A 52,249-nucleotide genomic window follows, 5' to 3' on the forward strand; every position below is an offset into this window, starting at 1 on the left:
GAGTATTATCATAGGCCCTTACGTCTTGTGTGGATGGAGACAAGTCTTCATCCTTTATTCCCAATATTCTTGCATTACAAAGTGGGCATACATTAATTGTCGAACCATTATCTACAAGGGTCATTGGCACATTCATTCTTTTACACACCACCATAAATTTTAAAGCTTTATTGTGTTTATCACCTTCCGGGGGTAGGTCCTTGTCAGAAAAGGTGATCAAGTTGATAGGACTAGGGAGGTCACTTGTAAGGAAATTGGCTAATCCCTCTGGAGTAGTCACGGAGTCTATTCCTACTTTTGCCAAAGCATCCATCACTATGATCCTATGTTCATGAGATGAAGCTAGGAGTTTCCAAACATTCATCTCAACTTAAGTCTTTTTGAGCTGTTTGACAATATCTTTGTCTTCTATAATGGGTGTTGGAACTTTTAGAGCCGTAGGTATAGGTACAGTTGTGATCGGTAAATGTAATCTCCCGAACCTCGTAAGTACAGTGATTGGAGAATCTTCATCCTCATCTCAAATGTCACTATTGTCTTCCACAGGGTATAGTACAGTGCGGCGAGTGGTGGCTCTTCCATATCTTTGAGGTATACGTCCTCGTCATCACTGTCCCATAATCCATTGATGTTGGCATCTTTATTCAAGATGGCATCTATTGTTGGGGTGTTAATTTAATCTTCCCTCTATCTATGAATCCTTGAACAAGATCCTTGAACTTGAAGCAATTTTCTGTTGTGTGCCCCCTAGATTGATGATATTTGCAGTAAAATATGTCCATCCTTTTGAGGGACTCAAATGGTTTTGGCTCAAGAGGTTTGATTTTTCCCATTTCGAGGAGCACGTCAAACATTCTCTCATGGGAGATGCCTATGGGTGTATAAGCCTTGTTACCCTTTTTCATTGGTGGCTTAACAATGTCGAAAGCAAATGGTTTTCTTCAAACGGTGTTTGAAGGAGAAAGATTACTCTCCTTTTCGAGAATAGGCTTATTTTCCATTTTTTCTACTCTCCTATAAAGAACTTAAAGTTAAAGACTTATTTCTTGCAGAGTATTGATAAGGACATAAAATTCCGCCCTAGTAGGACCTTGACTAGCAATGTTCTTATTAGTAGCTTCTTCTTGGAAATCATCCATGGCATCGAAGAAAGTCTCCTCTTTATCTTCGATGGCATTATCTTCTTCCATAGGAGGATCTTTAACTGGTTTGATAAGGAGTGATGGATCCACCGGGTCTTGTTCATCTGAAATTGCCAAGGAATCAAAAAGTGGAGAATTATTGATACTTGGTTTCTTACTAGCATGAGGCACTGGAAGTTTGTTGTTATCAATCAAGTGTTGGATAGCTTCTTTCAATTTCCAACAACTTTCGGTAGAGTGGCCCCTGCCTTGATGATACTTGCAGTGTGCATTCGGGTTCTAGTTAGATGCTCTCCTTTCAGGTGGAGGATGATCATGCATAGGTCCAATAGGAGTGATAAGTCCCTTGGCATGAAGACGATCAAAGGCAGTGTCGTAGCTCATCCCAATAGGAGTGAACTCTCTTTTAAATTGCTTCTTTTGTCCTTGATTATTCATAGCTAGGAAATCATTTTGATTAAAGGTCCTAACATTGTTACTAAAGTGGGTGTTTTGGAAAGAAGAAGGATTGTCGTTCTTCTTTCCTTTCCAGCCACTGTTGTTACTATTGTTAGCAGCTTTCTGTTTTGCAAGATCATCTTCAATTTCAATGCCTATGTTATAGACAGCTTTGAAAGTATTTAAATTGCATTGATATTTTAAATTCTTTTGATATTTTTCTTGGAGGTTCTTGATGAACATCCTTACAGACTCTTTCTCACTAGGAACTTCAATCATTCTAGCAGAAGATTCTTTCCACTTATTGTAAAAGGCCGTTCAACCTTCATTCTCTTTTTGCTTAAGCATTTCAAGTTCCTTATGATCAGTTTCTACTTGAATATTACATTTGTATCTATCAATGAAAGCATGTGTAATGGATTCCCAAGTAGCGGTTTTCTCGGTGTCCATGGAGAAGAACCATTGTTGGCACACTGGTTCAAGAGAAAGTGAGAAGAGTGAAGGGAAGACCTTCTTGTCAATTTCTTTGATCTCCATGATTGTTTCAAAGGCTCTCAAATGGAAGTAAGGATTATCGATGGCTTTGAACTTAGGGATGTCATTGGCAGAGAACTTCTGCGGAAGAAGATCCTTGTCCACTGAGACCCCTTTGGAGCTAACTCCAAGGCACTTGTAGTCATTAGAGATTTGACTCAAGTTATCTTCTATGTGCTTGATGGTTTCGACTGCACTTGCTTGTTAGGGTCGTTGACTTGAGTGGTAAGCCCTTTAAGCATCTCGGCAAGTCCATTGACAATTTGTTAAAGCTTCTCGAATTCATCTTGACTGGCCATTATTACGAACTTCTTTCTATGTCGAATCGGTTTATCAAAGAGTAGTACTTGAACGAAAGTGTTGTCCTTGATTAAATGCCCTTCTCTCCTTGACCAAGCGCTGTAAATTAAAACCATTGACTCTTTTAATGACTTAACTCAAATTGACTTTTATTTTTTATTAGGTTAAAAAAGAAAAAAGTGGGTGCATATTTTGGGAATCAAGTATGGGGACTAAAAAAAATTAAGCAACAGGGTTTATGTTGGGAGGATAATATCCAACTTACCCCCCTAAAAAAATGACGGAAAAGCACATACAAGACTCTAGACATGGTCATGGTGAAAGAAATATACAAAGGGTGTGCATTAACTCATGAGTGAAAGTGCCATGCTCAAGACTCGTGTAATGACCATGGGACTACATGATTAGACTCAAACAAGGACTAAGTTAAGACCTCGGTTTTTAATTAATCAATTAATCAAAATAGTTTAGACTCAACGCGAAGACTCGGGAAGAAAAACCGAACCATCGCGAAACGATGGGAATATCGCGTCGCATTGGCTCTATCGCGTCGCGATAAAGCTAACGTTCTGCGGCACAAACCAAACTTTCGTGTTAGAACTGGGACGTTAGTTTAATTTGTTTTCGGTAATTCTTTCGAAAGGGTAAGCCTATAGTCTTACTAAGTCAAGTATGTTTAGACTTTATTAATCCAAATTAATTAATCAATTAATAAGCAAAGTCCTTTTTAGTCATTGATTAGTTAATTAAGACTTTATTTACAAAAACAAACAAGTCAACACAAGAGGTTAGCATAATCACAAGTAGAGTATGCACAAGTAGTCAAATAGTCACAACATGATGCAATGAGTTTGCAACCTAACCATGGCTCTAGTTCTCTAAAGTTCAGAGATTATGGTAGTCAAAGAGGGTCCATGTTATGAGTCCGGATGCATCGCGCAGAAGCCTTACCTTTGGAAGGGTTGGCGCGTGTGGATGGGGCCCCGCAAGATAGACTTGCTTCCATGGTATGGTGAATTTACAAACTCGGATGTACCTGTCGTTGCACGGAGCGTTCAATTGGGTAGATGGGGCCTAAATTCCCAACGGCTAAGACCATATGTAAAACACATATGGGATCAGAAAAGAAGGAAAAACTCAATCAAGAAGTAGAATCGGCGAGATAGTACTAGAATCGGTCAAAACAAGAAGTCAGATTCCTGGCTCGATATCGAAAGAACTCGGCGCGAGAAAACAGGGTCTATCGCGTAGCGATAGCAATATCGCATCGCGACAGACACTGTCGTTTCGCGGCAGTTTTCTGTTTTCTTCGGATTTTCTGATTTCATAGTATCTTTTCAATTCTAGTTGTGAAAGATATTTCCAACTTTTCCTACGTGTAAAAATCCTATGTTTTTTACGCATTTCAGATGGTCTTTCCAATGCAGACCTTTTTATGCTTGTGCCACAATGTTAATCAAAATTATGCACATGAATATTTAGAATCTTTCAATTCTCATCCACTCATTCTAAAGTCAATTGGCAAAATTAATTTTAGGAATCAAAATTAGAAATCCTCCCTAGTGGAGTCGCCAAAAAACTGTAGGGAATATTTCAAACATCAACTTTGAGCCCCACTGTGATCATGCATTAAAGCATGGTGGTATCCAAAGGGAAGGAAGCCAGAGATAAAAGAGTCGCCAACAAGTTTTAGGAACTTGTAAACCGTTCACGGATGTGAAGGTTACACCCCATTCACAATCACGGAGATCGCTAAATCCATAGTGGTCCGGAACCATGACTGGATATTTGGGGATGATGGTACGAATCCAACCTAAAAGAGATTGAACCCGCCCTAAATCGGCCTCTACTTAATTCTTATGATATTCATGTGCGCTTTCCGATTAACATACACACAATAAATTAATCCTAAGCATATTTAATATACGTAGGTTGATTATTAATGCACAAATAAATCTATTATTGGCAATCACTTGAATTAAAATCATATCAAGCCAAAAATCCAATTATTAATTATCTTATTAGGCATGATGCAAGTACAAATTCTCTTTAAACCTGCAGAATGAGGGCGTGATCAAGCAATAACAATAAATTAATAAGCAACATATAATTATTGACACAACAATCATCATCATAATCAAACCATGATTAGCAAGATCCTAGGCACGATACTAAACGGATTAATAACAAACCCTAGCATGTCACTAGTAATAAAGATCAAAGCTTTAGCCTAAACATGATACTAGGAATCAACATGATATTAGAAATATTAGTTAACACCGTAAACATGATATTCGGAATCAAAATCAACATCCTAACATGATTTCTATATCAAAAGAATAATTAAGTAATCGAATTACTTAATTTGATGCCTCGTACCTCTTTCTATCAAAACAATACACACGTTAGTAACTTCAAGAAAGATTAAATCAAACAAACAAATTAATCAAATATGAATTGAAATAGATTTGGGACCACACCCTCAGAACTATTAACCTTTCACGTCAAGGTCGAAGGCAACTTTGAGAAGGGCTTGGAGTATCAAGGCTCGTGAAGGAAGTATAATGTGTGATTGAAGAGAATATCAAGAAGGTGTTGGGATGTGTTTAGGCTAGGCTAAGAAAGAGAGAGAGAGAGAGAGAGAAAAGCTTTTAGCTTAGAGAGAGGAATTAGATGATGATTGTTGGTGAATCAAAACGAGGTAAAACGACCTCTATTTATAAGGAAAAAAAAAAGAGAGTCAAAGGGTCAGAAAAAAGCCAGAATTTGACTCGGAGTAAAACGAATTCCATCGCTACGCGATAGGAATATCGCGCAAATATCGCTGCACGATATTCTTATCGCGATGCGATATGTCTATCGTTGCGTGATATTTCTATCGCTCAGCGATACTTTTGGAAGATAAGATTCATACGGAATCCGACTCCCAATCGACTTGGGTTAGTCGAATATCCGTACGTATCCTAATTTTATCATAATTAAAATCGTTGAAAAACAAGTGTTTTATCTGAAGTAAAATTCTTAAACCTTTATCTTTGTAAAAACAAGATAAATTAGAACCTTTTAGAGGATTCTAGAAGCTAATAATAAATCCTAAGGGATTTAGGAATGGTGTTTAAGGTGAATGGACCCTCCGCATGGTCATTGGGCCGTAGGTAAGACTCGGTTTAAGCTTGGTTTAGTATTTTGGCCATAACTCTTTCGTTATAACTCGGATTTGGGCTTATAATATATCGTTGCAAAGCTATTTTCAATCTCCATCCAACTATACAATTCTTGGACCTAGATTGTGAACCAAAATAATCAGGTTTGGACGATTTTATAAAGAGGACACGAAATAAATGATTTTTAAAGACACGAAATGAATGATTTTGGGTTTAAAGGCACGAATTAAATGATTTTGGCTTAAAAAATTTAATTAAAGGTTATAAATGGCCAAGGCTAAAGGAATTCACGAGACTCTTCAACTCTTCACCTAACTCGATAATCAAAGACGTGAAAGGTACTCATCACTGGGTTTGGTTTTTGGGGAGACATAATCAGGTGTCTACAAGATGCGATCACTAAAATTATTATATTGGTAAGACATGAGAAATGATATTATTATTTTCAATGATCTTGTAAGATGCACAATTAGCTTGATCATGCATGTATAAGGAATGGTAAGAATATAATTGATCTTTAGCCTCACTCACCTTATGCTTTGCATAATACTCAAGGATCTAACTAACTAACAACAATAATGTCACTATTATCTCTATAATCTTTATCACCCCACCTATGGCCTACTCTTTTGGGTAATTACATTCTTCTTTATCCTTTTTTCTTGAACGATTTAGCATTAGGATGGTTCTCTGCTCATAAATATTAATCTCTTATTTGCTCTGAAGTGAGTCTTCTATAAACTAAAATGGATATCATTGTTTCTATTTCTTTGGGTTTATTAAAAGTAGTCTTATCACTCTTTGAAAAATAAGCAAACACTTATTATTAAGTGCATCATTTTACTTAGTACCGTTCAGTCCATTATAGTACTATAAAATGGAGTATCACTGGTTTAATGCAGGAAATTTCTTCTTCTTATTGGTCATATAAACTATACTATCTTTTAATTGCTTTTGTATATAGGCTATAAATTTTTAGTTTGCTTCCTAGCTCCTAAGTGTTTAATTTATTTTCATTGTTTGGACTATTAATGTACATGGAGTTTTTCTTCTCCGAGGAAGCAATGAAACTGTATTTCCTTGTTGTATATTTGTTGTTGCCCCTGCTAGTTGTTTCATTAAAGACAATGTTTTCTCTCTCCGACTTCAAATTCATCCATAGTTGGTTTACTCTCCACTGCACATGCTAATGCTCTTACTTCGCTAGTTTTCATAGTGTTCCATTATTTCGGTGCCAATTTTAGCTTCAGCTAACTCAACTTCACAGTTTGCGTTTGGTCAATTATGAATTCATATTGACCTGTAAAATAATGTTGGTAATATGCAGGCTTAAATCAATCTTCTCGCTCCATGTATGCTTCTTTTTCTTGGTGAGAAAGTGCTGCCTTTACATTTTTTATTACAATTTTTTATTTACAGGTTTTGGGTTCCTTGGAAGTATGTTTTTGTATTCTTTTGATTCTTTGTTTATTTTTAATTTTCCTTGGAGGATCCTATCCGCTCGTATTGGACAATCGTACAACTATTGAACACTCTCTTTTTTAGGATTTTTAATAATATTTGAATTTGATTATTACATGTGTGATAGATGTAACTTTTTGCAAATGACAATGATTTACAAAGAATGGAGGTTTGTGGGATGTTTGTCATGTTTCTAAGCTTTTCCAGTTTGCTTGGCTGTCACGGTGATGGGAAAGTGGAAAGGAAGTTACATGACATGGTTTATGATTAAGTTCCATATAATGATTTGGGTAATCCTGATAAAGATGATGATCTCTTTAGGCCAATTCTTGCTGCCCTTGAATGTTGTCTTACTGGATGGCCTCCTATGGAATTCGGTTTTGCTGCTACCTCTATCCTTGTAAATTCCCAAGGAATGTATTTGTATTATTAACTTCATAGTAAATTAAAGGTTTTCTTTATAATAACACCACTAAAAAGACGATTTTGATGATAACACCAAAAAAAAAAAAAAAAAAAAAAAAAAAAAAAAAAATTTAAAACACCACCAAAAATCCCAAAAAGTTTTCACCACCCACTAACGAATTTTTGGATGGAAACCGTTAGTGGGGCCCGCCATGTACATGTGTCAGTTGTTTATTGGTTTAAAAAAAAGAAAATTTTAAAAAAAAAACAAAAATTAAAATGAAAAAAATCCCAAACCCTAACCTAACCACCAACACCACCGCCGGCTTCCCTACACACCACCGCCGGCCAGCCCCACTGCCGCAAGCCCAACCAAGCCATCGGTATACTCCATCGCCCCACCAGCCCTATCCCTCGATAACTCCATTGCCCTTACCACCACCATCACAGAACCACAGCAACATCATGCCACCACCACCTACCACAACAACATCACCACCACCGTTGCCGAACTCAGTCAAAACCGTCACCCTACCCCAACCTGAGACACCGCAACCCTGAAATACCCTAGCTAGTATCGAAAAACCGGCAACCCCGATAACGACCCTCCCTTACTTTTCACCCTCAAAACGGTCAAAATCGACCATGACGACCCTCGATTGGTCGATTTTGGCCGCCGATTTCAATGGTCATTTCAAGGGTTGGGGAAAGGGGTGGATATCGCGGCGGTTTGTGCGGCGGGCTGAAAAGTTTGAAAGGCAGGGTGGTTTTTGCGATGGTTTGAAGGGCTTGGGGTGGTTTTTGGGGAGGGGGGAGGGGGGAAGAGGTGGAGTTCATCCTTGTTTCACCGGATTAAGTGAGGGCAGGGGATGCCGGTGGCAGCGGTGGCTGGGGCAGGTGGTGCGGTGGTGGGGCTGGCTGGGTTAGTGGTTAAGTTTTTTTTTTTCTTTTTTTTATTAATTTATTTATTTTAACCAATAGACACTTGACATGTGTCTTTTGAGGCCTCACTAACAGTTTCCATCCAAAAATCCGTTAATGGGTGGTGAAACCAAATTTTTGGGAGTTTTTGTGGTGTAATTATCAAATTCGTGTCTAATTATTGGTGTTATTATCAAATTAAACCTAAATTAAATGACAAACAATACCTCTGGTAGCATTTTTTTACTTGCTTTTGATTGTTCTTTATTGTGAATTAGTGCAGTTTTTTATATGTGAGAGTATAATTGGGAAACCTAATCCTCTATATGTTCATCATGATAAAGCTTTCGTGTTGATGCTCGAATGCTCAACAATGGAGGAGTCATTGAGGGAGATAGTCTCTAAACTAATGTTAAAGTTATGTTTAGACGTAAATATGTAGTCATAAGTGATATTTGAACTTGTAATATATAATTTATTTTTTCTAATAAGTGTGACATTGTATACATGTACTCTTAATTTTAAAATTTCATGAATTATTTTTTTTTCATATTTATTTAAATTCATTAATATAATTAGTTTTATGCATAATAATAATAATAATAATAATAATAATAATAATAATAATAATTAGATATTGTACATCGCATTAGCTCTCCAAACCGCTGCAAAAGGCATATAATACCATTGTATTAGACCACTTCACTATCGCATTAGGCTAAATGGTATCGTTGCATTAGACCACTTAACTGTTGTATTAGCTAAGTAGCTAATGCGACGAGTGTACATAAGCGTTGCATTAGACCAGCTAAACGTCGCATTAGACCTGATGCAACGCGACAGGATGCGATGACCCTATGTCGTCGCATTAGAGCTAATGCAACGCCTTAAGGTTCCTATGGCAACAACTTTGTGCATCGCATTAGCTTTAAAATGTAGTACAGATACTCCTTGTATCTAGGGTTTATTCTTGTCCAAGAAAACCCGTATAATATTGCATGTATATATATATACCCCTATCATATATGGAATAAAGATACACAGATTAATTCTCTTTCAATCTTTGACATTTTCCCTTATTTTACAACATTTTTTATATGTTTTATTCACATAAAAATTATTACACTTTACATCCAAGGAAACAAATTTGAAAAAAAAAAAAAAAAAAAAAAAAAAAAAACAACTATGAAAATGAGTCAAAAAATATGGAGGAAGTATATCTTATCATACAACATATATATCAAATAAACCTAATTGTTTTTCTATATGTTCCATATTCCATACTATCCATTGAATAAATGAGATGATAATCTAAATATACATGATTCATTGATATTTGAGTATGTATATATACATACCACCGACCAAAAATGAAATTTAATAGACGGTTGGTTCTATATACTAGAGTTTTTTTACTAAATTATTATTTTGATTCAATTTCTTATACTAAAAGATATTTTTAAAAAATATTGGAACTTAATTACTTAAAGTTGTCAATAAACTATGTAAGTGTTTGGTTTGTAAATTGTGAATTATTTGTGATGTCTTCAATCTTTACAAATAGTGGAGGGTGAAAATAAATTTAGAATGATTCTGGTTTAAAAGATATGCTAAGTTTAACATCAATTACAATTTTAACTCCAAATAAAAAAAATTATCCTGAAAATTGTTCAATGATTCGTTAAACTTCGTTGTTTTTCATATATACTCCGCAATTAATAAGCAATGAACTATATAAGATCTATAGAATAAATACCCAAAGTTCATAACAATTATCCATCTAATATATAAAAATACCCAAAAATCATAAAATCTAATAAAATTAAGATGGGAATTATAAAGGATGATATAAATTTCTTGCTGATGACATTTTCAAAATTACTAATGAGAGGGTGAGAATTACAATTGTTTAAGTTGGAATCATCTTCAATATTCAAAAACGAAAATTATAAACAATAAAGGAGAACAACAATGGTGGCCAAGTTGTTAGATCACATAATAAAACAAATTAATTTGTTAAGAATAGATTGAAGGATATAAAGAGATTTGGGGTAAAATAACTAATGGTGGAAAGGAAGATAAGTTTCTCTCTCCTAATTACAAGTCCCAAAGCTATGTTGGCGCTGTTTCAGGGTTCTTTATGTGTCCTACGGGAGAGTTACAACACCAACATCGGCCTCTAGACACTTGTACCTGCAAAACAACGGAGACTCTTGTGGGTGGGAGTTCCGCCTCTAACGACCAAGTTAGAACGTGTTCATATGTAAAAAGAGCGGAAAGTAAAGGGGATCAAACTCCTCTTGGGAGAGAAGTGATCATCCGGCTATCTCAGAAAACCTCGAAATCCGAGCCTTAGCTCTCAGGAAGGCAATTAAAGCTGGAGTTAATGCTCAGCAATTAATGTACACGTGTTTTTAATAATTTCTCAATCCTGTTCCTAAGGGGGAACATCGCCCTTTTATAGGGTCTCGTAATACGTGCCCAGTACTAGGTTTTAGAAACCTAGGACTGACTGGGCTTTGACTAGGAACTAGGGCCGTCAAAGGCCACTTTCCTAATTGGCAATCTGTCTGCAACGTGTCGTGGCCTGATTGGTCCACCTTGGACCTCTCACGAGGTGACACGTGGCGGACTCTAGTTGGTCCACGTGGATTGACACGTGGCAGAGTTCAATTAGTCCACGTGGCGGGAAAAATCCCCTAATCATTTGCCCCTCACAAGAGTGACATGGCTTGCCACGTGGCGCCTGTGACAGATGTCACACTTTGATTGGCTAACGGTTTCTACCGTTTTTCCCACCCATTTTTGAATTTTGAAATCCCTCCCATTTCGGAATGTTAGATTCTAAGGGTGACCTTTGAGATTCCATGCCCCCCTATATAAGGGGCATGTCTCAATCATTTTCCCTCACCCTTGCAAGAATTTTGGAGAGAACTTCTGAACTTTGAAACTTAAGATTTTCTGAGAAAACTTTGGATCACCTGCTCCCTGACCGCCTGTTAGTTACAGTCGACCAAGACTTTGCAAGCGCCTTCAACACCTTCAATTTAAAGGCAACCGTCTGTTTCTCTTTCGTGCTTTCTCTTTGTTTTTCTTTTTTGAAAATGATATCCCAAAAGCACATGGCATGGCATAGGTTAGTGATCAGCCGGTCACCGGGGACGGCTGAATCTAGAACTAGGAGTGTCGACTGCCCCTTGCTAGACCACCCTTTGCGAACTGCCCCAAGTTCGACTGTCTATGTGTCTGTGCACGACACCATGGCTAGAACTAAAAGAACTACAAGGGTGACAAACTTAGACGGCTCCTACTTCTATGCGCCTGTTAGTGAGGTATCTCACGTGCCGCCTGGCACCTCAAGCACCCCCAGTGATTCCATTTTAGAAGAATCAGGGGAGGAGGTTGAAAATGATATTCCGGGATTTGTTGATCTAGCCCATCAAGCGGACACTAGGTTCGAGAGCTTAGGCAGTGACTCTAAGCCAAGCACTTCAAGCAACTTCTCTGATGACTTTGAAGAGAGGCACTCTCGGCTGGAGACATCGAGAGAATCCCTTTTAGTAGAAATGGAGAATACTGGGCGGAGCCGTCTGCTACCCGCCGAGAGCAATATGTCTCCTACTATCATCATGTTCCCACAGGCAGGCAGAAAATGATGGCGGATAAAATTGGGAGCTTCAGAGCTAATCATGTCATGGGGCATGGTTACATCTTATGCACGCCGGATGCTGAGGACACCGTAGTCTGGCCAGAGGGGTCCAGCTATGGGGACGAGTGTTTTGGCTGCTATGAGGCGGCTATTAAGGCTGGCCTAAGATTTCCTTTACATCCGGCTGTGGAGCGAATCCTGGACGGATACCACGTCTGGCAACTGGCCCCAAATTATTGGTTTAACATCTTAGGCTATGTTGTCGGCTGCGAAATGCACGAAGTAGACACCAGCTTTAAAGCATTTTCCCACATGCATTAACTCAGCCGGACCCCAAAAATAAGCGGGACCGGCTAGTTCCAGTTGTCTAGCCACAAGGGCTATATGATGACTATAGGGAAGGAGAACAAATGAAAAGATTGGAGGAACACTTTCTACATTGTCTCCATCCCTGACAAAGTCAGAAATAAGAAGTTTAACAGGTGGAACAGGAACCCACCTTTCCTAACAGGCGGACCTGAGCTGTCGCCTGTTCCTCTTAGTGTTAGAGAGGATATCCTTGACAAAGGCCACTTAAAGGTGGATATCCAAGCAAACCCCAAGACTGGGGTAAGGGAGTTCATTCCCCAAAATTATATTCCCAAGTATAACTGGCTATATGATGGGACATATCTGGCCGATGTGGCCTTAGTGGAAAGATGCTGAGAGGTAGTTGACCGCATGTTCAAGTGTTTTGTAAGACTTGGTTGATTTTGTGTCAAACTAACTCTTTGATTCTTCTTTTGCAGATAAAGCTATGGAGAAGCTCTCGGCATCGAAGAAAGCTGGTGCCCAGTACCGCTCGGCCCATCCTAGGCAAGCGGTCAGCGGAAGTGTCGCCTGCTTCGCAGGCGCCCAAGGTGAACTTCTCTCGACTTTGAACAAGTCTCATTTAGCTTTTCTGTCGCCTGCTTCTTACTTATTGTGTTATTATTGTAGGGAAACTTAGTAAAGCCTTCCTCCTCCTCACAGCCGGATCCAAAATTAGGAAATAGGCAGCTGGTGATGTGACGACTCTTGGGAGAGCTAGGAAGCACGTGGCCTCAAGGCTAGGAAAGAACCCACCTCCAAAATCTCCAGCCGTCCCTGAGGGCAGTCGGCTTGGGAAAGAAAAGGATAAGGAGACGGCTGCTAAAGGTATCAAAGACTTGTTTCCTTTCCCTTACCCTTTGAGGGTCAAATTCAATCAGCAATCGTCTAGCACCTCTGAAAGTAGTCGGGTCTATTGGTCGAATTTACACCAATTACTTACAGGGTATTGATTGTGCAGATGCCTCTCAAAGGCCTGATCTTGTACAGTTGGCCAAGTCCATGCTGAAAGTAGTCTCCCTTGAGGACAGGGAGGCGGTTAGAGGAGTCGGCACCCTCAACTTGGACGCCATCCTCACTCTTCTGGCTGAGGTATACTTGTAAAGATTTTTATTTCTTGTTTATATAACTTGTGAGCCGCCTGTAACTGACGTCTGTTTTTTGGCCGAGTGCAGTCTATGCTGCGAGTGCACGGTCTTCGCAAGCCCATCAACGAGAAGACCAAGGAGGTAAAAGCTGTGAATGCTCGCTCCACCTCTTCTCATGATAAGGCCATGTTTCAAATTGCTCAACATGAAATATTGACGACTGACATACTATATTCACAGGCGACCGCCAACCTGCAGGTCAAGGCTGACTTGGACGTTGCGATGAAACGAGTCTTTGAGCTGGAGCAGCGGGTCAAGGACCTCAAGGCCAAGCTCGAGCCTCTCAAAGAGGCGGAAAGGGAAGCAGACGACCTCCGAGCTCGGGTGGACAAATTGAAGCAGCAGCTGGCTAACCAGGAAACCCAGCTTGCTAAAAATACACTTCAAGGGCCGATGAGGAGAAGCAGGCCTTGGTCAAGGACATGATGGACGACTGTAATGTCATCATGGAAATGACCTAGGCGGCTCTTTTCCCGGATGCCATCTATGAAGGCTGGAAGAGTCAGTTTGTCCCCTGCACCTAGAAATATAATGACAAAATCATGAATGCTAGGTAAGAGGAGGAGGACGAGTCTGTTTCGGCGGATGGGTCTATCCAGGAGGAACAGGAGGAAGGGGAGGATAATTAAAAGAACAACGGCCGACTAGGGACCAAAAGGATGCGGCTGCTGATGCTGAACAACCCCCTCCTACTGCTTAAGCTTTCTATGTTTTTATATCAACTTTCTTCGGCCTGCGTGCTGCTTACTTTGTATCATTACCCGACCAAGGGGTCAGGGTTTTTTGACAATTTAAACACTTTTGTCGGTCTTCTGGCCGACTGTTAATATGAATCATCAAGTAGTTTTGTCGAATTTCCCAATTTGCACTCAGTGCTTTGAATTTTTGCATTTCATCAATTTTGCTAAGTATAGCTTGCCTTTTGTATGAATGCTTTGAATGCTCTTCAATATGCCGATTGTTTTGGTATACCAACTGTTTTTTCCCCTGGGCAACTATGTGCCTGGTTTTTAAAGGTTGATGGATTGACATGGAAATTTTTTGATACTTTAAAGAGTATGGTTGATTTCCAAGTCAATCAATCACTATGGTGATTGCCCCAAACCAGGCGGACAGTAGGCCATTGGACAAACGGACATGCAGCATTATCCGGCTCTCGGCCTCAATATAGTTCTTTTAGACGAACCACACTTAGCTAGTAAGTTTTGTACTTAGTTTATTTTATTAATTGTAAATTGTCCGTTTGTTTGGTACCTGTACAGAAACAGGCGTCGAACGGGATGTTTGACCAAAGTAGCAACCGCTTGTTGGGTTACAGGCGATAACTCTAATTGTTTTGCTAACCTAAATAGGAATAATGGCCGAATGTCGTCTGTTTATCAAAAGGACAGGCAACTTCGTTCGTACCGTTTAGGTTCCATTTTAGGTTATTCAGGTCGAGCGACTATGAGTTAACCTTTAGGATTAACCAATCTTTGTCACCTTGTTTTGAGTAATAAATAGAAGAATTAGATGGCCGTTAGCCGCATGTTATTTCCTCACATGTGCCAAGCTTTAGACTTAGCTTATTACTCAATTAGCTGCTAAGTGTGGAACTTAGCTTGTATCCTCAAAATTTCCGAATGTGTTGCCCCTGAGCAACTACAGTCGGCATCCGACTTAGACATTATTGATTACGGCATGTTTTTAGAGCAGTCAGTAGTCTTTGTTATAATTGTCTCATTTGATCAGTTCACAGAGCAATGTGCCACCCAAATGGGAGATGCTCTCTGCGACGAATTCACCCAAATGGATGTCGCCGGACGCCTGCTCATGTTGGGACAGACGTATTGTTTTAATTTATCAAGATCATCCGGCCATGGGCCTAAAGTTGATCATCCGGCCATTGGCCTCAATATGTTGTAAAAAAAGGAGCAACACACAGCTACTAAGTTGTTTAGACTTAGCTTATTTACTCATAGTGGAGTAAATGGTAATAAGAAATAAGGTCGTCTGCGCATTGCACAGGCGACCCTCCTAATTGGGAGGATGCGTACAAGTAATCAAAAAGTATTGAAAAAATAACTACAACTTTTATTGATATGCTTTCATGTACAAATATTTTACAAGTCTTAGAAGTAGTACTTTTTTAAGTTATCTACGTTCCAAAATCTGGCTAGCTGCCTGTCGTCTGGTATTTCTAGTCGGTAGGTGCCGCCTCTTACTTCTTCATAGATCCGGTAGGGGCCTTCCCAATTAGGAGTCAACTTTCCCCGCTCGTTGGCCCTACCGATTGCTTCCATTTTTCGTAACACAAAGTCCCCTACTTTCAGGGGCCGCTTGTGCACTTTTTTATTGTAAGCTCTCGTCATTCTCAGACGGTAGATCTAATGGCACAAGGCAGCATTGCCCCTACGTTCTGGAAGTGAGTCCAGTGCTAGCCGCATGGCCTTCAGTTAACCTTCTCATCATATAACATAAATCGAAGAGTCGGCTCATAGTGCTCAATAGGTAAAACAGCTTCTGCCCCATAAACCATGAGAAATGGAGTTTCACTAGTCACCCCTTTTTCTTTTTTTTTTTTTTTTGGTAAGTAAGTGATTTTATTACCAAGTGAAAAAAGTTACAATTACACACTATAGGAAAGTTCCAAACTACAACGCCTAAACAAAGGCAAACACCCTCCTAACATTCCCTCACCCTCAAGGAACCACCCTCTAGGAAGGGAGAACCAGGAAGGGAAGAGGGATCAGCTATGTCTCATGATGTGGCACCTTCTAGGAAGGGTACACACCACAAAACACAGCAAGCAAACCAGACATAACAAGCGTAGCTCATCAGCCTATAGCCAGCTCTTTCAATTTTCTTTTTAATGCCATCAGAGATTAACTTGTTGAAGGCTTCAACCTGGTCGTTTGCTTAGGGACGGCCGACTGATGCAAAACAGTGAGAGATCCCTTGGTCTCCCAACCAGTCCTTAAGAGCAGGCGTCTCAAATTGGGGACCATTATCAAAGACCATAGACATGGGTACCCCATACCGAGTGATGACATTTCTCCAGATGAAGGAGATAACATCTTTGGTCTTAATGTCTTTGACCGCCTCTACTTTGACCCATTTAGTGAAGTAGTCAACTGCAACCAGGATATACCTTCATCCGCCTGTAGCAAGCGTATAAGGTCCCATAATATCCATGCCCCACTTGGCGAATGGTATTGGGCTATGGATGGCCGTCAGATCAGTGGCCGGACGATGTATGAGCTTGCCAAACCTTTGACACTTGTCACATTTTTTCACCATTTCTATGGCATCTTCTTCCTAGGTAGGCCGGAAGTAACCTTGCTGCTTGGCTCTCTTTGCTAGGGTCCTGCCGCCTATGTGGGAGGCGTAGAAGCCCGAATGCAAGTCTTCTAAAACCTCTCGTCCCCTCTCTAGGGTAAAAAATTTCAAAAAAGGTTGGAGATAGCCTTTCTTAAAAAGCTCTCCATTGTGGATTTCAAAATTAGCCGCACGCTTTTTCATTGCGACCATCTCTAGGTAAGTATGCGGCAAGGTGCCATCTGTTAAGTAAGCCCGGGTGCCGTCCATCCAGGTTGAGCCTCGGTCAAGTATTCTAATGGGATCTTCTTCAATACTTCTCTTTTCCATAACTTCCCAAAAGACAGACCTAGGAGTATCACAAGAGGTGGATGATGCAAGTTTAGAGAGAGCATCCGCCTGATTGTTCTCGGACCTGGACACCTGTCTTAGATGAAATTCATCAAGTGTCCCAGCCTCTTCTTTGACCGCCTGTAAGTACTTGATCATAGCCGGATGTGTGGCTTCATAGTCACCATGGTATTGGCTAACAATCAATTGTGAATCAGAACAGGCATCCACTTTTCTTGCCCCAGCCGCCTTACACATGTGTATGCTGGCTAGTGGCTTCATACTCTACCTTATTGTTTGAGGCCTTTAACTTAAACCGCAGTGCATATTCGTACTTGTCCCCTTCAGGAGACTGACATATGACGCTTGCACCACAACCATTCATTGTGGAGTTCCCGTCCACATATACCTTCCAAACCTGTTCAAGGTTTTCAGGATCAACCGGCCATGTCATTTCGACAATGAAGTCGGCAAACGCCTAACCCTTCTCTGCCTCTCTTTGTTCAAAGGAGATTTCAAGGCTCAAATTTCCAATCGCCCAATTGATCATTCGGCCAGTTTATTCCATGGTTGTCATTGGCTGCTTGATTGGCTGGTCAGTGTAGACCACGACCGGATGTGCCAAGAAGTAAGGCTTTAATTTCTTTACTGCCATAAAGAGAGCAAGTCCAAAATTTTCAACCATGGGGTACCTCAACTCTACATTCCGTAGAACATGGATGATGAAGTAGACTGGGAGCTGGGTGCTGCCTCTTTCAGCAAGGAGAACAGCACTGAGCGCATGGTCAGAGACGGCTAGGTACATATACAACACTTCCTTTGGCAAAGGACTAACCAGCCTTGGCAAATAGTGCAAGTGTTGTTTCAACTTTTGAAAGGCCGCCTCTGCATCCGCCTCCCACTCAAACATTGTCTTCTTTTTAATAGCTTGGAAAAAATAGAGGCACTTGTTGCCTAACCGACTAAGGAACCTCCCCAATGCCGCCAGAAAACCTGTCAACTTCTGAACTTCTTTTACAGTGCGGGGCAACTGCATGTCTATGACTACCTGCATATTTTCTGGGTTGGTCTCTATCCCCCTTTGATCAATCAAAAATCCGAGGAACTTCCCAGGCTCAACACCAAAAACACACTTCTTTGGATTGAGCATGACCTGGTGCTGCCTGAGTGTGGCGAACGTTTCCCAGAGGTCTTTAAGATGGTCCATTTGTAGTTTAGATTTGACTATCATGTCATCAATATACACCTCTACGTTCCTTCCATTTTGATAGTTGAAGACTATATTAATCATTCGTTGGAAGGTAGCAGGCGCATTCTTCAAACCAAACGGCATCACAGTATAGCAGAATAACCCCTGATCAATGACGAATGTCATCTTCTCTTATCTTTCTTCCACAAGGGTATCTGATGAAAGCCTGAATAGGCGTCCATAAAGCTCATCAAGGCATGGCCAGCTATAGAGTCGACCAAACTGTCAATCTTTGGAAGGGGATAGCATCCTTCGAACATGCCTTGTTCAAGTTCGTGTAATCTACACACATGCGCCAGGTACCATTTGGCTTTTTCATGAGCATAATATTGGCAACCCAATCAGGGAAGTAACACTGCCGAATGAACCAAGCATCTAAAAGCTTTTTCACCTCGGCGGCTGCCGCCTGACTTCTTTGTTCACCATGGTTCCTCTTCTTTTGCCTTACCGGCTTCTTTTTAAGATCCACAGCCAGTTTGTGGATGGCCAGATCCGGGCTGATGCCTGACATTCGTCCACTTCAAAGGCAAAGATGTCTTTGAACTCTTTCAATAGGTTGTGCAGGTCTGCACCCAATTTAGCAAAAGAAGTCGTCCTCACCTTAACAGTACGTTCTGGACGAGTGTTATCCAGAACTATATCGACATGCTCACCAGCCGGCTGGGGACGGAGCTCATTCGGCCATTCTCCGGTCAGTGATTGCTATTGTTTTTCTTTTTTCGCGGCTACCAACTGGTCAGCCTTTCTCTTTTTGCCACCTGCTGTGGGAGCAGGCACATCTCCCTTGACTTTGTCAAGGTCTATAGTTTCTCCACTAGGGCCGGAAGCAACCATAGTGGATTTGATGTCAGAAAGGTAGCCGTCTTTTGGTCTCCTCGTAGGGAGCCGATTGTTCCATCATCCTTTTCAAACTTGAGAAGCATAAGGGAAGGAATGATAATAACTTTGGACTCATTTAAGGTGGGGCGACCCAAGATCATGTGATAGGCGGTAAGCTCTTCAACAACTAAGAGCCGGACCACCAAGTGGCGCCCCTCTCCCTTTTCTCCCAGCCGAGTGGTAAGTCTATTCGACCTACCGGATGCACAACTCCGCCCCCAAATCACACTAAGGGATGAGAGACCTTGTGCATGCTCTCAAGATTGTATTTGAGCTTGGTCAGGCACTTGTGACTGATGTGATCAGAGGAACTACCGGCGTCTATGAGGATTCGGCCCATCTTTTGGTTGGCCACTTTGCATTCGGTGACAATGGGGTCATCATGCGCCCTCCTGATATTGCCCTTGTCTCCCTCAGAGATGAAAACTTCAGGGAAAGTGTCCTCAGACGCCTGCCCCTCATAAACTAAGCTGATATCTAGCCGCCTGATATAATCTTTGGTTCCCCGAATGGTAGGGTCACCTCCATCATAGCCACCTGCTATTGTATAGATCTGCTTTCATCAGTGTCAGAACTATTAGCAGGTTGAGACTTTTTCTTGGACGGCTGCCCAGGGGTTAGTTTGCAGGGTAACCTTGGACCTCAGAATGTAGGACTTGACCACCCCTTTGTCAGCTAGGCGGTCCAGCAGCCGCTTGAGACTGTGGTATCATGGCCAACGTCCTCATGGAAATGACAGTAATTATATTTGTTCTGATTTTTGTGGAACCTTTCATAGCAGCCGGCTTTTCAATAGGCATCCGGTCTTTTATCTCCATGAGGATGGAGTAACAATCTTTATTGAACTTGTACTTTGGGGAGTATGTTTTAGTTTCTTTCTTTTTCTTCTGGGACGGCTGTTCAGAGGTATCAGCCACCCAGACTTCTTTTCTTTTCTTCTTTCTTAGCCGGCTGTGATGACCAACTCTCTCTTTTGTCAAACCTCTTGGAGTCCGACTGTTTACTGACGTTGCAAAGTTCGGTCCCCTGTATATAGGCGTCCGCCTTCATCAGTGTTTCTTGGAGGGTAGCGACCCTCTTTCGGACAAGCTCGAACTTAAAGGTCGACCCGTCCGTTAGACCTTTGAAAATCTGAAGCCTGTATAGGCCACTTCATCAAACAGTCCTTGAATCTGAATTCTCATCAGATTGAATCGCCTGATGTATGACCGTAGCCCTTCTTTCTCTTCCTGCTGTATAGCTCCCAAGTCAAGAATTGTTTTCTTCGCAGGGATGTTAATTGAGAAGTTGGACGCAAACAAGTATGCAAGCGTCTTAAAGTTATTTATGCATCCGGCAGGCAGGTTGCCGAACCATTGTTGAGCGACGCCCTTCAATGTGGCCGAGAAGCATCTACACCATGCGACATCATCCAGCCCTTGAAGATACATAAGGTTGGTGTATGCCATAAGGTGATCTTCTCTATTGGTGGTACCGTCATAGGAACCTACAAACACATTTTTCACCTTGGCCGGCTGTGCAGCCTTAGTTATTTCCTTGGAAAACGCAGAGGTTTGTTCTCCAAGTCTTAGCAGTTGAATTTGCCAGTTCAAGGGTTGGACATTGTGTGCCGCCTGCCCCCCGAAGAGGGTCCGCTGCATGTAAGGTTGTTCATACGGCATGTATGGCTGTTGAGGCGCATACGGGGCCGCATGGAGCATCTGAGGACTAGAGTGGGCGGACATGCCGCATGTCTGGTTCTCTTGGTTTGATTGTGAATACCTCATTGAGGTATTCTGAAAGCTGTCTTGCAAGTTCGATATTGAAGCCGACTCTAACAGTTGCATGTTCTTCTTCTGCTGGATTAACATCCGGGCATCAGAATAAGTTTTCTTTGAACCATCCGGCTGTACATGTCGGATGACCTTCCTCTTTCCTGGCTCAAGGAACCGGAATTTGGCTAGATTTATCAAGGGCCTCTGTTCTTCCCTAGGTTTAGGGTAAGGAGTAGACTCTCGGTATTTGACCGGCTCATTCCTCCCAGAATGGGAGGGCTTTTTGGCCGACTGTTCCCTGGTGGAAACAACTGTCCGTTTATCAATCAGGTCCTTAATCTCCCCTTTGAAACTTGTCATGAGAGTCATGAGCTCGTTTCTGGTGATAGGGACGGAGCCTTCAGCCGCCTGGAGCTGACCAACCAACTGGCCGACTAGTTCACTAGGGCCCGCCTGTTCGTCATCTCGTTCCCTCCTTTCGATGGGACAGATGCGTCTAATTCTTAGGGACCCACTAGGGGCCGTGTGTGTATCGACTTCATAGTCATCATCTATATCTTGGTCAGCATAGACCTAGACGTCAGCCACAGGCCGTTTCTCATTAAGAGGTGGTACAGGTTCTTGTGAAGCCATCTTAGAAGAACTCTCCCCACAGACGGCGCCATATGTTTCGAGGTTCTTTATGTGTCCTGCGGGAGAGTTACAACACCAAGACCGGTCTCTAGACGCCTGTACCTGCAAAACAACGGAGACTCCTGTGGGTGGGAGTTCCACCTCCGACGGCCAAGTTAGAACGTGTTTGGATGTAAAAAGAGCATAAAGTAAAGGGGATCAGGCTCCTCTTGGGAGATAAATGATCATCCGGCTATCTCAGATAACCTCAAAATCCGAGCCTTAGCTCTCAAGAAGTGCAATTAAAGCTGGAGTTAATGTTCAACAATTAATGTACAAGTGTGTTTAATAATTTCTCAATCCTGTTCTTAAGGGGGAACATCTCCCTTTTATAGGGTCTCGTAATGCGTACCCAATACTAAGTTCTAGAAACCTAGGATTGACTAGGCTTTAACTAGGAACTTGGGCCGTCACATGCCACTTTCCTAATTGGCAATATGTCTGCCACGTGTCGTGACCTGATTGGTACACCTTGGACCTCTCACGAGGTGACACGTGGCGAACTCTGGTTGGTCCACGTGGATTGACACATGGCAGAGTTCCACTGGTCCACGTGGCGGGAAAAAAAATCCCCTAATCAGGCGCCACATGAAAATATTGCCGCTAGGTTCATTTGGGCAGGAAGATCGATGGTGAAAATTTTCCTCCTAGTTCCCCCCCCCCCACCCCTAAAATTTCACTTTCCCTCTTTTATTTTATTTATGGGACTTGCTTAGTTGTCATAATATTATTAGTGGTGTATTGTTGGGTTTCGTAGTGACCCACACTACGCGGAAAGGAAACCCCCCAAGACCCGCCCCGATAACTAAAGCAATTAAAACAAGCATAAACATAATTAAGTAATAATTAAAAGAAGAGAGAAAGAAATTATACCGTCGATGCGTGCTTCGCTCGCAAATCGAGCTCTTACTTCGAAAGCTCTAGCCTCGCAAGTGCGTCGGCCTCCAACGGAGTCCACCCTCGAGACCCGACCCGAACGGCCCTTACCCCGAAGGTTAGTCGGGGCTAGACTAAGAAAGACTAGAGTATTAGGTACTTAAAGGTTTTCTCACCTTAAGGGAGATGCCTCATTGAGTTCAACTCAAGTGGTTTTTCCCAAAACCCAAACTTGGGTATTTATAGGGAAAGGAGACTTGAATCTCCCTTCTCCCATCCATGTGGGAGAATTGCATTTTTCCACCATTTTTTTTTAATCAAAACAAAATTAGAAATGCAAAGGAATCAATGAGTTACAAGTGGCACATGGAGAGGAGTGGGTAGGTGAGGACCATTCCAAGAGGAGGGGACCATGGCCTTGGTGCCCAAGGCAATTCCCACTCACCTTGGTCCCCACTTGCACAAACCGCCACTCCCTTGCACATGGCTGGCTGGCATCCTGCCTTGGCTGCCAAGGCTGCCAGCTAGAGCCTAGCACCAAGGCTGGGCAACCAGCCAGCACACACTCGCACACAGCGCTGCCAGCCAACAAGCACCTCACGCACAACTAGCATGCGTGCTGCTAGCGAGCCACGCATGCTGGGCGCTGCTGCTATGCAAGGCACACGCACCACACGCACAACCCAGCTAGCTGCTGGCTAATGCATGGTGCTTGCGATGTGCGAGGCATGGAGCTGCTGCCATGCGATGCCTAGCACGCATGCTGCACAACGATGCCTAGGGTTGCTGCGTGCCACTGCCCAGCATCATGCATAGCCCTCCACGCCTAGCATGTTGCTATGATGGTGCGTTGCTGCGATGGTGCGACAAGCATTGCTAGGCCTTGCCTAGCGCCAGCGCCTAGCATGCTAGCAAGGCCTAGCCTTGCGATGCTTGGGCGCATGGCCTGCTAGCACACACGCAAGGGCCCAGCACGCCTAGCATGCTTGGCTTGCGATGGGTCTTGCCTAGCCTAGCACTCGCATGGTTAGGCCAATGCGAGGCTACGGCTAGGCTTGTACTTGTAACTCGATTGATTTCGCTTCTCGTCGAATTCTAAATTCGACTCAACTTGTGACGCTCGGTTTCGACGCTCTAAGCTCGATATCCGACGTCTTTGTTCGTAATACTCTAACGACTCATCTAATCCTTCGGATTGATTCGTCACTTCGGATCGGTTACTCGATTGGGTGTGACCCGAAGGGTTCAGTCAAGATTAAGCTGTAATATTAATTGTACATTAATATTACTGATCGGAAGCGGCCTCCACCTAGACATTCCGATCACTTGACCTTACTAAAGAATTAGCTTTCCGATAATTCCGAACCCTCTATCGGAATAATACACTTGTTGGAAGGACACCATTCCTTTCATGTACAATATTCCACGCTGTCTGCTCCCGATAAGCAGATAAGGATGGTACGATGGGAACTACCTAGGCCGGTTCAAAGCCGATGTACACCAAGTGTACCCATACCCTTTCCCTTTGTATCGTAAGACGGAGTAATATTTTGCGATAATTAAAAGTCGTTTTAATTTTGAAAGATGGACCAATAATCGTATTCTTTATTTGGAAAATTTGTTAGAAAAAACCTTTTAAAAGCACCATTTTGCAAAAATAAACCTTTTAAAAGCTTTTTGGTTAATAAAAAACAGCATGTTCATTTTTTTGCGAGCGAAAACCTATTTTCTTAATTAACTTAATTACACTCTAATTTCCTCCTATTTCTTCTAATTAACCTCTAACCCACCAAATTAATAAATAATTAGATTTGATTTATATAAGAAAAAAAAACCACCACCCCCTCCCTTCCTCCTCCCTTTCCCCTTCCCCTGGCATCAACCCCTTCCTCCACATACCCACAGCCCAGATGCCCCACCTCTTGCGACTTACCTCCACCGCCGACCGACCCTCCCTTTCTCCCTTATCACCATTAGTGACAACCACCTCCTTGATTTTGAAAAATCCTAGAAAATCAATTTGGAGGTTTTTAATTTTGTGCATCTTGCTTGCAATTGATACTTGTTTTGGTTTTGATTATGTATGTATGTGATGCTAGGATGATTTAGAAGAAAATTGTAATTAATTTGGACTTGATTTGAGCATGTTTGAGTAAGTAAGAGCCAAAAATTCGAAGAGAGGTGGTGGTCACCAACGGGGATAAGGGAGAAAGGGAGGGTCAACCGGCGGTGGAGGTAGGTTGCCGGAGGTGGGAGGATCTGGATGGTAGGTCCGGTGGGGGATGGGGTTGCTGCCTCATGGGAGGGGAAAAGGGAGGAAGAAGGAGAAGTGGTGGTTGGTTGGTGGTGGTTTTTTTTATGTATATATATAAATTAAATCTAATTATTTAGTATTTTGGTAAGTTAGAGGTTAATTAGAATAAATGAGAGGAAATTAGAGTGTAATTAAGTTAATCAATGGGTAATTAAAGAAATAGGTTCCTCTCGCAAAAAAAAAATGAACGTGGTGATTTTTTTCAAACAAAAACGTTTTTAAAGGTTTTTTTCGCAAAATAATGCCTTTAATATTATGAAATTAAAGAAAGAGGAAAAGTAGGGGAGAGAATGGATCGATATTCTTATTACTCAATGATGTAGGAGTACATATATATATATATATATATATATATATATATATATACACACACACATGTAATACAATTAGGGTTTCCTTATAATATAATAAACATAGTATATCTAGAATATCCTAAAAATATCATAAGGGAATGGACATCCACTAAATACATATATTATATAACACTCCCCCTTGGATGACCATTATCGAATAGTGTGTCTCGTTAAAACCTTACTAGGGAAAACCCGAAGGGATAAAAACCTAGTGAAGGAAAAAGAGTACAACACTATCGTAATACGCCTTGACATGCTACCTCGTTAAAAACCTTACCAGGAAAACCCAATGTGGGACAAAACCATGGTTAAGGGAAAAAGAGTGCAGCGTGTATTTTCTCCCCCTGATAAATGCATAACTTGAGATCTTCCAATGTAATGAATCCAATGGCTTAGTAACTTCACACTTGTAGCTGAATAACATTCCTTGATAGTTGATCCTCCCCAATCAAACTTGAATCTTCACTGTAAAGCATCTTCATTTATCCATACTTGTGAGAACAATACCTATGTTGCGTTTACCACTATCTTATATGACATTTTTGGTTCAAGTTGCCTTACAATCAAAATTATGCCTACTTCTGGAGGTCGTAAAAGTAGCTATTGATATTCAAATATTGATAATAATTTATGGCAACCCGTGATATCTTGATATCATTATCTAAGCTTATATGAATTAGTATTAATATAACATAAGTATTATTATATACTTTGTTCATGGTTCTTCTGGACAATAAGAAGATTATCCTTACTGCAATACAGCTCATTACTATTATTCTTTAGACATTTTGCATTTTATACTGGAGTTTTCCAATGAATATAAAAATCGTTTAACTCTCACTTGGTTAAACTTCAGGTTGATATTTCAATAACATAGTCACCAATACTCTCCATGAGCTTGATAACAATATCAACATTGTCATTTTTCAGAATGTAGAATTTGAAGGGCTAGATATTTGAATACGTTGTATATAAGTTCTGCGGGAACTTTTCATGCATGATTCATAACATGCTATTGGATCGTCATCATATAAACTTTCATCACATTTATAAGCCCATCGAAGTATAAATTACTTCTTGTAAGCCTTCATCATAATTATAAACTTGTTATACCATAAACACTCACATATAACACAATTGTTGTATAGAACTAATGCATGCAATATGAGATGTAGAATTCATGATAAAACATTAAACAAAATATAATGAGTAATGCATCAAACTACATCCTATACATACAATGAGTAATTCATATAAAAGACTCAAAAATGCAAACACTTTACAGTGTGGGTTTCATAAATCCATTTTCTAACTAGTCCATGATAAAACTTTGATATATTATTTTAGTTTCATGTCGACATCAAAAATGGACATATATTTCATATCCCTTATTCACTAGTCCATTATATCATGCATATGCATTATTTATCAGTTCCATCATATACCGGTATCACATATAATTCCTCAAGGTACAATTTTAATTTGCATGCTACTTTGACAATGATATCTGAATACATTTTTCATTGGTACCATCATAACTTTTCTTGTCATAGGCCATCTATTGTAATAATTCAGATATCTATACCACTTTTGGGGTATTTCATACACTATGGTATTTATATACTATTACAATATTAAAAGTGTTAACTACACTATCTTGCCACATATCATATCTTTATTTTGGAACCGATCATACAACCCACACTTCAGGTGTAGTGATTCAAGTATAATTTGCAAGATTTTATCTCAATGTATACACATAATATGACCAAAATGTATCTTCAACGCTATGCAACATGAGTCATAACCGAATACAAATCAAATCATAAATGTGCAACATATCTTGATAATAGACAAAAGTTGGCATGTAACTTTTCAAACTACCATTATAGGGATCATCAATTTATTTATTTATTTTTATCTTTCCAACTTTTGTTAATTCATCTCTCCCTAAGCTGGTAAAATATCTCTTTTTTATAGGGGCGTCTAATTCTATACCAACTTAGTATATAAATTTTCATTAAAATTCATTTCATTTGGAGGATCACAATCAAAATTTATCTCTCCAAAAATTTGTATTAAACAAGATTTATCTCTTTTGGAGAACAATTTCAATGAAGAATCATTTATTCATTGACTTTACATATCATATGTATTTTTTATTACATTTTCCATAATATTTTCTCTTCTGGAGATCAATGTCAATGGGCAGACATGTGTTGTGCAGTTGTACGTTTTTCTTTCCTCTCCTATTTTTTATGTGCTGACATATAATAGCCCCAATCAAAAGAATTGGTATACAAGCGTAAATCACTTGCTTGTAATTCTACTAGGTGGTGATCTTTCGGATCTTTGAAGACTTAAATAGTGTATTTGGTGAGCTTCTGGTCACCTAATACTTGACAATAATATATAAGTTATTCTGGTGAACTTCTAATCACCTATTGCTCTTTCGTATATATGAAAATCAAAACCTATTAACTCTTGAAATTTTCATCAACAAATATTATTATAGCTCAATCTCAATGTTATATCTTGCCATTCAATTCATTTCATATATCTAACATTGAGAGAGTGTCAATACATTATCAAATGAAACTTCAGGTTTCCATAACGGGTATTTATTGAACCTGAATGGCCTAATTTAATTATCACATCCAATCACATCTCTGAAATTGAACTCTAGTCGGTTTTCCAACACTAGTGATCACTTTATTAAACTTACTTTATGCATGGCCATGAGTATGATGTGATATTAGAACATCAACATGTGTTTCTTTATACAATTGACAAGACAATCAACTAATATTTTATCCAATAATTACTCATACTCTACTAGAGTTTTGACTATAACTTGATACATGTTAATCTTGTTGGACATTTCATACTCTTCTGGAGTCTTTCATATAATCATGGAACATATGAATTTTACTAAAAGTGATTTCTTCAAGAAATGTAATGGAATTTATCACTTCCTAAAATTTTTCATTGTCAATAATGGCTCCTTTCCCTTTCAAAGATACTTAATTATCTTTGGAACATATTGATCTATCACGCTTTAGGTATGTTATAGGTTCATCAGCAATTGATGTTGTTCTTCTAGACATCAATTTTAATTGGAGCATTTACAATTAGTATATAATCAATGACATTTATTTATATCCATCTTCAGGATGGTATCATTTCAAAATAAATAATTAACATGTGGCCACTTCTATTAGATAAATCGTTGATATTTAAGTTAATGTATGTATCAAACTGACCATCAATATATTTAATTATTTATGTGCAAGGATTACTTACAATCTCCCCCTAATCCTTGCATATGGGGGTATGGAATCAATCCAACAACCTTTAAATCCCTACCCCTTTTAAGCCATAAATTCTATTGGCAATATCATGTATCAAGTAACGTGTTCCTTTTAGCAAAAACATGCTTAAATAAAATTATACTTATAGAACATTTAATCATGTTCCTCTTGCCCAATTACATTCATCTTAAAAAAAAACCGAAACCTCTTATATTTATGGGCATAATAAAACGTTGATCATGTAAAGTTTTTCTCAATGTTATGTTGCATTTTATAAACTCATAAACATTATTTCTTGGTCCAATAGTTGATATGTAATCATGTTTGCAATTCTAATTGAGCTTTTCAATGAATTGTAATCACGAAAACATCATGCAAACATGCTTTCCTTCAATCACATGAACTCTCATTCACTTATAGAGTGAGTAAATCTAGTAATTTATGTATCTTCAATACTCACTTAAAGTTATGACATCATGCAAATATTAGCAATCTCACTTATAAGGGTAATTAGAAACAATATAATGCTACATATCATCAAAAAAACCAAATCATACTCATAAATATTAGTTCTTGATTATGACGTAAATATTTTTAAACCTATTATTCATGAGGTCAATGAAATTATAGCGTCATTCAAGTGTAAGTAATATCACTCATAAAAGTACAAATAATATTACAATCATCGTTAAAGAGTTCAATGCATTACCATAAAAATATTCCACGATGTTTTCCATACTCATCATAATCACATAATTTGATCAAAACAAGACTTCTTGAGCAGTTAGCTTAGGCATATAATTAAATATGTATACTTGTTAAGAAATTTTCCTCAATTTTTTTTTCTGCCTTTTTATTCCACTTCTTTGTCTATATATTATCAAGTGATAACAAAATAAAGCGTAACCGTGTCCTTGATTCAAGCCAAGGATCACGTGTGCATAATCAATCTACTCCTAGTTTACATAAATTTCACCTAATTATCTCCCAGAATTGCGTAAACAAATTTTATCAACATCTCCTAAATGGTGAAGTATATCCTCTAATTTTGGGATATAATTTAGGAAATTATATCGTAACAATACTCCATAATAAATCAAAACTAAATTGACTTTCCTTAGCATTAAACCAATATAAAACACATGTTGTCTACAATACGTAGTATAAGATATAAACATACCATGAGAAAAATATTATAAACAAAGACTTAGGGTCTAGTTTAGATAAATATATTTATAATAAATTATCATGATGATGAGTAATAGATAATCTTAGATTATTAATAGTAAACATATCACATAAACATAACAAAATCATGTGATAAAGCTAATTAAGTTTGATAACCCCAAAATCAGCAAATAAAATCATAAATTAGAAAAATTATAATGGCAAAATTCATTTACTATACTTTACATAAAACCAAGAAGTAACCAAATTGATTTATCCAAGAAAACTAGGTTATTCTTAAAGTCCACCACAACCAAGGAGATGACTAATCCAACTAGATGCAGTTCTAGTACTTCGTAACGTACTTCTTTGTATGCATGACACACTAAAATCGTACAAAATTCAAGATACCTTAACTGATTAATTGGAATAGTGCCGACATGCCACAATATTTAACATAACAATTACAAATTGTTAAATAATTTACTGATACTCTATAGAATATAAATATCGGTACAATATTGAAAATAAAAAATAATGACAATCATTAGCCAATTAATTCTTACTGCTAACTATATTTAATTACCATAACAATCACAAATCAATAATACGAATATGATAGCAAATGCGTACCTTACTTTTGAAGTATACTTTAACAACACAAATAACAATTTCGAGTGGACTTTCTCTAATTTGGGGCCCGTAATTTCGATTAAGGTCATGGCAATTAGATGCGTTCATATTGCTGACTCCAATTTTCAAATACACGGGGCAAGCACTATAAGAAATGCTTTTTAGGATAATTGGCATCAATTGTAGCAAATTAGATAATCATCAGAATAGAAGATGTTTTCGTCAATGAGTTGAACAATCTACACGCATCGTCTCTTCTCTTATTGGACAAATTGTGGTTTTCACAATTCTTCCAAATTTAATCTATGGTACTAGAAGAAGTAAAGAAACTGTAAATTAACAAGTCAATTATATACTAGCCACACACATATAGGCTACATAAAAGTATTTTGCCGAACATACTCACCAAGGTGAGTTACACTAACTTTTAATTATAATTAACATTAATTCAACCCCAACATAACAAAACAGTACATCATAATAATATAACATGTATAAAAGAGGCACATAACAAATATAATTTGTAAAATCAAAGCTTAATAAATTAAAATAAATGAAATTGTGAGGAAACTTCCCTGATAATCGGCTCACGATGGCTTCATGGATCATCATCGCACGATGTCACCTATCAAATTCTAAATATCACGCTAGGAATATTGTGTTGTATTATACTCCCTCTGTCCCTTTATTTTTGCCCTATTTGACTTTTCATAGTTTCCAAGACACGTGTTAAATCGTTTATATCTCCATTTTTACACGCGAGAAAATTATAAAAAGTTAATATTAATTAAATATACAATGAGACGAACCAAACAAGATTCCACACGACTATATTACCTATTGTAGAATAACGAGAATTTATGGTCAAAGTTTTCAAAGTTTTACTCAAATTTTGGCAATGGAGCAAATAAATAGGGATAGAGGGAGTAGTTTTTAACTGCAAGGTTGATTCATAATCCATCAATTTGTAGGATGTTCCTTGCTAATAGTATACCAATATCTCAATAGCAACCGTTTTCGATTATGATATAATTTTAATCTTAATCGATTGCTTAGAGCTTTGGTGCTGATAACGTATTATGAAATTAAAGAGAAAGAGGAAAAGTAGGGGAGAGAATAGATCGATATTATTATTACTCAATGATGTAGGAGTACATATATATATATACATGTAATACAATTAAGGTTTCCTTATAAAATAATAAACATAATATATCTAGAATATCCTAGAATTATCATAAGGGAATGGGCATCCACTAAATACATATATTATATAACATTTAAATGTTTTTTTTTTTTTGACAAATTTTCCTATTTATTTTTGTTTAATGCAAGTAATTTTTTTCCAACATTGTTACGTTATTATTCTCCCCTCGGCGAAAAAGCCCTAGTGTAAAACCCCTCTGAAATTGACCCCAAAATTTCCCAAACTCCACTTACAATAATGTCGTTCTCTATACTTCGATCTCGACTCTCAAAATCATCCGCCATTAACACCAATACCAAAAACCTTAACACCATTATCTCCCAAAGATTCCTCTGCACAAATCTTCCCAAAGAACCGCCTTTATCGTCTGGTTCTTCTCAACCTAACGAAGTTCCTCCATCTTCTCCGCCGAAGAATTCCAACGTTTTTTTCACCGCCCTCAAATTCGGCCTTACTGCCGCCATTACTGGTGCTGCTGCTTCTGCTGGCTATGCCACTTACGGTTCGCTTTCGTCAATTTCTCTTTTCCGATTATACATTTGTTATTTTATACTTTCGCTTTTCAAATTAGTTGACGCTTATAGACTTTGACACTATTCACAAATTATACTTGTTAGATTCTTTAATGTGTTTTTGTATTTTTTACTTAGAGGTATATAAGATAAGTCAAATAATTTTAATTGCGAGTAATTATTGTATTATTTGATTTGATCTTTCGTTCACTTTTAGTTGATTTATGTTAATGTTGTGGTTTTGCAAATTGAATTGCTTGGTAAATGCACAGCTGCTACTTATTAAGGCTGCATTACCAGAAAAAAGTAAGGAAGTCCGGCGATTTTGGGTGGTTGGTCTGGTGCTGTATAGCCTGTATTCCTCACTTCCTCCCTCCCTCCCTCTCCCGGTTTTGCCGTGGAATAGGGGGTTTGCCCCATTGGATAAAATAGTTAGCTGTTTGGTTTAGTTTACGCATTGTTGGAGTAGTTTGAGGTCTTGTTTGTTTGTTGAATTGGCAGAGTTATGAATTTCGACAATGTATTTTTTTTTATTGAACGTCGATGTATAAACAACTTTTTGCTGCAAGGAAATGATAGTTCGATAGAGCTAGAATGCGGAATATGTTATTTTAAATTCTAGCTCTCATATGGCCGATGAATCAATGATACTTAGTTTGATTTCATCTATCTTCGTGACACTGCCAAATTCCACATAGATTGCAATATTGAGTAACGAGATTGTGAAAATCTAAGGTGTAAACAAGAAAATCAGTTAGAACACCTTTTTTATTTTTATTTTTATTTTTTAAAATATTGTTTATTTATTGTGTATTGTGATGGGCTAAATGCATTTAGCAAGCTCATATGGGATGTAAGTGCTATCAAACTTATACTGTTAAAAGTATGGATTTTATATCCATTAAATTTTCATAAAAAGTAAACTTTAGTGTGATAGATAAGTGTCCTGTAAAATATACAGAATTTATGGTAGTTTTGTTTGCAGCATACACATTTGAAGAAGTAGATGAGAAAACAAAAGCATTCCGAGCTTCTGCAAAACATCACATTGAAGATGATGACGCATCTTTTATCAACGTGAGTACTGGCTTACTGTTGCTTTCTAGATTCTTTATAGTTTCATGGTATTACTTCAGTTATGTCCAACATAGAACATGGTTGTTTGTGGGAAGATAATATATCTGGTTAACTGAGGCAATGATGCTGAGGTAGGAGAGTTGGGATACAGGATATTGGTCTTTGTTTTGTTACTTTTATCCTTATGGGGTTAAAAATTTAAGATCTTTTCTCTGTATCCTATCTTTTCTAGTCACTGTTAACAACACTTGTTACATGATCATTAATGATGTCAAACGCTGGTCTGATGAAACTTCAATATGTGTTCTTCTGTAGAAATTTCAAGCTTTGGGGCATTACACTGCTGTGGTTGGTATATTTCTTTCTCTCTTTTTTCCAATTTTTAATTGGATTATTCTTTTTTATAGGGAAAAAGTAATGATCTTTTTCTTTTTTTGATATAACATATTATCAAATGAGTGTGATAATTTATACTAGATTAAGGGCTTAAAGCAATGTCAAATAAATTATCCTCTAAAGCTATTGAAACCAATTTCTATGATACTGGGATCCTTTACCTACCTTGCCAATCCTCTGTTGTACCCATGTCTTACCCATGGGCTATGCCACACTTAGTGTTTGTTTTGTTGCAATGGGAATTAATTTCCCATGGTAATGTACAAGTCATGGGAATTAATTTCCCTTATCTATTTCCTAGGAATTAGCTGTAATGTGTTTGGTTTAGACTAGGGAAATTACATTTGCTAGGAATTTTGAATGACATAGGGAGGATTGTGTGAGTAAATTGCTACATTATGTGGGAATTCCAAACTCCTATTGAAATTCAAATTCCTCCACTATGTACTTTTTGGTCAATCAAACAACATTGCAAAGATGTATATCCTAGGTATTTTGAGTTCCCATGGAAATATGGTGCAACCAAACAAGCACTTAGTTGATGTAGGATAATAATAAAGTTGGAATAAGAAGCCTTGTTATGCATCATTACTATGCTAGCTAATATCAGTTTCATGTGGCCGATGTGAACCATAAATTATGCTATTTTGGTTCAATTGTGACTATTTTTATTGCTATTTCTTGTGAGTCAAGAGGTAAAATCAGTGATCATATCAATGGATCTGTTTTTTGAAAAGCTCTACTCTAATGCCACCAGATAATAGGGTGGAAGTCACAAATCTCATAATGTATGGAGCTTGACCTTTGAAAAAGTACCGGATAAAAGTTGTCTTTGGCAGACCCTAATTTTTTCATAGAAATGATCAAGTACACAAGAATGAGACAGGAATACTACATTGTAATTTAAAATAGAAATCATATAGTACTGGTAATATTATAGTGTTGTCATAATAAAAAAGTAATATACTTGAGATTCTTATTATCCCACAGGACCCACACTATAATCTTGCCCATACCCTCAAAAGTATTTTTATTTCCACAATTAACTTGTGTGTTTCATAACTTGAGGACAGGAGATGCCACATAATGGACTTTCTAGTGTACTGTAGATATGGTGACCAGTGATCTTTTGATTTTGAGGTAGTTGTGTGTGTATAAAAAAATAGTATACTTGAGATTCTTATATCCCACAGGACCCACACTATAATCTTGCCCATACCCTCAAAAGTATTTTTGTTTCCACAATTACCTTGTGTGTTTCATAAGTTGAGGACAGGAGATGCCACATATTGGACTTTCTAGCATATTATAGATATGGTGACCAGTGAGAGAGAGAGAATTTTCCTTTGAAATATATTAAAGGTAATGTGTGTCAATTTTGCAATTTTTCTGATCTGTATCAGACTTTTATTATTATTATAATAATTATAAGCTTCTATCTTGTTTGGTATTTTAGTGCCTGCCAAAGCAATTGAACTTTACTTAGATTGGAGGAGATCTATTGAGGATCAAGTTCGAGTAAGCTACTATGAAATCCAAATATAATTCCTATCATTCTTAATTTGAACTCTGTTTTGATCACACTTTTTGAATTTTTTTTATGTTACTCTATGACAGGGTTTCACTGAACCGTTGTCTGATAAGCTACTTCCTGATTTGCCACCTGGAATGCAACATGTATTTACACTTGTTGTGGATCTGAACGAGACTTTAGTTTATTCTGATTGGAAGGTAAGACCTAAAATTGATGCACACCTGAAATTGAGTTGAATTCTATTGGCTAGTGCAGGCAATCTATTCTGGCGACCCTAGTAAACTTCCTTTGTTTTTTATTAGTTGCAACATTTTTCATTTCAGATTTGCCACTACGTAATGTCAATCCCTTGTACTTCTTGTTATAAATATGGTCAAAAAAAAAAAAATTGATATTTTGTACTTGTAAATTGAGACAAATTTAACAAAATCCGACATAATTGTATTTTTTTTCTCAAGGATTAATCATTATAGAGAGTCAAAGCAGAGTGTGAATTAAGCTCTCTTTCTTGACCAACACTTAGAACCCATGGGGCTTTTTTCTAAACTACATAAAAGGATCATTCAACCATGATGATTGTCAATCCAGAGAGATGATCACCAAGGAGCTTAGCACGGCTTTGGGTTGCAACATGTGGTGCTTCTTCGACCTCCTCCACTAAGTTCCATGTACCCGCATCAAAGCGTGTGAATAGTGCAAAAGTCAAACTGGTGTAACTAAATGAAAACGGAGGAAGTACTTCCTTTGTTTTGTTTTAGTCACACTTCTTTTATCACTTTTTCCAATGCACAAATTCAACGATTAGTATCTCTAATTATCAATAATTATAAATTATAGAAAGTTGATAAAATAAAAGTATATATTGAGACGATTCCAACAAGATCCCACATAACTATTAATCACCGAAGGTAGTCAAAGTAGACTTTGTGAATAGTTTCACAAGTAAAAATTGTCAAATAAAAGGGGATAGAGGAAGTAATATTTTCTAACCTGCTTTTTCTCCATCCGTTGCTCCTCGGGGCTAATAAAGGAAACTATAAAGAAGAGTATGCTGTTGGTGCAATGTTTCAATTTACCTGTCTATGTAAGTAAGATTTATTCTTTAACTTTTGGCCACTTGAAATTTTATTCTCGGTAGTTGTATTCCAATTAAATTATATTATGTGTATAGATGTTATATATTAGTTGAGCTTATATATTCTATTGAAAAAAATTTATAAATGAGCGCTTTTTTGTAATTATAGATGGAAAAATCTCATTGCTCCATTCTTAGCTTTTGGTGGAACGAAATGAAAATTGCGTCTGAACTAAGCAACTTTTTCTCTTTTCTTTGTATTCTTTGCAGCGTGAAAGGGGCTGGAGAACTTTTAAGAGGCCAGGTGTTGATGCCTTTCTTGAGCACCTAGCGCAATATTTTGAAATTGTTGTGTATTCTGACAACTTGTCAATGGTGATTTTTTTTTTTTACTCTGTTGTTTCGCTGCTACTTCCCTGATTTTATTAGAGAATTGTTTTTGAGATTGGTTTGTATCTGGCATGTGCAGTATGTGGACCCCGTTCTTGACAGATTAGACGAGAAGCACTGCATAGCTCATCGGTTATCTAGGGCTGCGACAAGATATAAGGATGGGAAACATTATAGGGTAGGGTTCTATCTATTAGCACTTGTTCTTTAAATCATGCACTCTCATCCTTTGAATATATCAATTGCTGAAGGAAAAGTAAAATAAAATTCAATAGACCATCTTGTTTCTGCCTTTCTGGTTTACATCAAATTTAAAAGTTGATATCCATGTCATTTTCAAGAAGAGAAATCTACCTACTTTTGCTCCTTTCTATACAAGGTTGAACTTTTTGTCAATTTGAATCAACTAGGGCTATCTTTAAATTTAATTATTTTTTTATGTTTGAAAAGGGTTTGGTTGAACAAATTTCTATTCAACCATGAACAGTGTAACTTAGTAGTATTGTATTGTATACCTTGTGCTTGCATCACCTTGACGTCATCTTAATGTGAGGGTTTCTGGTTTCCTCTTTTTAACATAAAGTATAATTGGTATGCCTCATTTTGTTTTGGCTACCTACCTTGTCATCTATCTTTATTTGTTTATTCTCACATGTTTGTTGTTCTACAAGTATAATTCTGCTTTCATCACTTGCTTAATGTCAGTTGTCTTTTATACATTTCTATTTCCGAATTGAAAATAACACTTGTCTTCCTTCTCTACTCCTCCCTTCCCATCCCCCCTCTCTGTTATTGTTGACAGTGTTTTGTTCTGTGTTGGATTTTTTTGTTAGATGTTTGGCTTTCATTTTGTCTCCTTAATCATGAATCTAGGTATTGTAGCAATGGTCCTATGGGTTTGCTATCGTTCGCTTATTTTTGGAAGACATGGTTAGATCAGAATGATGCTGAACATGGAACCTATTGTTTTTGATATTAGGCTGAAGATGATATGGTTCTGGGGATGCTACTTTAGAACCCCGTCATGATATCTATACCTCAAATTGTGAAACGACTCTCATTTTACCTTAACCAAAATTTCTGAATAATATTTAACTACGACAAGTTTTCTAGGCATAAATGATGGGATTAGACTACCAGAGAAAAAGAACAGGAAATAAAAGTAAAAGGAAAATTTGATTTGAATAATCCGACCTTTGTGCGATCTTATTTTATTAATCCCACCTTCTGATTATTCCACAATAGTCCAAGTTTTGGGCGGTGTTCTATTTTATTAGGCCAAGTAGGTCACTTAACCTACAACATCAAGTCGTCTGCCACGTGTTGCGTTTTCATTTGGCCAAGAATTATTTTTCAATTTATTTTAAAAAAAAACTTTAATCTATTTTTTTTTTATTATTTAAAAAAAAAAAAAAACATTTTTCCCTTTTCTTCTTCTTCTTCCCTTTCCCCTCCATACTGGCGCACTATTCTTCTCCGACAACCGTCCCTTCCCGCCCCCACTTCCCTTTCCGGTCAACCTCCGCACCCCACCCCTTCCTCTTTCTCTCTCCGTCATCTTTCCACCGCCGCACCCCCTCTAAAGCTACCACGAATTGGGGAACGGGGTTGGGTTTGTCGGTTTCAGGTGGCTGGGATCGGGGTTGCAAAGGGGTTTTGGGGGTGGCTTGGTTCATGGGGGAAGGGGAGGGCTTGGGGTGGAGAGGACAGAGGCGGACCGGGGGTGGTCGGAAATTTGGGGAAAGGGAGGGGAAGGGGCGGCAGGAGGGTGGGGGTGGTCGGGAAAGTATAAGATGGGCCATGGAGGGGGGGTGGCTTGGTTAGTGGTTGGGTTTGATTTTTTTTTTTTTTTAAAAAAAATTCCTCATTTTTTGGTTAAAAAAATTAAAAATGAAAAGAAATTAAATTACGTAAGGAACAAGTAGTAGGTCACCTTAGCCTAATGAAATAGACATCCCCAAAAGGTTGGATTATTGTGGAATTATTAAAAGGTAGGATTAATAAAATAAGATCGCGCAAAGGTCGGATTATTTAAATCAAATTTTCCGAAGTAAAAGAAAAAGGTTTATGCTAGTAAGATTAGGGCTTAGAGCATCACATTTTTACATGGAATAATATCTGGAATGATCGTTAATAAAAATAAAAAATAAAAAAAACCTAAGATTTGACTCGCTGCCATGTTCAAGGGGAGTTTTTTAGTTTCGTATTTTATAAGTTGTATGTTGCCCTCCCCCTCTCTCTCTCTCACACACACACACTCACTCTCACACTCACTCTCACTCTGCGCCTCCCTGCTTGTAAGCAAGACCCGTAGTTATTAACATTTTGATTTAAATCTTAGAATCTTACGATTGCAAGATTCATGAATGTCCATGCGATTCGAGTTACGATTCTACTATGTATCTTAACTAGCGAAAACCTTACAAGTTTAAAACAACAAAGTTATTTATGAATGTAAATTGTTAATTATTGGTTGTTTAGTGGGTTAACCATTTTCTATTAATAATTAGGCTTTTAACCTATAATTTAAATATGTTACTACCTCCGTTACATATTAGTTGCAACTTTGGAATATTTATCTCTCACAAATAATACCCAAAGTTGCAACTAATATGTAACGGAGGTAGTAAATAAAATTTGAATATGACGTCTTGATAATGCATGTCCGTAGAATCTTACAATTCGATTATGAAAGCCCCTTTCGATTCAAAGTATAATTTCGATTTTGATAACTTTATCTAGACTTATTTAACTTTTTGTTTTGGTGAGGCCGTGAGAGGGGGGGGGGGGGAGGGGGTTATAGATCCGTAGATGAGTGGCAATTTGGTGTATCCAGGCCTCCATGTTCCACAATATTTTGGAAATCTTCTCCCTGTAAATGTTCGGCAAGTCCCATCAATGAAGTTGAAGTAGATTAAGTTGTGTCACTTAGTCCCCCCCCCGCCCCTTTTCTTTCTCCCTTTCTTTCTTTCTTTGCCTTTTTTTTCCCTTGCATTTTTCGTCTTGTCGAGTTTTGCTCCTCTACCTCTCCATCTTTCATTGACCTTTTCCAAACTTCTGCATCATAATTACCATCCGATTGATTCCTTGACTTGAATTATTGTAATATCTTTGAGCTAACTCAATTGATCAAATTTCAGATTTACAGTACATCATAGGTCATTCATTTTTATTTTATTTTTTTGACAAGAATCATAGGTCGTTCTTGTAATGTTTTTGTGTGCTTTAATTAAGTCAATATGGCTTTCCCATTTCCAAACTAATTTTAAAAATTTTCCAATCTGGTGAGTGGTTTATAGGAGAACATTGAAACACAGCATGTCCGTATTCTTTTAACCCCTTTTTTTAAATAAAAAATATAAAATGAACTAAAACATTCTCCTTCCTAATCTCTTATTCTAAACCATAAAATAAACCAGCTGCTTCGTTGTTTATTATTTTTTGTTAATCTGATTCTTTTAGGCTTCCTTAACTTTACTTTCTTAACCTAGTGCTTTGATGAGAAGTACATTTGTGGTGGAACTTTAAGAAGTGTAATTATGTGGTGAATATGTGAAATGCTTTTTGTTTAACATATGACTTTATAATCTCTTTGGAGTTTCCACCACAATTATCCTGCTACAATTATATAGTGGAGGAGGTAGGCCTTGTAATGTATTGTTGAATGTCATCTTAAAAAGGAATTCTTGGGGAAGTCCAGTTAGATAAATATATCTTCCCATTCACAAGGCCATATACATTTATCAGCTCTGAAATTTGTCTTGACTGACTTAACTGGCTATCATGATTTATTAATTTCATGGCCGTATCGTAAAAATTATTATAAAGGTTGTAGGAGGATTATAATTTTCTATTTATTGTGCAGGACCTTTCCAAACTGAACCGTGATCCTAAAAAGGTTATTTATATTAGTGGCCATGCCCTAGAGAACTGTCTTCAGCCAGATAATTGTGTCCAAATCAAGCCATGGAAAAGTGATGATGTGGATGATACTACTCTGTTGGATCTTCTTCCATTTCTTGAATGTGAGTATGCTTTATGTTATGTCAAACACCTTTCAAGTGTGCTTTGCTTACTAGTCAGTTTTTCAGCTTGTTAAATTGTTGGCTTTTTTGGTTGCAGTTGTAGCCCGGAGTGGACCATCAGATATCCGCCAGGTGTTAGCATCCTATAAAGGAAAAGATATTCCGAAGGAGTTTATTGAACGCTCTAAAGAGCACCAAAGGTTGGATATGAACCTTGTAAATGTGTTTGACTCTAGTTGCTGATATTTATTTTTTAATTTCACAATTAGGAACTGCATTTGCTTGGACTCAACTTTGACAACGTGATTTCATGACATGACCTGGGTTCGTATATTGGTATATTCCTGAGGCTTTCTTCAAAACCTGGGACATGACACAGTGATAAGAAAAGTTGGACTCCTCTTTCTAAGTACCCAAAATGATCTCATTGATCTGTCTCTTAGCCACATTACCCCAAGTTTTAAAATCTAGGCTTTACAGTTGAAACCCTTGAACTGAAAATTGAATCATCAGTTTACCAGAAGAAATGAAGAAGAATTGTTATTTTTTTCTTTCAAAGAACAAAATGAAGATGAGGAAAAATTCTATTACTTAGAGAGAAATATGATGACAGTTATAGTCTTGTCGCCAAATGTTAAGAATTGATGGGGGAAAGTGAAGTGAGGTTGAGGGGACCAATCAAATTAAAAGAGTCATATGGCCATATGGGATACTCATCTTGTGTTAGTCTTTCTCGTCTGTTATTTATTAGATCCATGTCTCATTTGAGATTGTTATTTCTTTTCTTATTCCTTAAAAAACCGAAACGGAGTCAATCAAATACTATCTATGTTAAGAATTGCGGACTGATACAGAAGTCTGACATTCACACCCTAGTTAAGCCATGATTGAAAATTATAGAGAAAAGATATTACAGACTGATCCTTTTACCCCTTCCGTAATTAAATAACTATTTCTTGTGAATACTTTGTGAACCTACAACATGAATAAACTATCGATAGATCCTCTTTTTGTGTTGTATTTGTTCTTTATTTTACACTAGTCATGCAAAAAACCCTACAATAGCCAATTTATTACTGGTTAATTGGTTAATTGCCTACTTGACATTGCCTCTGTAGCTCTGCTCCGTTACAGAGAACTAGTTTTTTTGCCTGTGCCGCACAGGCTACTGATAGTAAAACCTCTGAAATATAATAATGTGTGTTAGTGCATTACTTATGAGGTATGAATACTTAAGGGAGGGGGGGGGGGGGGGGGGGGGGGGGAGGGGGGGAGCATTTATGTATTAAGGGGGAAATATAAAAGAAAAGACATTAGCTACCTACAATGAATTTGGGACAGATCTATGTTTAAGGCTTAAGAGGGTAACGAAGTGATAAATCAGTTTGGATTTTTAGAAATATGAAGGTTAAGTTCTTAAACAGAAATATGATGAATAGATCGTGCTTGATTAATAAAAATTTTGATATAAAGAATATGGTGGAGGATGGGTTTGATTGATTATGACCAAAGTAGTAACACCTCAATCTGCCAGCAAAGTATTCTTTGTTTGTGATGGTGGTGGGGTTTTTTGCCATTATGGGAGGAAGAGGTTGTGGAGATAGAAAGGGAATTTAGATTGAGGACAGAGAAAGGTTGGGGCCAATGGTGTGGGGAGACTTTATTTTTATATTTAATTTACCATAGTTAATTATATAACTTGTTTATCATCAAAAAATCATTATTAATGCTATATACAACTAATACTCCCCCTGTATTTTATTACTTGCTCCACTTTCCTTTGCGGATATATTTAATTACTTGCTCCATTTCCTTTTTTGAAATTTGTAACAATATATTATTATTTACTCCCCACTAGTGGTCCTCTCATATCATATTGTAATATTTTTCATATTTTTTTTCTCCTCTTTACTTATTCCTACTTTTACTTTTTCAGATTTATTTATTGTTCAACCAACCCCATGTCCATCATAAAATAATATTTTATATTAGTTCTCCTAAAACTCCATGTCCGGAGAAATGGAGCAAGTAATAAAATATGGAGGGAGAACTAAATAAAAACACATGGATATATGTGATGTTTAATAATCGGCAAACTTATAGGTTATTAATGAGAATTGCTCAACAATACTTAAAATGGAATAGAAAAGAAAAGAAAAAAAATCAAAATATCATAGGGGAAGGAGACAGGTGACACTAATGGTTTGTGTTTCCAAAATACTTCTGACAAAAATTTACTTAATACTTTTGTAGTTCCATGATATTCAATTATTTATACCTCCCTTTAGATTATAACCCTAGTTTCGTATCGAGTTTGAAGCTAAGTCATTAAAATCAAATGTCTTTTTAATCATTGCATCATGTATGTGAGTTGTTTATGATCCTGTCTTTGAAAAATTCTGAGATATTATTCTGAAAACTCTGTGGAATATGGCAGTTGAACATAATTGATGACAAATCATGTTATTAATAACTGAGTTTTTCACTAGTATTATTCTATCGGCGTTGGAATTTTCTGCCAATAAGATATGTAATTGCATTATCTATATGATGCATGCTGCGTGCTTCTGACTGAGTCACTGAGAGGATCAATTTGTTTAAGATGTTGCTACGATATCACTACTTTTATTAGAAGACCAGTGACTAATTGAAACTGCAAAATACATAAAAGTGTCATATCTGTCTGTTGGTTCAGCAGAAGGTAGGAGTTGGTGACTACCTGAACTTTGCTGCTTAGCTAGTAAAGCTATGTGTAGCATGGATTGACCCTCGTTATATAGCTGAGGGGGGATAGGGCTTAGCTGTTGTGCTGTTCCCGTCTTTAACCATTGGGATGCATGACTGGGTTGGGCTTAAGGCTTCACGTAGAGTTGAAGTTGCCCTTGAGCAAGCTCTTTGACATTTATTGACGCCCTCTTTAATTACTTGTGGATCTCAGGTTTTTTTTAGCTGGATTTCGTTATCAAGTTTTTTTATTTATTTTTTCTTTTGACAGCATTATCAAGTTTCTGAAAATACTTTCTTTGAAATAAAAAATTTATCCCATGTTTAGGATCCTGCTGCCTTCTTTTTGGCACCTCTTCTTCAGTAATTATTTCTATTCCTTGCTGTGTGAAAGTCGATTTTCTATCTTTTTTTCTTCCTGCTGCTATTTGTTCCTACTTTTATTTACCACCCCATTGACCAATTATTTTGGTATTATGGACTACCTGCTGGATAATTCTGAAAAATTGTTCTGTTATTTGCTATAACTTAAAAGTTCGTTTAAGAGTTATTTTACTTAATTCTTTAATGCTGCAGGCGAATGCAAGAACAGAAACAGCAAGGACGTTTTTGGCGACGATGAAATCAAATTTAATTTATGCTGCTACTTAAATAATTTGCAAGCATAACCATTTTCACCGAGATAGTTGAACACCTAGCTCAAGACAGTGAATTCGCAAACAGTTGATAATTTGGCACAGCTTCAGCATGAAACAAATTCGGCTCTCGATTGTTAACTAGTTATATTCAATTATATTTTTTCATCGCTGTACGTTCTGAGGAAAAACTGGAAATTTTTGTTTCATCCTGTTAGCTCCTTTACAGTTGAACAAGAGATGCTCAGATAGTGTTATAGCAATAAACTCCCTCGCTAGTGCACCCAAATATAGATTAAAATAATATGAATGGTCCTTAGTTTAAGAAAGTGCACCAAGTTATTCCTGGATGCTAGGCGAACCAAGGTGCAAAGTTAAACACCTTGGTCTTTTTGGCCACAGTACAGTCCATACGGCAAGCTGAGACGTGCTCCGCAGGTCACCATTTGCAAGGTGTTGTGCCTTAGCCTTTTGTTTGAGTTGATTTAAATTTTGATTTTTACCACCCAAAAAAACTCCGCAGGAGACTGAACTTTCAAATGTTGCAAAGAGGGGACTGAAACCCAAAAAAACTCCACATCGATGACGATGGCAAAGGTGGGCAAATATTTTGATCTTTGTCATCAAGAATGCTTCATATTGTGTAACTTTCGTTTTTTATCTTACCAAAATTGGTCTTTGATCTAAATCTATAATTCTTGAACACAGGTGATATTAAAAGAAGACGGGTGAACTAATTTTCCTGATCTTTGTATCATCCCCCATTAAACCATCCTTTTGATGCAAATTACCAAGAAAAACTATGAGCACAATTTAAATTAAGTCATTTTGAACTCAAATTGGAGTAAATTTTAGCAATTTTACTGATAGTTGGAAGATTTGAGAAATTGGTTTTCTAAGAATGTTAAATCAAGTCATAAACAAGGGACTTTGGATCAACATCTAATCTTTTAATTGGGGAGGTTGAGGAAATGATGAGAAAATGGTAATGGGTATCACTAAATTAAGATACTAGGGGAAAATTTGTTTAGAGTTGGCGATTGAAATGTTAGAAATTATTGAATTGCATGCATCATCCTTTTTTTTTTGTGATTTTTTTAAAATTAATAATTTTACTTTTTTAAAATTTTAAAAAAAATTGAATTAACCTGATACAACATTAAAAAGAGCCTCCAATAGTACTGTCAAAACGGTTTGACAGTTCGGTTTCAGTTCGGTTTGAAATCGGGTCGGTTTGAAATCGGTTCAAATGTCTTACGGGTCGGTTTCAGTTCGGTTTAAATAATTATCGGTTCGATTCGGTTTTGGTTTATTCTTGAACGGTTTAAATCCGATTCGGGTTGTAAACGGTTCGGGTAGTAAACGGTTCGGTGCAAACGGGTTGCGGTTTGTTAACGGTTCGGTGTAAACGGTTTTTATCCCGGTTTAAATTCGATTCGGGTTGTAAACGGTCCGGGTAGTAAACGGTTCGGTGCAGACGGGTTGCGGTTTGTTAATGGTTTTTATCCCGGTTAGAAACAGTTCGGTTTTTTTTGGTTCAGTTTTATTTTAGTTTAGTTTATAACTGGTTCGGTTTGTTAACGGGTTCGGTTCTTCTACGATTTAACATTATTTGGATCGGTTTTATTTTAGGTTTACTAAATTACGGTTCGGTTCTGTTTTTTATTTCAAAAAATCGGTTTTTTATCGAGTCGTTCAAAAAACCCCTAGTAGGAAGTGGTTTGTAAACGGTTCTAATTATAAGCGATTCGGTTCATAAACGGTTCGGTTTATAAGCGGTTCGATTTATAATCAGTTCGGTTTATAAACGGTTCGGTGCAAACGGGTTGCAATTTGTTAACGATTCGGTGTAAACGGCTTTTATGCCAGTTTAAACGGTTTCGGGTTAGAAACGGTTCGGTTCATTTTCGGTTCGGTTTCCTTTCAGTTCGGTTTAGATTTAGTCCCTCCTTTATGTTTTACTCTTCTTTTTACCACCAAAAAAAAAAAAGAGAGCCCCGAGATTGTTTTTACCATCCAAATTTCTAATATTTTATTTACCACGAAAAAAATCAAAAATTTGAATTTCGCCACCACTTAACGGATTTTATTCGAGATCCGTTAGTGGATCCTACCATCTCCACGTCTCACTAATCTATTGGTCCAAAAAAAGAAATATATAAAATAAGAAAAAAAAATTAAACCTAAACACCAAACCTAGTCAGCCCCACCATCGACACCCCCTGTCGGACTACATAAATGCCCCTATCTTCAGCCTACCACCGTAATTCGCCTCACCTTCATTTCCCCCACCACAAAATCGGTCCCCTCACTTTTCCTCTACCTCGAAATCCACCATATTTTTTATCCCCACTCCCAAAATGACCAAAAACCCGAAAACTCTAGCTCACACCCGCCCCAAATACTACCTGGTCGAAATTGGTTGATTTGAAGACACTATTCATTTGAAGTTGGCATATTCATTTGCAGAGCCTCCTTTGCACAGTTAAGTACTTCGAAATGAGTTTTATGCCCTCGTGCCATAGAAAGAGCAAAACTTTTGCAAATTGTTACCTACACCCTAGGTAGCGTTGCTTGTAACCCTTCTACGGTTCTACCACATAATGACATCGTTTGTTTGGTTTTTATTTCCCTTCCCTTCACTTTAACATTTTGTTTCTTATATCTGATTTGTAAATGTTCAATATTGTTTCTTAATTTATGTTAATGTGAAGTGCAATATCCAAACTTGTTTATTTGATTGAATCACATGGAGGAGTATTAACACTAATGATTTGTCCCTCAAAAGAAATAATAAGTCTTCTAATCAAAATTTACTTTTGTGTACTTTCTAACTAAGTTACACTTTTGAAATTCAAAGCTTTGGATGGAAAAGGAAAGTGACCCATTTGCTTCTTCTTAGCCACCCCCACACCCCTCCACACTAAATGACTTCTCTCTCCCTCTTTGTACTTATTTCCATTTCATTTCATTTCATTTGATATTAGAGAAAGCCCAAAATTCTAAATAGAAGATTCCTTTAGTTTTCAGCGCAATTCTTCATTTCAACGCACATTTAAGGTAACCACTTAAAGCTTTTTCTTTGCTTTTTATGCTTGGAATAATGAGGTCCTCAAAAATTTTTAATCCAGACCAAATGTTATAGCTTGGCCACTTCACTCATTGAGGTTGACCCTGGAGCCCAAGAGTTTAGAGCACCTAATATGGTCAAACTAATTAAGCAAATGTACTATTCAATCATTAGACATATAAATGGGAGGGGAGGGGAGGGGGGGGGGGACATAGTTCATGTGTCTACACTCAATCACCATGTAACGTCACGTTGCAAGCTCTGATTACTTTTTAAGATTAAGTAGGCTATCACATGTCACCCTTTAATTATTGGTCCTCTCGGAGGAGTGCTTTTATTCTAATTGTAACGTATTAAAATTTAATTGAATGTCTTTCAAAATGACAATGGACATATGTTAAAATCCCAATAAACAATTATCAAATTTTTAATGGTCATCTATTAAATATGGGAATGAAAACAAATTAAGATTGTAATGAATCATTATTCGTAATGAGAATGAAAAGTTATCAAAAAAAGGATCTACATAATCATCTAAGTTAATTTCTCAAAAATAACATCTCAATTAATACTGAAAACTAGAACAATTGTTCATAATTTTATCAAATTTTTGACATAAGGACATAAAATTATTGATTACATTTGTTCCATAAACGGAACGACCCCAACATTACCGGATTCGATTTTGACTAGACCCAAATATGACCCAAACTTACTCGACCCCAAAATGGTCTAACCCGAAATTAAGGCAACCCCAAACTCGACCCGATACCCGACCCTAAACATACTCTAGCCCGAATTGACCCGACCCGAAACATACCTGATTCCTGAATGTTAGCTGATCCAAAATGACCTGACCCAAATAAATGATTCGTTTCTCAGGTCTATTATGGAGTAATACAAACTTTGATGTTTATTTTCCTCTAGCAGGCCCAACCGGTAAACAAACTGTTATAACATGTCTGGTTATCATGACACGTGCCAACACGTGATTGGTCCAAAATTAAAAAAAACTCTAACACTACCAACCACTCCCTCCCCTTCCCCCACCTTTAAACCCTAGCCTTAACCCCCAACCCCAACTGATTTCGGCCGACCGCCTCCCTTAACAACCGAAAATGGCAAGCCGACCTTTCTAAACCCCTAAAACCACATGATCGACCCACCCCCAACCTTGAAACCACCCTCTTCCCCCACCACCGAAACCACCCTTCCTCCCTTCCCCAACCCCCTGAAATCGACCGTTTCAGTTTGAGGGTAATCTTGGGTTTGAGGGTAACCCCTATCTTTCATGCCTTGACTCGCCCGATTGGGGATACTGCTGCCAGTGCAACACTGGGTTTGAAGGTGTTAGCATACAATTATGTAAATAATTTTATGTATAATATAAGCCTTAATTTATGCCTAGAAATCAGTGTAATTGATAGTGATTGATTTTGTAATTAAGTGTAATCTTGTATTCCATATATAGTGGATACTATAGGTTGTAAGGCACGGTTATATAAAAGGAATGAAGGATGAAAATCTCCTCAAGGGAGAATTTCACCTATTCTTACATTCTTACATGGTATCAGGCTAAACGATCCTCTTTTCTTCTAAATCTTATTTTCCTCTTTGCTTAATTATTTCACATGGCAGGAGATTCCTCAAACCACTAACTAAAATAGATAGGGAAGTAGGGTCGAATCCATAGAAAAACAAGTCTTTCTATTTCTAAATAATTAAAACAATCTAAACTCTCAAGTAACCAATTTGTTTTTTTATGAGAATTAAACTAAGGAAAGTAAATAAACTAAAGCAAATTAAACTAGGGAGAAATCAATAAATCAAGGTCTAGGGTATAGGTTCACCAATAAATAATATTCCAGGGTAAAACGCAACAATCAATTATTAATGCATCAATTAATCAGATCAAAAAGGGCTTTCGCTACGTATTACAATCATATAATTAATCTACCTGTATTAAATCTCATCTCTCGAATCTTGACTTAACCATTTATAAATTAACTTGCCTATTGAAACTAAGCCTAAACATCCATTATCATCTCTTGAATCTCGAATCAATATTGCATAACTCATACAATTAAACCTGGCCAAATCTAATTGCATAGCATTAAATCAAACAATAGGAAATCAATCAAGCATTGACAATCAACAATAATAAATTACCCCTTCATATTATTTCTGAATCCCCACAACCCCAGAAATAAAACTACTCACACATATTTATATTTAAACTAAGCAAAGCGAATAAACAAGACATAATTAATCAAAGCAATTAATTACTGAAAATAAAAGGGAAAGAAATCGTTACCAAAATAAACGAAAATAATGAATTGCATAAACTAAAAGTGTGGAGAGAGAAAACAAGAGTATTAACCAAAAGCTTAAAATCTGAGAAATTAACTAATGAGAAGAAGTCATCGTCACTTGCTTAGAAAAGTGTATTTATACTTTAGCTCAAAAATCCTGATTAAAAACAAATTAAAATTGTCGAAACTCCTCTTAAAAACACGCGCCTGGTCGGGCAGAGCTTTGCCCGGCCAGGCGCGCCTTTTTGATTAGTGGATCTTCGCTCGCGCCCGACAGGGCGAAGGGCTGTTATCTTTTTCCTTCCTCGCCCGGCCAGGGGCGCCTTAGGGCGAGGTACCCACCCGGTTGGGCTAGCTCCCGGGCAAGGGATTATCTTTGGTTTGGGCTACTTTTCTTGGCTCAATTCCGGGTTTCCACCATGTCTCTTTCATACTTGGTCCATTGCCTCGGTCACTTCTTTGCCGAGCCCTTAATCACCGATTTGATGACTCTAACTGGTCTTGGGCTACGAAATATGGTCATATTTCTCCAGTGCTCGTAGTGGCTTATCATAAGTCCGGAAAAATGCTCCAAATCTGCAATATCCTATAAAACAATACCAAATCTACGAAAACACTAGAAAACACATATTAGTAATAAAAGTGGTTCTAAAGAGCCAAAAATACTGCTAAATATGACCAAGGGACGGGGGTAAAACACTATATAAAATGAACATATCAAACTCCCCCAAGCCAAACCTTTGCTTGTCCCAAAGCAAAGAGCTCATCAATGAACAAATAAAACATACTTCACCCCAAAAATCAATTAATACCAAGCATAACTAATTCAAGGCAAATCCAACAAATATGCATCAAAGTCAACTGATCAAATACATCCAGCTATTCATCCTCCCTAACAATTGTCAAGTAAAGCAAACCACAAGTGTATATGGAATTCAAGACTAGTGCTTACACACTCTTCACTCTTTATGTGGCGGATATAAGATGTATCCAATCGCTCTCCATCCAACCCCTTTAATGTGAACAATGCCTTCCCAAATTCACAACACTCGTGTGTTTAAGAAAACAAGCACTCAACCTAGTAGTTGACTAGAAATATATCAAATCATTCTTTGCATTAATAAACAACTACTTTCACATCCATACAACTCTATGCACATAGGTTGGAAGGACTTTAAAGCTTGTAACGTAAGGTTAGGGTAAAAGGTAGGATAAATTTGGGAAAATGTGAGAGTAAAGCCATGCTTTAGGGAGCCAATCCTAATAAACCACGGTCAAAAATAAATAATGACCAATCATCTCCAACACAACTCAACTTAACCAAATATTCACCAAACAACCAATTATATCAACAATTCGAACTCTTACAATCTCGCTCATAAAAATATAATAATTAAGAACTTGAGGAACCAAACAAACTTTTGAACTCTTTAACACTTGATTTCTTTTTCTCATTGAAACTCAAAAATTCTTGTTCTTTTGAACAACCTTCTCTTAGAACATTTGAACATTACATATTTTTTTTCTTTTCATTCTTTTTTTTTTCCTTGAACTTTTTTTTTCAACATCATGCTTTATTTTTCAAGAGAATTAATCTTTCAACAATCATCAAAATAAACCACAATCAAGAACAAACAACTTCTCAACACCACCCAAATTGTGCAAATAGTAAGCACACCACAAACACCCTCACCTCACTCACTAATAGCTCCCCCAAGCCAAGCTTGGGACTAGTAACCAATGGGGCAAAAACGGTTTATAATGTGGCAAAAGTCAAGGCAACAACATGGGTAGCAAGAAGGGAACAAATGTATCTACAATCATTTGAATGCCACCTAAAAGAACAAATGCCTTCGTCCTCCTCAATGTGTATAATAATGAGCCATACAAACATTACTCAAACTTGCAAACCAATACTCAAATTCATTAACATACCAGGAACTAACACACATTCCTCACCAAATCAACTAGCCGAGCACTAAATCCACAAATAGTTGGACAAAATTGACTCATGTTATTCCATCAAAGCAATCAAACATTAAATCATGGCTAACCTATCCACATTACTCATCATCATATACCAAGAATCAAAACAATTTTCATGTATAGGGCACAGGGAAGCATGATTTATCATTCATTGGATCGTATTTTTGTATTTTTTTTTTATTTTTCTAAATTTTTTGTATTTTTCATTTTTCTCAAAGCAATAAAATCTACACTAGAAAGCAATAAAAACTATACTAAACACACCAAAAACAAAAAGAGAGAGAAAAGAAAGATACCTCAATCCAAAATCTCCCCCAAGCCAAAATCAGATGATGTCCTCATTGGCTCGGGAACTAGCCACAGCATGGCTAATGACCACCATTCTCATCCATCGTCCTAAATCCTCCTCCGCTACCACCTGCTCCACCAGAAGAACTCCCACCAAAATAATTAGGGTTAACATTACCCCCCATCCCCCCAATAGGAAAATCTTGGCCGTAGCTAGAAAACGAAGAGTAGTCCGTGTAAATACCACGGGAGTCGAGATTCACGTATCCCTGAGGTGGTGGCAAGAACCAGTCAGGGTAATGGGAGTCAGCAGGAATAGCACCACGATGAGCATAGTCGTCGTACATGGGATAAAGTCCCCTACCCGTGTTTCGCTCAACATAGCCCACCCTCTAGTCAAGGGAACCAACTAGCCTCTTAAAGTCACCTACCTATACCCTAAGCTCCCCCTGATTCTCCTCTATCCTACATATAGCCTGACCTATACTCTATAGGTCCCAAATGGTCTCGGGGTCTGGCCTAGGCTGGTGCGGGGGTGGCTGAGGCATATGGGGTGGTGGTATTGACGTGGTACCTTAGGATGTGGTTGTGGTGGTGATGGTGCACGTGGTTGAGGCTGTGCCAGGCCCTGGGCATGGGTAACTAGAATATCATAAGTGTAAGAATCTTGCCT

At 37.8% G+C, this 52,249-nt stretch overlaps 1 protein-coding gene across 1 annotated transcript; it reads left to right on the forward strand.

Annotated features, from left to right (window-relative positions):
* The first annotated feature begins 31,442 nt into the window (after nt 1–31,442).
* On the forward strand, nt 31,443–44,224 carry LOC110692617 (mitochondrial import inner membrane translocase subunit TIM50-like). The gene is made up of 10 exons (XM_021869646.1): nt 31,443–32,054; nt 33,050–33,141; nt 33,457–33,493; nt 34,994–35,055; nt 35,155–35,268; nt 36,417–36,521; nt 36,616–36,714; nt 40,402–40,561; nt 40,659–40,761; nt 43,862–44,224. Exons 1-10 carry the CDS (start codon nt 31,790–31,792, stop codon nt 43,905–43,907), a joined length of 1,083 nt encoding a protein of 360 aa, XP_021725338.1. The 5' UTR covers nt 31,443–31,789; the 3' UTR covers nt 43,908–44,224.
* The last annotated feature ends 8,025 nt before the right edge of the window (nt 44,225–52,249 follow it).

Source organism: Chenopodium quinoa, unplaced genomic scaffold (assembly GCF_001683475.1).
Source record: "Chenopodium quinoa cultivar QQ74 unplaced genomic scaffold, ASM168347v1, whole genome shotgun sequence".
NCBI classification, from domain to species: domain Eukaryota; kingdom Viridiplantae; phylum Streptophyta; class Magnoliopsida; order Caryophyllales; family Amaranthaceae; genus Chenopodium; species Chenopodium quinoa.

What these genes read in the sequence shown, in the direction of transcription:
- LOC110692617 (XM_021869646.1), top strand. Translation starts at nt 31,790, where the DNA reads ATGTCGTTCTCTATACTTCGATCTCGACTCTCAAAATCATCCGCCATT. An exon ending in ATGACGCATCTTTTATCAAC is followed by an intron (nt 33,142 to 33,456) that starts GTGAGTACTGGC and finishes GTTCTTCTGTAG; the next exon opens with AAATTTCAAGCTTTGGGGCA. An exon ending in CTATTGAGGATCAAGTTCGA is followed by an intron (nt 35,056 to 35,154) that starts GTAAGCTACTAT and finishes ACTCTATGACAG; the next exon opens with GGTTTCACTGAACCGTTGTC.